Source organism: Girardinichthys multiradiatus, chromosome 11, assembly GCF_021462225.1.
Source record: "Girardinichthys multiradiatus isolate DD_20200921_A chromosome 11, DD_fGirMul_XY1, whole genome shotgun sequence".
Taxonomy (NCBI): domain Eukaryota; kingdom Metazoa; phylum Chordata; class Actinopteri; order Cyprinodontiformes; family Goodeidae; genus Girardinichthys; species Girardinichthys multiradiatus.
This window is the reverse complement of record NC_061804.1, coordinates 36300462-36372550: the sequence shown is the minus strand read 5'-3', so window position 1 is coordinate 36372550 and position 72089 is coordinate 36300462. Positions and strand designations below refer to the sequence as shown.

The 72089-nt window shown below is 39.2% G+C and overlaps 1 protein-coding gene across 2 annotated transcripts; it reads right to left on the bottom strand.

The window, feature by feature from the left end:
* Window positions 1–30966: 30966 nt before the first annotated feature.
* Window positions 30967–71781, bottom strand: LOC124876864 (GDNF family receptor alpha-4-like). Of its 2 annotated transcripts, none has more exons than XM_047379886.1 (8): window positions 71324–71778; window positions 51687–51953; window positions 51498–51590; window positions 51037–51406; window positions 47119–47228; window positions 46576–46710; window positions 39435–39571; window positions 30967–35681 (listed from the first exon to the last, which is right to left on the bottom strand). In XM_047379886.1, exons 1-8 carry the CDS (start codon window positions 71376–71378, stop codon window positions 35478–35480), a joined length of 1371 nt encoding a protein of 456 aa, XP_047235842.1. In that variant the 5' UTR covers window positions 71379–71778; the 3' UTR covers window positions 30967–35477. The 2 variants fall into 2 exon arrangements, with proteins under 2 accessions (XP_047235842.1, XP_047235843.1); XM_047379887.1 differs by lacking the exon at window positions 30967–35681 and adding an exon at window positions 37942–38018 and having other exon boundaries at window positions 71324–71781.
* Between the last annotated feature and the right edge of the window lie 308 nt (window positions 71782–72089).

The window sequence follows — 72089 nt, the reverse complement described above, 5'->3', positions numbered from 1 at the left end:
AGAAAAGTGTTTTTAATACAAAAAACGTCAACCTTCAAATAATCATGTACAGTTATGCACTCAATACTTGGTCAGGAATCCTTTGGCAGAAATGACTGCTTCAATGCGGCGTGGCATGGAGGCAATCAGCCTGTGGCACTGCTGAGGTCTTATGGAGGCCCAGGATGCTTCGATAGCGGCCTTTAGCTCATCCAGAGTGTTGGGTCTTGAGTCTCTCAACGTTCTCTTCACAATATCCCACAGATTCTCTATGGGGTTCAGGTCAGGAGAGTTGGCAGGCCAATTGAGCACAGTGATACCATGGTCAGTAAACCATTTACCAGTGGTTTTGGCACTGTGAGCAGGTGCCAGGTCGTGCTGAAAAATGAAATCTTCATCTCCATAAAGCTTTTCAGCAGATGGAAGCATGAAGTGCTCCAAAATCTCCTGATAGCTAGCTGCATTGACCCTGCCCTTGATAAAACACAGTGGACCAACACCAGCAGCTGACACGGCACCCCAGACCATCACTGACTGTGGGTACTTGACACTGGACTTCTGGCATTTTGGCATTTCCTTCTCCCCAGTCTTCCTCCAGACTCTGGCACCTTGATTTCCGAATGACATGCAGAATTTGCTTTCATCCGAAAAAAGTACTTTGGACCACTGAGCAACAGTCCAGTGCTGCTTCTCTGTAGCCCAGGTCAGGCGCTTCTGCTGCTGTTTCTGGTTCAAAAGTGGCTTGACCTGGGGAATGCGGCACCTGTAGCCCATTTCCTGCACACGCCTGTGCACGGTGGCTCTGGATGTTTCTACTCCAGACTCAGTCCACTGCTTCCGCAGGTCCCCCAAGGTCTGGAATCGGCCCTTCTCCACAATCTTCCTCAGGGTCCGGTCACCTCTTCTCGTTGTGCAGCGTTTTCTGCCACACTTTTTCCTTCCCACAGACTTCCCACTGAGGTGCCTTGATACAGCACTCTGGGAACAGCCTATTCGTTCAGAAATTTCTTTCTGTGTCTTACCCTCTTGCTTGAGGGTGTCAATAGTGGCCTTCTGGACAGCAGTCAGGTCGGCAGTCTTACCCATGATTGGGGTTTTGAGTAATGAACCAGGCTGGGAGTTTTAAAGGCCTCAGGAATCTTTTGCAGGTGTTTAGAGTTAACTCATTGATTCAGATGATTAGGTTCATAGCTCGTTTAGAGACCCTTTTAATGATATGCTAATTTTGTGAGATAGGAATTTTGGGTTTTCATGAGCTGTATGCCAAAATCATCCGTATTAAGACAATAAAAGACCTGAAATATTTCAGTTAGTGTGCAATGAATCTAAAATATATGAATGTTAAATTTTCATCATGACATTAAGGAAAATAATGAACTTTATCACAATATGCTAATATTTTGAGAAGGACCTGTATGGCTGGTAGTTATAGAAACCTCTCAGCAATGATCAAAACAAGGTAATAGAAGCAGCCCAAATTAGCACAAAGTTGAAATAGTTCAAAGGCCATTGAGATTGTTTCAAATTGTTTTTATACAGAAAGGCAATCAGCATGAATCTAATAATCTTTGACTCAGAAAAACAGTCTTTTTAATGTCTGCTTTAATAAATAAACATCTAAATTGACATGAACACTAGAAGACTTCACTCTCTTAACTACAATATTGTATGTTTAATTTTTTTTCAGGATCACAAAGCACATTTGACAGAGCTGGGATTTGTTAAGTCTTGAATGCTCTCAAATAACTATGGAAGGAAAATATTTGAGTCCTCTACACAGTAAAAGAATCATATTATACTTTCTCCTTTTCAGCAAAAAATACAGACAAGTAAATATTTTTAAAAATGAAGAAGAAAAAGACATTTTTATTTTTTCATTGTAGACCTCTAAGTAAGAGCAAACACAATAGCCATTTAGCCAAAATCTCTTTGAAAACTCCACATCCTGGAGTGCAGCTGCAGCAAGCCCACAAAGAAAATGTTTTTCCCAAAAACCGTTCTCCAATCTCCTACACAAGATTCAGAACTTTAAAATAATACGTTGGTCTATTGGAATTTTATCAGATTTCAAGCATGAACATGACTATACTGACTTTATATGACTATATATGTGTAAGTATGTATGTTTATGTGTATATATAAACACAAACTGAGCGGGGTGGTGTATACAGTTCAGTGAGAGAAACAGCCTCTCCACAGAAGAATCACAAGAGAGCCAGTTCCTCAGGACAAGACAGCTCTGCACCTACACATTAAGGTTAATGGTCAGTCTTTTATCCACACAAATGTTCATACCGTATTTTGGACAGAGGACATTTGTGGTTTGCGAGAGGAGTGAAGAAGGCCACTTACGTCAAACTAGAACAGAGAGGAGGAAGCCTCAAATTTTATCTTTTAAAAACACACAGCTCAGCATTAAGCCTCATACCTAATCAGTTTCAAACCAATTTACACCTTCTTACATGTGACGAAAATATCTGAGTGATCCAGGCTAACAGCGGCAGTAATAACGCCCTATTATTAGGGGAGTCAGCATGTGAATTTAGATATGGGAACGGCACATCCCAAGCAGCTTAAAGCTTGGAACTTCTCCCTCACTAGCTTTGAATTGAGAAAGTTTTCCAGATGTCTTCAAAACTTCTTTAACTAAAAGAACTGAAGTCCAGTTATTTTGTTTTTTTAATCTTTTTTGGATGCACCCCACTTATTTTTTTCTTTAAAAAAACATTTTCAACTATTGACATCTAATCTAATCTTTTATTCTCTGGAAAAACAGATGATTTAGTTGCACTTAAAGAGACAAAAACTAACCTTGTGTTGCTCATTTAACAAAATATATTAATTCAAATGTGTTTTCTAGCAGAGAAAAAGGTTAGGACATCCTACTCCCTGGTAGCTGTTACCTTTTAGTTAAAATAACTTCAGTGAGGCACATATTTAGCCATATATCAGCCTCTGAGATCGATCTGGGGAAGGTTTGTTTGTCTCCTCGCTTTCAGCTGTGAGTTGTTGAGAGGTTTCTTGCCTGTACAAACTGTTTCAACTCACCCCACGTCATCTTAATCAGATTGAGATCTGGGCCCAGGACTTTTCATTTTTTAATTCTCAGCCAGTCCTTGGTGGATTTATTGGTTTGCTTTGGTTCATATTCATGTTGCAGCGTCTAGTTGTGCTTCATCTTTATTTTTATTTTATTTTTTTTACAGATTGTTTCACACTTTCTTTAAGCACCCTCTGATGCACATTAGGAGTTCATGGTTGATTCTATGATGGTGAGCTGGTCAGGTACTGTTGCAACAAGCCATTCTTAAACTATGACACTTCCACCTCTATGCTTCACAGTTATCAGGTTATTTTCCTGAAATACTCTATTTGGTCTATGTTGAACATGTCCTTTGTTCTGGTGTCCAAATAATAAATTTTTTACTCACTTGACAATTTTTCAAGAATCCCAGGTCCTTGTCTAAGTTCTGTCTGAAAAACTTTAATTTGACCTTTATATTTGTTCCTTGGGAGCCACAGTTTCCTCTATGCATGCCTTCCATGAAAGTTAAACTCGTGCACTCTTTTTCTGATTGTACAGGCATGCACTTTCATTATCAACAGGAGCCTTCTTTCGGTCTCACTACCATTTTAGGATTTTTGAAGACTCTGTTTAGCCTCCTGCAATCTGCTCTTTGGTGATATTGCTTGGACAGCTTGACCTGGGCATGCTGGCAGTGACTTTGATTGTTCTCCACCTGAGGACTACCTATCATACAGTGGAAAAACCTTTATTAAATTCTGTTGTGTGTTAGTAGGGATGAATGTAGCAGCGTCTTTATTTATTTCTCACCAGAAATAGTCTAGATTTTTTCAGCACTGTTAATATTTATGAAAAATTAAATGTACAACATGAAATCTTAATGTGTCCAACTATGTTAGAAAAACATAGTGTTGGGCTCAGCCATAGATGGAGAACCACATCTAAACTACACAGAGACTGGCAAAACTCTGAATCACAGAATGCACAATGTTAACTTACTTTCAGGACAGCCCCAGGAAGGACGAGTCACAGCTGGAATCCCAATGTAATCTTAGTAGAAAACCCCTATTTGGTCTCTTACCCGCGGTTCTTCCAGAGCAGCACAATGGGGGATGCACATGAACATCTGAATGTCCTCATCTCGCCAGCTGAGTAAAGGGCTACATCCAGATTCCATAGCTGAATACCATCTGATGTTTGTGTATCTGTTGATTGCAAACCAGCCAAAATATGAGCCTGGTTCTGCTGGAGTTTTCTTCCTGTTAAAAAGGAGTGGTTCCTTTCCACTGTCACTACATGCTTGCTCAGGAAAGGGGATTGGTTCAAAGTCTATAACTCTAACTTATGTTTTAATCCATCCATCCATGGACTGTATTTGAGTCAGAATCTGATAATAAGACTGGGTTGTATCTGATAATCAAACAGATGTTGTTTATACAAAACTGAAAATGTTTCTTGACATCATTGAAAGTCCACTCTCATTGTGTATTGCAAAATTACAATTGTAAATTATGTTTGTCAAAGTGGGTTGCATACAACCAATTAGTCGTATGTGCTTCAAATTAAGCTTTTTACATCAGATTTTGCATGTATAATAAGTCTACTACATACACTAAAAGTGTATCATCATTTAATGTTAGCAGGGGTCTGAGGATTTATGTCAGGACAAATCATGGATTCAAGAACTGCACACATTAACCAAAACCAGAGAAAAGACTAAGTGGGGGATCTGATTAGACTGCAGAGTTTGTTGTTGCACAAATTATCATATTAATAAGGAAACCTAATTTTCTTTAGTGCTTTAAGATTCTTGGTTTGAACCCAAGTTCAGATAAATACATTCTGTGCAGTATATAAAGACAAGCTCAGTATGTTGACATAGGATTATGTGAAAATGAGTGCACTGATTTACTTAATTAATGAGCACTAAAGTAACTGCTGATCTTTTACGTATTATGAGCACACTGCTGGGATATTAGGCGGTTCAAGTGTCTCCTGTGGCGGCACAGCAGCTCACTTGTTTTTACTATCACCTCACAGTAAAAATATCTTAAATCTGAACTCAAATAAAGCATGCTCAGTACATTCTGCTGCTCAATCCACTTTCAGCCCCTAAGTAAAAAGAAAATAGATATAGCGCTGATACCTTTAACTGTACATACAAGTAATAACAAAAATAGCCAAAAACAGTCCTTTTTGCTATATTTTCTGATGATTTGAGAAATCCATTTAAATAAATGTTGCACTTTAGCAAGCAGGGATGCAGAGTTTGATATATGAACACCTATACTTCTACATTTTGCCACTGTACATGCATGGACTTTAATGTATTTTATTGCAGTTTTTATGCCACACAAAGTACTGCATAGTTGTGAAGTGGAGAAAAATTCATTAATAGTTATAAGTTTTATTTGCAAATAAAAAAAAAAAAAAATGTGATGTTCCCATGTAGTCAGTCCCCTTTTCTCTAGTACCACTAAATAAGAACATGTGCAACCAGTTACTCTCAGAAATCACCAAGCAAGTATCATAGACATGTATTGATGTTTTTAAGGATAGACAAGAGAGCTCCATTATTATTTTTAGCATTGTCCCAATGCTCCTTGACAGAATCCATATCAGCTAAATTAAATCCAATTGAAACAAATGCACCTGTATTAAGAGAACAGCTAAAATGGTTTGCAGCAACTTCTATATAATTATAGAGGGAAATCAACATTCTCTGAATTGCACTATCCTTATAGACTCCTGGAGACAAGCTGGTCAGGAGTGTGATCGAAGCAGAAAATTTGGAGCGGTTCTGAATTAAAGATTTGGGGTACAACTTCACTAATAATTTAAATCTACCCTTTCAAATACATATGATCAACATTATTCATTAAATCTAACGACTAAGCAAAGCTTCATTATTGCGGTTTATCCCATGAAATATTTAAAACTGTATATTAACTGTTTTGGTCTGAAGTTAAACCACCCTACGGTGTTAATGCATTAGACGATTGAAATGACTGCTGTCTACGACCAGTAAAGGTTTTATTGATCATAAAATTTAGAGCAGCAATTATAATTTTCTGAATTTTGCAACAGAGATGGGTAAAAACATGCAAAACCTCTAGAGATCCCAGTAACTCTGCTCATAAATACAAAGGGTAAAATGGAGTGGATATGTTTTTTCTTTGGGGAATACTAAAGAACAACTTAACTTTGTAGATGGCTGGCTGAGTTTGGACATATAAACAAAGCCCAAGAGCCCTAAAGCTGTACTTTCAGTAATGAAAGAGCATTCTGATGCCAGAATGTATTGCTGCCTTTATTTATTTTTGATTACAAACCATTCCAATGAAAAATGTATCTGGATGTTAAATCCTTAAGACCCTGTAATCAACTCAAGTCAGAAGTGGTAAGTGGACTGAATTTATGCAGCCTTTTTTTAGTCATACTGCCCACTCAAAGCCCTTTTACAGTGGAACCACATTACCCCATTTGTACTCAAAACATGCAGATACTCACACACAGATAGGTTGATCATAGGCAACTTGGGATTAAGTACCGTGCCCAGGGGCATATCGACACATGGCAGGAGGATGCTGGAATCAAACCCACAACTTTTAGATGCAAGGTAAGCACTGTACCCACCGAACCACAACGCCCATATTATTATATAAGAATATAGTGTTCTGGCATGGTATATCAATATGAGTCAGTGTATTGTCACAAGCAAATTTAATGTTAATTTGTTGTGTGGTAGAAAAATTTTATTTTCTAAAGAAAGAGAACAATGATAACCATTCAATCAGCTTTATTAATTTAGCCTTAAGGGAGACAGATCTTTCAGCATCAGATGTATTACTGAGCAGAGCCGAGACCAAATCTGATGGACAAAGGCTGACACTTCCTTATATCAGCTTAGCAACAACCCCATATGGCCTGGCACCCCCTCTAGGAAGAGCAGAGGTGAGAATCAACCTAACTTTCACATAGACATCTCAACAACAAATTGTTTGTTGGACCAGCAGGGGTTGCAGGGAGGAAGAGAAACAAAACACCTTTTGTTCAGGCACATTTCTCTTCAGCTTGTAAATGCTTTGGGAGGGGGGGGAGGGCAGAAAGGAAGGTGAAAGCCATTGTCATTTCAGACTTGGTCATCACCTCAGAAGGACAAAAGCAATTTAAATTTTAATATCACAATTCCACACTTTTTGATCATACATGAAATGTGTTTCATGTGTGATCAACACCAAGTCAGTCAGTCAGTCAGTTTAAAAGCAATTAAGAAACTGAATAATATACCGTATTTTCCGCACTATAAGGCTCACCTTCAATGAATGGCCTATTTTAGAACTTTTTTCATATATAGGGCGCACCGGATTATAAGGCGCATAGAATAGAAGCTACTGCAGTCAAACGTTAGACTGGGGTTGCGTTATGCATCCACTAGATGGAGCTGTGCTAAAGAGAATGTCAACAAAACAGTCAGATAAGTCAGTCAGTCAAACTTTATTAATACACTACAAACCAGCGTTCTGATAACTCCATTCACTCTCATGGTAAGGTCTCCTCTACATAGAATTCTATTGAATAGAGCCAACCGCACATTAGGAATGCATTGGAGTCTATGAAGTTGAAGTTGAAATCAAACGTTAGTTAAAACGTGAAAGGGAACTTTTCCCTGATTCAGTAAACACGTAAAAGAAACAGTTTGATGCACTAAATCAAACGTTAGTACATTCACAATATAGTAGCGTTAACTGTTGAATTCTCTCGCTGCTGCTCTATTCCCATGTTCGACTGCGTAGCTGACAGCATTGAGTTTGAACTCAGCATCGTAAGTGTGTCTCTTGAAAGGTGCAATTTTGGGGTCGTTATACACACACAAGTGGTGTTGGACTAGGAGTAAGCACAGTACAGGTGTTTACCGCTATTACTTCGGCGACGCCCCTGACTACGGTAGCCGTAATGCTGCAAGCGGTGCGGCTTTGTAGTTTACCAGTCGTACTGAAACATTTTGACAGAGCGCCGTGTACAACCAGTATGGATCAACCAATTAACCAATTGATCCATATATAAGGCGCTCCGGATTACAAAGCGCACTGTCATTTTTTGAGAAAATTTATGGTTTTTAAGTGCGCCTTATAGTGCGGAAAATACGGTAATAAAAGGAAGAAATAAAAAGAAAACAGTCATCCTCTGTGTGAGCAAAAAACCTGTCAGACAGAAATTAAAAACACATTTGTGTATCAACAAACAATCAGGCAGGAAAATGCTCACACGACCCCTCCTCCAAGGCGGTCACCGACATAGTAAAGGAATGACCGGAAATAAAAGAAAGAAAAATAAAACAAAAATGCAATAAAAAGAAAATGTGATACTCAAATCATCAACACTCTTTGTCTTCATTATTTTTACAGAAGCATCATTAGAATCAAGAAAAAACAAAAATAATAAATGTAATGTTCGTTAAACAGGAACAAAATCATAGTTTGAATAAATGGAGATTAAACAGTGGTAAAATCAAAATCACCATCATGAGTTATTGAAGCTGAGTCATCAGGGCCATAATGAACCCCCTTCAGAAATATGTTTAGAAACAGGAACTCTAACCTTGTGGGAGTTAGGCTTCCATAGTCCAACTAAACAACGGTGGAAATGAACACATTTCAAATTTGTAATAAAACCATAAAGACAGATATCAAACAATAAACATGAAAGTTAGATAAAAGCATCCGTGATTTCCTCTTCAGAGTCCGTTTTGCTGTCAAAGTGGGAGAAAAGAATTAGGCTGACCCTAGCTGTCCAGGCAAAGGAGCGCCTAGTAGCCACCAAATGTTAAGAAATTAAGGAGAATAAGCATCATGGCGCATGTTTGACAGTCGCTCTGTTGCAGACGTCACCAGTCTATCATCCGGAGAAAGGTTATGTGCAATGTGTAGAGGTCTTCCCTGTATGTTTCCTATGTGTCTCTCACTGTGGTGTGTGTGCATTGAGGCAAATGATTTCTAACTTTCAGGCAATGCGATGGCCTTAAGTAGATTTGGAAATAACGTTGCACTGCCCAAGGAATTATTGTGCCCTTGTAAGAACAGTGTTCTTCAACCACCTTTTCAATCACTCGTCAGTGATCAGCTTACAGTCCTTTGTCTTGTGGTGGTCCGCTGTCCTCACACCTTTCAGGCTGTGGATGATCCAGTTGGAAGATGACTTGTGTCCTGGAAGCCAGATGAAGCTGGAGGAGCTGGAGCTTTCCTGCAGTGTGATGCATGTAACCAGGCAACACGCTCTGCTATCTTGACAGCGGTGTGGGTGACTAGTAGGATCTGATATGGGCCGCTCCAGCGCCTGGACTTCCAGTGTTTTCTCCTAAATTCAGATCTAAGAGTTTATTATTTCTGGCTTGGACAATAGTCAGATTTAAACATTGCAATCACTAGTTCACAGCTCCTATTTTGCCCCACATCATATTTGCTCCTAACCCAGTTCATAAGAAGCTTGACAAACATTATGCTAAAAAGCCAAAAACAAAACAAAAAAACAATAAAAAACACTGTTTTAATATAAAGAAAAAAGCATGCTTAAAGAATTTGGTACTGTTCTGTGCGAAGGCCTTTTCTATGCAGTCTTTTAAGGAACATGAGATTAGTTTAATTTTGTGTAGTACCACTGTCCAATCAGATTCTTTTTCGCACTCTGACACAAAATAACCAACATCTATCCAGTCCTGCAATACAGGTTTTGCCAAAGGGATGTGTGGGACAGAGTCTCCTGTTTTAAAAAACTGCAGCTGGTGTGAGTTCAGACAAACATCGAGCGCAGCTGTATAAGCATTCCAATTCAGCATAGAAATGGTTTGTTTTTCACAAGAAATGTGGAGCCAAGCTTTTCTCATATTCTTTGTCAAGACCCAAAGACACATGAGCAATACAGTTTAAATCAACAGATTGCATAAAATCAGAGGAGGGATTAACAGCTGATCTAACCTCCTCCAGCAACTGCTGTGAAAACTATGAATTTTGAGCTGTCCATACATAAGCATAATGTAATGCTCGCCTCTGGAGTAGAGATTAATGTTATTCCAAGCTTGCACATGATGTTTCTCCCCATCAGATTAATGGGACACAGTTCTGAGAACAGAAAACAATGTTTGAAGGAAAAACCCATCAGGTGTTACGCATGCGATGGGTTTTGTAACATGTTCCTTCGTAGTCTGCCCTGATGCTGACATTGAGAAAACATAGTTTCCACTGAGTTTAGGGGGTGTTAGAAACGCATCCACCTTAACAACAGAGGAAGTTGCTCCTGACTCTACCATAAATGATATTTTCTTCCCTGAGCCCATAAGATCAAACTTTGGTAAAGCTTTAAGCCTCTGAGGTAAACTGAGCATAGGTTGGAGTGTAATTCTCAAACTTCTTTTCCAAAACTGAAATAACATGTTGTAATTCAGTCAAGTCATGATTACTGTTATTGCAAAGCAGATCTTCATTGTGAGAAACAGGAAAAGAAGGAGAGGTAGTTTGGACTTGTGTGTGGGAATGTGTGTGTGTATGCAGGTGGGAAATGGGAGGAGTAGAGAGAGTGTGTGGAGCAGATGTGTGTGTGTCAGAGAGGTGTGGTGCAGTACTGCATTGACGAGACGGCTGTCGCTGTGCTGGCCCAGCTTCCTCTGTCTTGACTAGTCAATCAGCCTTGTAAGGTGGAGCACTGGTTCGATGGGAACTGTCATCTTGCCAATGTCCTGTCTGGCTGCAGTTTTAACAGGCCCAAGGGTCTCTGCCACATCCACCACGTCCTTGTCCTTTCCAGCTTCTTCGTCTTCCTTGGTCTCTCTCTCTTCCACTCTTTGTGACATGCTGGTACATTGTAATTGCAGCAAGATGCAATTCTTTTTCAGATTTGTCCTTTTTAATTTTCTTCTGTTCTTCGGCCATGAGTTGAGCATGTCTGGCATATCTGCGAACATCAGAGAGGCAAGGTTGTTCTGCCCAGCCCACATATGTAGCTTTGAAAGGCTGTGCCACATGTAAAAGCAGTCCTTTTATAACAACATCACAGACCAGAGTCTCCCATACCCCTGATTCTTGGCCCACGTCAGTGGGTTTTTGTACACCACTGTACTTTGTCACAACTTCAGTTACTCTCTCAATGAAAGCATCTGTAGTTTCATCAGCTTTCTGCTTGCAAGTGTAGATGGTAGTCATGTTGATCTGCTTAGGAAATTCTTTCTTTATGGCATCTGTTAGAACAATAACAGCCTTCTTATAAGTGTCATTTGCAATGTTGTCCCAAGCTTCATGTCTCAGACGTACGTTTACATCAGGGAGCTTGTCATGGATCTTGGCAATGTCAGAAGCAGCCATTTTACGTGCCAAGATTCTGCGTATTTCAGCACCAGTGGGATGGTATTCCCAGCAAATAGCTGTGAATTCAGTGGAGAACACTTCACCTGACTGAGCTATGTCAGGGAGAAGTTTGGCAAACTCATCAATGTCCTGGGAAATGCATGATTGGAAAACCAGGTGAGGTCCATCAGGACCCATTACTTCAACCATAGGTGCAGTGATATTGTGTCCATGAGTCTTCTGTCTGGTATGCATAGATGGGGGACTGGAACTCGGTCCTGGCAGTGAAACAGAAGAGCCAGAGGAGCTGTGAAGTTCAGCAGATGTTGCTTCAGAGCTCTCTTCCTTCAGTGAGAGTTGTTGCTGTGGGTCTGCAGGTGTAGCTGATTTTGGAGAGGCTGTTGGTCTAGCAGAGGAGGTGCTGTCAGGGTGCTGTTCTGTTCTTTGTTGATCGGGTGAAGACACCAATCTTTTTGATAAACTCTCTTTTGTCTTTGTAATTTTACCTCTATCTTGTTTATAGCCTCCTCAATTTTTTGTAGAATAGAAAGATTGAACGAACCATCTGCAGGAAAATTACATTTTTAATCCATTCATTAATGCACTCTGTGGCTTTGTGGTCCATATTTTTTTACCATGTAGTCAAACATTTCTCCCTGAGGAGGAGGTGTCTCCTTAGAACTCGTCAGACCCGTTACACACCGGTTAATGGGGGAATATTCCTTAAAACCTGCAGACGTCTCCACAGGAGTTCAAGGCTTTCTTGCACCCTGATAGCCTTCCTTCCAACCAAGTAGTCAGGAGAGCCTTATGCAATCACCTAAGGGCTCCCAATCAATTGGCCAGAAGAGCCTCACTCAACCACATAAAGGGAGGGGACTCTGCCAGCGAGCTACTGATCAGTTCACAGTCATAACCACCAAGGGAGAGGACATGGACCGAACCGTTGCTCAACCGCACACAACTATGTCCTTTAAGCTGTATGTTCTAAGGTGGAACAATCCTATAACACTCACACCCTCGTCCTCAATAGAAAGGTTTTATAAATTTAAGCTTTCAATTTATTTAGTAGGACCTTTTCAATTTGGTAGAAATTTAAAATGTTGAATCTGGATATTTTGTTCTAATTTGTTTTTAGGTTTAAACCCAAACTTGGTAAAACAAATAATTATAGTAATGGGCTATGTGCACGTAGGAACGTGACGTAATTTCCGCTAAAAAATCAGGATGGTTGTTAACATCCGGTAGTCGCTGAAAGCGCCTGCTGTGCTAGCTAGTCACCTCACCGCTCTTGTAAATCTTTTTGTTATTTATATGTGAGTCTCTTCTACTCATCAACTGTCCATTTACATGTCCTAAACAAGACATGCAAACGGGCAAAATTGTCGTTTCAACAACGTACGGACAGCAGGTCCAACCACCACTGCTGTGTGCCATTCTGCACTGCATCAACGAAGACCAATTCTTACCTGAGCTTTCACACCTTTCCAAAGGACTCCGTATAGAAGCAATGGGCTGTTAAGATCAGGAGAGATCATTTTATCGTCACCAATACTTCCCGAGTGTGCTCACAACATTTTGTTACTGCTCATCTGATCGAGCCTACCACTCCTGCTGGACGTCGACGACTGCAACCTGGAGCTGTTCCTGTGCTTTTTCATTGAAATAACTATAATATTACAACACCACGACTTGGATTATGGGAAAGAACAGAGCGTCCACCGAACACCGATCTAACAGTGATGCAGACTGACCCTGATGAACATGACCCCGGGTCCTGTCATGAACATGACTACTGCACCAGTACTGAGCCTGCTGCACTTGATCTCTCCCTCAACGAAAATGAAGAGCTATAGGAGGAGATATCAAAGTTCCGAAAACAGATAGAGGACTTGACCATCAGCAGCAAGTTCTGTTTGGAGAGGTTTTCTGCGTCTGATGAGGACATACGATTCTTTACCAGGTAATTAAAATATCCACAGTGTGTGAGTTAGAACCATAGATCAGCAGAGCTGTTACATTAAGAGCAGTAAAAATAACATTATCTGGGTGGACTATACTGACTAAAGTTCTTAAATGTCCTAGAGTTGGATAATAGAGATGACAATTAAGATCAAATGACTACATATTTACAAATCATTGAGTATTGCTGGGAATTATGTCAAGCTTGTTTTGGTTATCAGAGATGATCTGAGTTATGACTGGTGATTAATGACTGTAATTTCAACCAGGCAAGTTATAAAAATTGGAGGCAGCTCATGTCATCTGTCTGACAGTGCAAGTGGTGTGCAGTACAGCTCAGTGATAGTAATCCAGATGTGCAATACATTAGATGAGAGGCACAGGACAATGTGAGGAGATAGTATATGTATAAGTACTGGATGGGCCTTCTCTGGGGTCTGAAATAAGATGTGAATGAATTAGCCTGATCAATATAACTTATATGTTTCACAGATTAGATTTGCAAGTCATGCCCACCTGATGGGTTTTTGGAAGCAAATATAGCCAGCCACCCTCAACATTATACGGGTTACAAGGGCACAGAGCGTCACAAAGACTGATCAAGTCCTTCACTCTGCCAGTAGGTAAATGTTTTCCTGTTGTCCTTACAAAGCATTGTTTTTTCTCCTTAGTTTATGAATCATTTTATTTTTTGTATCATTTGATCACTTTATTATTCATTTTTTATCAATCATTTTACGACCTTTAATACCTATTGTTTTCTTACTATGCCACTGCATTGCCCGTTTGTTTGTTTTTCTATTATGTTTTGTTCATGTAAAGCACATTGTCTTGTTACTGAAATGTGCTATATAAATAAACTTGCCTTGTCTCACATGAAAAAGATTTTTGATAATCATATATGGGTTGCCAAGTGTAAAATAAATGTCACTAACACATTTGCATTATTTAGCTAACAATGACCTAAATAACAAGAAAATGTTAGTGGAATTTGTTTTACTATGATTTCACACTCAACATGAGCTAAATAATAATTTGTTGGTGAAATTTTTTGAACATTTTATTTTACTGGTCATAATGCATTTCCTGCCAAAGGGTAACATTTGTTTTTTTCCAGGTTCTTCAACCAATTGAGTTCTTCCTGTTCATGAACTACCTGTCATTGGGACTGATGCAAAAGGATTTGGCCCACAGATTTAGAATACATCGGTCAACTGTGAGTCGCATTGTTAACACCTGGGCAAACTTCCTTTATACTGTATTGGGAGCTGTGAATATTTGGCTAGATGAAGACACTGTGAAAGCTCACCTCCCAGAAGTGTTTCAGGACTACGCTGACACTCAAGCCATTTTAGATTGCACAGAACTGCGATGTCAAACCCCAAACTCCCTTCTCCTCCAGAGCGAGGTGTTTTCCACCTATAAATCACACTGCACATTCAAAGGGTTGATTGGGATAGCCCCTCATGGTGCAGTGACCTTTGTGTCTTCTCTTTATCAAGGTGCCACCAGTGATAAAGAGATCTTAAAGCTGTCTGGCATTGTGGTCCTCCTTAAACCATCTATGGCCATCATGGTGGACAAGGGTTTCCTTGTGGAAGACTGTGTACCAGGCAAAGTCCATATACCCACGTTTCTGTCGAAGAGAACTCAACTGTCTAGGTCAGAGATCAGAAAGACACGGTCTATTGCAAGACTGAGAGTCCATGTAGAGCGTGTGATTCGCAGAGTCAAAGAACATAAAATATTCAGCACAGTGATTCCTCTTTCAATCACAGGCAGCATAAATCAACTTTTTGCTGTTGCCTGTCTTTTGGTAAATTACCAAAATGGTCCCTTGGTGAAAGCCTGGGCAACAATTGCTAATCTCAATCCAGGATTAGACAGATTATGAAATAATGTGTATAGTTCTTATCTGTGTAGATACTTGCATCTCTAACATCAAAAAGATCCCTTTGTATTTTTTGCACTTTTACTGAATATGTAAAAATGAAATGAATACAGTAGTAATATTATTGTCAGAATAAAATGAGAAATGTTTTTTAATCGTTCATAAGTTCATATCTTTATTATAATTTTCAATTACTTGGGCATGGAGAGGTATTTTGGCAGGTAAGTGTTAAAGAAAAACATGTCACACCTCTTTTTCAACTCCTCTAATACAGTGTTATCTCTGTATATCCGCTGCACAAAGATGTCATTATGGGCGCAGATAACAAAATCGCACCACTGCATACCAGTGATCAATAACTGGCCCTGGACTTGCCAATAATAACCATGGCTCTCCTTCAATTTGTGTAGCCCTTGTGCCACTTTGAGATATTTGCAGTCTACATAGCTTTGTGCATTTGGGCATTTCATTTCTACGAGCTCAAATGATGGACGCTCAAGTGGGTCATATACAAGCCCATCAGGCGACGCACCCAGCCAAGATGCATCTGGATGGATCACTAGCCCACACTTGGTCAGGTTCAGGTTTTTCAAAACTGCATAGTCCTTTAAGGCCCCCGTTTCCATTTCAAGTCCCCTCTTCATGTGTGCCGTTTGTCGTGTCCCTCGGATTGTCCTTTCTGCCAGGCTTTCTGCAGTTCCTGGACCTCTAACATCGCTCACCTCTCTGAAATGTGAGGCAGTCACTCTTTTTCTCTTAAGTGAATGCCACTCAAGTGTTTCACTTTGGCATCTTGTTGCCTCCTCAATAAGGTGTGACTGTGACAAGGTCACAGAAAGTGAGGTCAGGTGTAGCTGCTCTTGATGTGTTGGCACAAATGAAAATTTGGATGGGTTTAAATGGTAACCTTCTAGTGGCACACTCGGGAATGGGGGTGCATTCTCATGTATGACAACACAATCAGATGGAGGTGGTGGTTGTTGATAGGACAGTACACTACCAGCTTGCACCTTCCCAAAGATGGAGTCCACAAGTGGCTTGTCAGCGGAGATGTTCATAGTGCAGATGAGGGGAAGAGATTCAGATTTCATTCCAGCATAGGCTGTTCCAGGATTGAGGGTGGCCAGGTGTGGGAGCTCACCGCTGTAGGCCTTGTAAAGTGTAGATCTGAAATAACAGAACAGTTGATGATGTTATGGAATTTCCTTATCAAAGTGGGTTGAAGTTGACTCATAACAAGAGAAAATCCGGACTTTGTCTTTATAAGTTTTATTCAAAGGCATTCAGCGTTTGAATGACTCTGTCACCGAGCAAGTCAGTTGAAAATTAAGATAAGAAGCTTGTCTCCAAACTGGACTTTTTCCCACATAGTGTTTCAAAAAAGAACAAACATCATTTTCTTTAATTTGGGCTATTTAAATTTTGAGAGTTGGCGAAAACCTATTACTAGAACCCCTCTTTTACAATCCAAATGCTGATAAATGTTCCAATATTTTATTTCTTAGTAATCTGAAATTACCTTGTGTACTACTCCTATGTATTCTTTTAATCTTTAAACCCTAAGAAATCAAACAAGGAGACTGGAGTTTGAGCCGACCATCCTCTTTTAGTGTTGAGAGCCTTTATTTCTTTTATTTTCCTAAAATGAAGGATTTTACTTGTCTTGATTCCGTTATAAAAATCCTAACCTTGGTTCCAAAACTAAACTCTTCAACCCCAATCTGTGTCCCCAGAGTAGAAATTTTGAGTATTATTGCATTTCAAAGCCACCAAATGACTGGAACTCATCATTGGCTTAGATTTGTTTTAACAGGTAATCGGTCTACCTTTAATTAAATATTATAATTTTATGGACCCAAAATCTATGGCTCACGGGCTTCAGGAGTCCAGGAACCACAAGTTGAGTACTACTGCATTGAACAATGGTGTTAACTTTCTGGAGAGATTGAAGGATTGGCTAAATATATTATTTCAGCTTGGACAATAATCAGATTTAAAATCACTAGTTCACAGCTCCTAATTTACCTCAGATCATATTTGCTCCTATCCCAGTTCATAAGAAGCTTCAGACAAACATTATGCTAAAAAGCCAAAAACAAAAGAAACAAAAACCAGATCTGTTTTAAAATAAAGAAAAAGCATGCTTAAAAAACTTGTTACTGTGGTGGAAAATAACTCCACGGTTCTGAAGGCCTTTTCATGCAGTCTTTTAGGAAACATGAGATTAGTTAAATTTTTGTGTGGTACCACTGTCCAAACAGATTCTTTCTAAATAACCCAATTTTTCATTCTTATTTTAAAGGTTTGTTTTACCAAGGGAAATGTGTTTAACAAAACCAGTTACTCTCAAAAGTTTTAAAAGTTTTAGCTGGTGATATCTCAGAAAACAACAAGTGTTTTAATATTCCTATGCAACACAGAACTGATCAGGTTTCTCTTTCCTTCTCCAAAGGGAGAAAAAAGGAAACTGCAGAACCAAGCTTTTCATAGTTTTTGTCAGGACCTGATTTAAGGTACAGTGTAAATCAACACGCTGCATGAATCAGAAGAGGGAAGAAAAAACGTAATATAACCTCTTCCCAGCAGCTGCTGTGAAAAACAATGAATTTGTACTTTCCATAAGCGTCAGTTAGCACTTGCGGACAAAAACTGCACCAAACTGTAAATACTGTGTCAGAGACTGTATGAAGACCATCTGCAGTAAAACTAAGTCTGTTTTAATGAGGTCTCTACCCATTAGATTTATGGGATACAAAATCTGACAACAGAAAATAATGCCTGAAAGAGAAACCCATCAGGTTTTACGCATGCGCTGGGTTTTAAAAATGCTCCTTCATGAGAGCTGTCCTGAGAATAACATAGAAACACTTGGTTACTGCTGAGTTTTGGAGATGTTGTAACTTCCTCTGCTTTTAATAACTTTTAATAACTATAATAATTGACCCTGAATATTCCACGACGAAAGAGAACTTGTTTCTCTAAAAGAATTAACTGGAAAGTATCAAATGAGCTAAGTTATCACCCTTTTAAAGATACTTTTCTAACCCTAAAATAATATTTTAAACCGCTATATTTGTCAATGTCAAGCAAGCATCACATGAGCAGCGGTTAATAAGCATTCTTCGTTGCAGAAAATAGGAAACGATTTATGTAAATGTGTGTGTGTTTGTACGTTACCCCCATCAGTTTCTAAATCGCTCCAGAGTCAGACTGTCATGGCACACAGTCCTCTATCAGTCCAAAAAACAACCAGGCCCTTCCCAGGTCTGTTGGTGAGACATTCAATCATTCTTTGTCCACTTTAACTTCTCCAGGAGGGAGAAAGAAGAAACTTTGCTCCGGTTTCTCTTCTGCCCGCATAAGATGTGCTTTCAATATAAATCCAGTGTATCACTCTTCTGGCTCTTGCAAACAGCATGGATCGTTGTCCATCTCAGAGGGTCCAGACTTCTTCTGAGTTTCGTTTTTTTTTTTTTTGTAGAAAGTCACACTGCGATTTTCAACATGCAGGAAGGCAGATCTCTCTCTTTCAGGCCGTGCTGGAGAAGCGTCTCTGGCGGAGTAGCCATGGAGAAGGGCAGGTTTCTAAAATGCAGACTCAAAAACGCAGATGTTGAACTCAAATCCCATATATGTGTGTATTTGTGTGTGAGAGAGGCAGAAGAAAAGTTTAGTATAGGTTCAGATTTTGTACAAAGAAATATTATCAGTCAGTCAGTCAGTGTTCCCCCTGCCTGTCACTTCCTTCCACAACATGAACTATAATCCTTTCTAAAACAACTTTCTTTTCGCATCTCTAATGTCCCTTTTCACTTTTACCTTCTTTTCCGACTGATCGCTATATTTAAGACAAACGAAACTTCCTTCAGGAAAGTTTTAACTCTTTAACCCCTTAATCCCCTTAATTGATGCACTCTGTGCTTTTTAATCTTTTTCTTATGTTTTTTTATTTTTCCATCAACTGTTTTACTTGAAACTATTTAAACTATTTAACTTATTTACACTCAAACTTCCACGCTGTAAAAAACCAAACTTATCTTCCAAATTATAGCACATTTAACACAATCATCCCCACTTTTTCCTTTCATTATTTTATAAATCAGAGTCTGGAGAAGGAGACACCCCTGATGCCTCAAGGTTCCGGAACCATTTTTTTTACCCGTTCAGCGGCACGTCTGCCGTCTGGCTTTTCTCCTTTATGAGGTGTAGAAAATTGCTAAAAACCACCCGCAAAACCCTGTGTTCTGCTTTATCCCATTGTTACCAATGAGAACTTCCCTGCCATTCCTTTTGCAGGGTAACTGGGCCCTCAGCTGATGTCCTCCCTCTCGCAACTCTGGAACCTAATTAATTAGTTAGGAGATGATGGTTAATGTGTAATAAAAATAATAATATACATTATATCATACAGAGCAACTTCTCACCCAGATATATTTGAAGACAAATAGTTCGGATCCAATCGGCCAGAAGCCGCAGGCGGGCACCCGGACTCCCCTCCCGTAAAATAGAAGTGGACTGAGAACAACTCTCAGGCTGGCCAGGCGTCCGTGTCCCATCCTGCGGTCTCCTCTGGCACGTTAGATCCTGTTCGTGACGCTAAAATTGTTATGGAATTTCCTTATCAAAGTGGGTAGAAGTTGACTCATAACAAGAGAAAATCGGGACTTTGTCTTTATAAGTTTTATTCAAAGGCATTCAGCGTTTGAATGACTCTGTCACCGAGCAAGTCAGTTGAAACAGAGCCCTGAACGCTATTTACACACAGTATTTATACCAGAACATGACAGTGTTATCTCAACTGCAAAGACTCTGTGTTTTACGACCCTAGACCCTTCTCGGGTTCAAAGGTGACAGGGTTACCTAGGAACAACCATCCACTCTCCCAAAGGCATCACCCTAAAAAATGGCCTTAACCATTAAACGTCTGATAATGACTTTTACAGCTTTCTCCAATAACACATAGGTTCAGGGGAGTGAGATAACCCAAAGGTCATACACTGTGGAATGTTTTTAAAAGAATTTCCATCACAATGACATTTATTTTTACACATTGTAGTCTGTTTACCAGCACAACTGACTGTGAAGCGCAGATCACATGTCATCTGAAGTACTAGGAGGTAAAATGAAAGATTTTGAAGAGAACAGGGCAACAGCAATGATGGAACAACATCAGATGATCAAGAACATTTATTTTTACAAACAAATCTACAAATTTATCTCCAAACTGTAGGCTCCCTATTAAATTTGATATTACATACCTTAGTCCACTGGCTGTAGTAGCCCCTAGTTTAGGCTTTAAGACAACCATGGCATCCACGGGTCCAGGCTTCACCCCCTATTTATTGAAAACATGGTGTTAGTAAAGTGACTGTAAAATGTAATACAAACGTTAGATGATGAAATGAGACAAACCATAGTACGTGGTTTATGCCACTTCTGTTCTGTCTGTGTGCATGAAAGTAGAGGAGGGACAACAGACAGACCACATTGGGAATAATGAGCAGTCTGGAAAAGCAATGCAACTAAGTGGTTGCAGATTCCACAACCAGCCACACAAGAGCAGTTGCTGCTAATCAGCACAACTGGTGTTGAATCACGTAATGTCATCAGAAAAACAGAGACAAAATTTAATATCTTGAAAAGAAGACAGTCTCCAGCAATGGCAATAGGAGCAACATCTGCCCTGTGCTCTTGTTAGTGGTGTATTTCACTTGTCTACTGTCTCATGTAACATTTGTGCTGTTTTGAATCACTTACACACAGACGTGGGACGTGGGAAGTATGAACTAAATATAATTTAAATCTGACTTTCATTTTCACTCCAGATGAGATGTTTACACATAGGAGTGACAGAATTACAGATTTTCATTGTTTCCTGTGCCACCAGCAATGGAACAGTGCAGGTTTTGCTTCTACTGCTTCGGAAAGAGTTACCAGAATATGGTAATTAGTATAAGTGTAGAAGCAATAAGTTAATAAAGAAGTTAAGATGAAAAGAAAGAATACATTTAGAACATGCAGTGAAGTAAGAGCAAGGACAAAAAGGGTACAACTCATATTGAACATGTTCAACAGAACCTCGAACGTAACACTGAACAGAACTTGGAACGTCTCATTTTAACCAGTCCTACTCTCAGCTGGTGTGGCGTATCTGTCTTCCTCATAGATCTGAAGCAGTGAGCCCTCACTGTTATCTCTTTAGCCATATTTTTGCCTGATACTTCCATCAGACATACAAACATGTAAAAAAAAATAGGCATTTCTACTACCGGGATGGTTTGGTTCGTGACAAAAAAAAACAGTCACATCACTAGGCAGCTATCTCAGGCTAGCTAGCTAGCTAGCGACTTACCTTCAAAATTGCTGATTTAGGATGAAACATAGAACTTGAAACCCTTTTCAAGTTTACTCTGTGGCGTTGTACTTGATGCTCTCACAATGCGACGCACATCGTTAACGGTAAACTTCGGTAACTCCAAGAGGCACCTTGTGAACTTCGTAGACTCAACCATAACACCGACACTTCCGCATACCGACCGGAAACATCGTACCATCCTCACGCTAAATGAGGAAGGGATGCATGCACCAAGTGCATTATTAAATTATGCTGATTCAAGATCTCACCGTCTCTGAGAAAAAATATATATAATCCGGTTCCTTTCGGATTCCAGTGCTGAGTCTCCAAGAACCTTGACGCAGAAGTCCTCCTTCCCTGTAACAGTAAATTGGGGTATGAGACGAGGAAAATCTTTCAAGCCCGGCCTAGCCCTTCTCCGTCGATGTCCTCAGAGGAATTCAGTCAAGGAATCCTGCCAGCAACGCCAATTGTTGAAGAAAAAGTTTATTTTCTAAAGAAAGAGAATGATGATAACCATTCAATCAGCTTTATTAATTTAGCCTTAAGGGAGACAGATCTTTCAGCATCAGACGTATTACTGAGCAGAGCCGAGACCAAATCTGATGGACAAAGGTTGACACTTCCTTATATCAGCTTAGCAACAACCGCATGTGGCCTGGCACCCCCTCTAGGAAGAGCAGAGGTGAGAATCAACCTAACTTTCACGCAGACATCTCGACAACAAATTGTTTGTTGGACCAGCAGGGGTTCCAGGGACAGGAAGAGAAACAAAACACCTTTTGTTCAGGCGCATTTCCCTTCAGCTTGTAAATGCCTTGGGATGACCAACCGGGGGTGGGCAGAAAGGAAGGTGAAAACCATTGTCATTTCAGACTTGGTCATCACCTCAGAAGGACAAAAGCAATTTAAATTTTAATATCACAGTTGTTTGTTATAAGTTTATCTTTAAGTCTCAGTAAATAGCGCTGTCACTTTAAGAGACACAAAAATCGGTAACAGGAAGCTGTCATACAGGATGTAGAATGAGGTAATCGGGAAGTGAAATGCACAATACAGAGTGGCGATTCGTATTCAGCTTTATCCAGCAACATATGCAAGCTTCTTATGCCTTCTGGTAGCATCATAGCGTATGTATCGATAGCTTATGATGATATCTACAATTGCAGTTCGTTATTTTAAGTATAACGTCTTTTTGCGGCAATATATTTACTTTCGGAGAAGTGATGTTGTCATTCTATGAAACCAGATTTATTCATGTGTTAAACCACTTAAGTTAAATAAATGACGGGATAAGTACATAATTCATTTGTTTTAAGTATAGGTTATAAACAGAAGTTAAAAATGTGAGTTAATAAGGGCAGCTGGTGTCAGTGTTAAAATGAAGTGATTTATGTTACTTTTAAGGGACATGTTTATTTGTTCTTGTAAGTCAAACGGGTAGACGCAGCTGATTGTATTTTGTATGTTTCAGTTTCACCTTCTTTTCAACGTCATTAAACCTGTGGACAAGGAGTTATCTGTCTCCAGAGTCTTGATGTTAAGGAGGCGTTTAACTTGCCTGTCAAGTCATGTAGGGCACATATGATGAGGACAGTACAGTGAAACTACAGCTCTCAGTCGGGCAGGATAATGCAAGGCAGTGTAAGCTGAAACAAAGGTAAAGTACCCACACACAACCAGAACACATGGCAGAAGAGACATCGTCGTGGAAAACACGTTCACAAGCCTCATGCTCTGCAGTGGAATCTAGCGCCTCATCAGTTGGGTCAGCTGCAGCCAAGGCTAGAGGGAAAGCGGAAGCTGTGAAAGCACGACTGGCCTGTGTTGAAAAGGAGGTTGCCCTGAAACTAGAGCAAGTCAAACAAGAGGCTTCCATAATAAAACTTAGGTATGAGAATGAGACTGCTGCAGCCATTGCTGAGGCAGAAGCCCTTGAAGCTGCTGTTGATTTGGACTGTGGAAAACAGAGCACCAAATTACGCTTGGATCTTACTCCCTTAGACATTCCGGCATGCACAGAGCAATTATGTTCTCAACCAAAATCAGATACAGGAGACTGTTGGACAGTCTTCTGCTGATGGTAATCCAGTGAAAATAGAGCCAAAGCCTGGATGCAATATTTAATCTTTTCAGCTGAAACCGGAGGCTACCCCCTTCCTTCTGAACTACATTCCAACTGCATTCCAGTCTCTGCACATTGCTCTTCAGAACTCCCCATTCTATGGAGGGGAGGTGTCTCAAGATGTTATGATGCAGCATAATAATGGTCCTGACACCCAATATTACAGACTTTCAAATATGACACTGTCTCATCCACAGTTTACATGTACAAACAACAGCAGGTCGAACATGAGTGACTTTGTTCGATACTTAGCTCGTCGTGAGCTCGTGGCTACGGGTTTGTTGCAATTCAATGACAAACCGCAGAACTACAGAGCCTGGAAACGTTCTTTTAAGTCAGCTACACTGGGCTTAGATCTGTCAACAAGTGAAGAGAGGGACCTCCTGCTCAAGTGGCTCAGGAGAGAATCAGCACAGCATGTAGAACAGATTAGAGCCATACATATAAATCGTCCACAAGCAGGGCTGAATATGATATGGGACAGGCTCGATGAAAACTATGGATCAGTAGAAGCAATTGAAGATGCTCTGTTCAAAGGCATAGAAGACTTTCCGAAAGTAACCAACAGAGATCATTCCAAGCTAACAAAGTTAGGTGATCTTCTCATGGAACTCCAGTCAACCAAATCAGAGGGCAATTTACCTGGTCTTTCTTTTCTTGACACAGCCAGAGGCGTCAACCCAATAGTGCAAAAGCTACCATATCGTCTACAGGAGAGATGAGCAACACTTGGTGCAGCCTACAAACAACAAAGAGGTTTTCGGTATCCTCCCTTTTTTGTGGACTTCGTGTGCCAGGAAGCAAGGATTGCCATTGATCCGAGTTTCAACTTCGTTTCTCACACGGACACATATCAGATGAGTAATGTAGCTCCAAGGTTAAACAAGTTAAAAGAAGTATATGTTCACAAAACTGAAATCTCTCCTCAAGGCTGCACAGACACTGACAAAACATTAAAACCTAACGAACGTGACAAATTGTGCCCCATACATAGAAAACCTCACCCTCTACATAAATGTCGTACATTTAAAGAGAAATCAATTGAGGATTGTATGTCACTGCTAGAAGAGAACATTTGTTTTAGGTGCTGTTTGTCATCCACACACATTGCAAGGAACTGCAAGATCAAGCTGCAATGTGCAGAGTGCAGAAGTGAGAAGCATCACACAGCCCTTCGTCCAGAACCCAGAAGTGAGGTCAACCCCCTACTACAGCATAGTGGGGAGGATGACACGCCCACATATTAGCCTCAGGTAACCTCAAGGTGCACAGACGTCTGTGGTGGAAAACCTATAAATAGATCCTGCTCAAAAATATGCCTTGTAAAGGTGTATCCAGCCGGCTACAGAGACAAGGCTGTGAAACTGTATGTAATTCTGGATGAACAAAACAACAGATCGTTAGTAAGGTCCCAAATTTTTGAGGTGTTCAAAGATCAGAGTCCGGCCACCCCCTACACCCTGAGGACGTGCTGGAGTTAAGGAAACAGTGGGAAGGAGAGCTACAGGGTATGAAGTAGAATCTTTAGATGGAAATGTCCGCATCCCACTACCAAGTCTCATAGAATGTAATGACATTCCTGACAATAGGGATGAAATTCCCACCCCAGAGGTAGCCCTTCACCATCCACATTTGAAATCACTGGTCCATCTGATCCCAAACGTAGATCCGCAAGCTCGGATTATGCTCTTGCTTGGTCGAGACCTTATTAGGGTTCATAAGGTGCGCAAGCAGGTAAAAGGTCCACATAACCTACCTTATGCTCAGAAACTTGACCTCGGGTGGGTTATTGTTGGAAATGTTTGTTTAGGCACCCACCATATGCCGCAAACAGTTGATACCCTTTACACCCACACCCTGGAGACAGCAAGTCCCACTCTCTTTGAAACTTGTACCAATGTGTTCTGTGTCAAGGAAAAATACAGCGACATTCACATCCCAACTCATCCCTCGTCTTCGTCTAAGACAGACTCAGAGTGTGATGTTGATCATCTTGGATGTGCTGCGTTTAGACAGACAAAAAAGGACAACCAGTTGGCCCCTTCAATCCAGGATGCTCTTTTTATGAAAATAATGAAGGAGGGTTTACATAAAGATTCCAACAACAGCTGGGTGGCACCATTGCCCATTAGGCATCTATGTCTGAGGCTTCCCAATAACAAACCCCAAGCATTAAAACGCCTCATCGCTCTGAAGCACAGCTTCAAAAGAAAACCTGAAATGAGAGAACACTTCCTCGACTTCATGGAAAAGATGTTCAAGAAAGGCCATGCGGAGTTGGCTCCTCCTGTAACAGAAGATGAAGCACAGTGGTACTTACCCATATTTGGTGTGTATCATCCTAAGAAGCCCAATCAAATTGGGGTTGTATTTGACTCTAGTGCCCAGTATGAAGGTGTTGCACTTAATGATGTGTTGCTGACTGGGCCGGATATCAACAACTCACTTCTGGGTGTACTGCTGTGCTTTCGAAAGAAAGCAGTGGCTCTCACAGTGGATATAGAACAAATGTTCTATTGCTTTTACGTGAGGGAAGAAGACAAGAACTTCTTACGTTTCCTGTGGTTTCAGGACAATGATCCATGTAAGGACATTGTAGACTACTGTATGAACGTCCACGTCTTTGGAAACAGACCCTCACCAGCAGTGGCTATTCGTGGCCTCCATCAGTCTGTTCAAGACCAAGAGCTCCGGGCTGACGCTTATGTCAAGAACTTCGTCACACGTGATTTCTATGTAGATGATGGTCTTAAATCTATGCCCACAGTTGAAGCAGCAGTAAGTTTGCTGAAAAGAACTCAATATATTCTTTCTAAATCAAATCTTAGGTTGCATAAGATAGCCTCAAACAAGAAGGAAGTCATGGAAGCTTTTCCATCCACTGATCATGCAAACAGCCTCAAGGATCTTGACCTTGATGATGATGTACTGCCAGTGCAACGCAGTCTCGGGCTTGACTGGAACCTCCAAAGAGACTTTCACGTTCAGTGTCTCTAAAGATGTTAAACCCTGCACCCGGAGAGGTGTCTTATCCACCGTCAACAGCCTATATGACCCTCTTGGGTTCGTAGCGCCAGTGACTATTCAAGGAAAAGCTATACTGAGATAACTTGTAACTGAAACCGGAGATTGGGACTCACCATTACCCAAATTCATGGAGCAGATCTGGGTGTCATGGAGAGCCTCCTTATCCGAACTGTCTGATTTTTCTGTTCCCAGAGTGTACACAGAAACATCACCTTCAACAGATTCCAGCAGAGAACTGCATGTCTTCTGTGATGCATCAGTAAAGGCTATTGCTGCGGTGGCATATCTGAGAGTCATTGATTCAGTCGGCAACTGCTATGTTGGATTTGTAATGGGCAAAGCCAAGCTCACTCCTCGCCCTGAAATGACTATACCAAGACTAGAGCTTTGTTGTTGCAGTAGAACTAGCAGAGTTAGTCTCAGCAGAAATGGATTTCCAGCTCAATGCTTTGTACTTCTATTCAGACAGCATGGTGGTCTTGGGCTTCATTCACAAGGAAAGTAGACGTTTTTATGTCTTTGTGAACAACCAGGTACTACGCATCCGACAATCACCTCTTCCAAACCAGTGGCACTATGTGCCAACAGACCAATATCCTGCAGATCATGCCACACGTTCTGTTGCTGCAAGCCACCTAAAGAACACGAACTGGTTGAGCGGACCAGAATTTCTATCCAGTCCGCAACCAAGAAGTTGTAAGGACATTTTTGAACTAGTCGATGCAGTTTCAGACCCAGATGTAAGGCTACTAGCGCCCACCTTGTCTATTCGGTTTCTTCTACAACCCTCGGCTCCCAACGCTTTGCCAAGTTCTCTTCATGGAAGTCCCTCACTCGTGCCATGGCTCATCTACTGCACATAGTCCGCATGTTCAACACTGTTCAGAAAGGAAACCAATCTTGCAAAGGCTGGCATTGTTGCAAAGCAGAGGTAACTGTGGGGGAAATTAATAATGTCTCGAACATCATCATACACAGTGCAAGAGGAAACCTATGTAGAAGAGGTTAAGTTCATTCAGAAGAAAGAATGGATTCCTAAAGCCAGTCCTCTCTACAGGCTGGACCCATTTATTGATTAACATGGGCTCTTGAGAGTAGGAGGATGTCTCCATTATTCCAGCTTCACTCAGATTGAGAAGCATCCACTGATCGTCCCTCAACGGCATCGTGTTGCAGCTTTAATAATCAGACATTACCACGAACAAGTCCACCATCAGGGCCGTCATTTTACCAAGGGTGCTATCCACACCTCAGGCTTTTGGATAGTTGGATGCAAAAGAAGGGTGAGCAGTATCATCAACCACTGCATCACTTGTAAAAGGCTCAGAGCACCGCTGGGTGTTCAAAAGATGCTCAATCTTCCAACAGATTGTCTTACTACAGAACCTCCATTTACAAATGTGGGTCTGGATGTATTTGGACCGTGGCACCTCAGTTCCCATCGTGCTAGAGGGGGTTTTTTACACAGTAAACGGTGGGCTGTAATGTTTACATGTATGAGTGTAAGAGCTGTCCACATTGAAGTCATTGAGTCCCTCGACACATCAAGTTTCATCAATGCATTCAGAAGTTTTCTTGCCGTGAGAGGCCCTGTCAAGCATATACGTTCAGACTGTGGCACTAATTTTGTTGGAGCCTGCAAGGAATTAAGGATACCATCCAACATTGATGACTCTGCAATCAAAACCTACCCGTTGAACCAGAGAGTCACTTGGACCTTTAATCCTCTGCATGCTTCCCATCATGGTGGTTCATGGGAGAGAATGATTGGTCTAGCAAGAAGAATTCTCGACTCCATATCCCTTCAGCTGAAAGACAAGCTTACTCATGAGGTGTTGGTTACCTTCATGGCAGAAGTAGCAGCTATCATCAATACTAGGCCACTTGTGCCAGTGACAGAAGATCTTGATGATTTATACATGCTCACACCAGCGACTCTTCTCACTCACAAGGTGAATATTGTTCCAGCTCCTGTGGGTGATTTTGTTGCTTCCGACCTCTATAAGTCTCAGTGGCGAAGGGTGCAACACCTATCCAATACTTTCTGGGACAGATGGAGAAAACAATACCTGCCCACGCTTCAGCCACATCAGAAATGGCAGTTGGTGCAACTGGACATCAAAGAAGGGAGTGTTGTTCTTTTAAAGAGCAACGAAGTGGTGAGAAATGAATGGCCTACTTGGCTCATAACACAGATTTTTCCTGGTAAAGATGGAAAGGTGCGACAGGTCGAAGAGAAGACTGTGGAAAGACTGCACTCTATCGTAGACCTGTTACAGAGATAGTGGTTCTCCTTCCAAGTGAAAATTAGTTAAGTGTTTGTTAGTGACGTGTAACCACGCCAGGTGGGGAGTGTATTGTCACAAGCAAATTTAATGTTAATTTGTTGTTTGTTATAAGTTTATCTTTAAGTCTCAGTAAATAGCGCTGTCACTTTAAGAGACACAAAGATCAGTAACAGGAAGCTGTCATACAGGATGTAGAATGAGGTAATCAGGAAGTGAAATGCACAATACAGAGTGGCGATTCGTATTCAGCTTTATCCAGCAACATCTGCAAGCTTCTTATGCCTTCTGGTAGCATCATAGCGTATGTATCGATAGCTTATGATGATATCTACAATTGCAGTTCATTATTTTAAGAATAACGTCTTTTTGCGGCAATATATTTACTTTCGGAGAAGTGATGTCATTCTATGAAACCAGATTTATTCATGTGTTAAACCACTTAAGTTAAATAAATGACGGGATAAGTACATAATTCATTTGTTTTAAGTATAGGTTATAAACAAAAGTTAAAAATGTAAGTTAATAAGGGCAACTGGTGTCAGTGTTAAAATGAAGTGATTTATGTTACTTTTAAGAGACATGTTTATTTGTTCTTGTAAGTCAAACGGGTATATGCAGCTGATTGTATTTTGTATGTTTCAGTTTCACCTTCCTTTCAATGTCATTAAACCTGTGGACAAGGAGTTATCTGTCTCCAGAGTCTTGATGTTAAGGAGGCGTTTAACTTGCTGTCAAGTCATGTAATTCAATTCAATTCAGTTTTATTTATATAGCGCCAATTCACAACACATGTTGTCTCAAGGCACTTCACAACAGTCAGGTACAGACATTCCAATTAATCCTAACCATTGGCTGTCTACACTCAATGCGCTTCAAACTGTGTCAGGTGACTGATAACTAGTGGGTCTAACTTCATTTGAAGCACAGTGACATTTCATAAAAGGGCGTTGCCGTGGTGGCGCAGCAAAGTTTGACGTCACGCCATGCCCATACGTTTGGCTCTAATTTCCACATAGATCGTCTGATCTACATCAAATTCAATATGATTGATCCTAATTTCTTAAAGTAATGATGGCCACTCGTTTCTCTTTAATTAGCTGCTTTTTTCTTGCCATAATACAAATTCTGACTCTATTCAGTAGGACTATCAGCTGTGTACTGTATCCACCTCCTGCACAACACAACTGATGGTCCCAACCCCATTTATAAGGCTTGAAATCACACTTATTAAACCTGATAGGGCACACCTGTGAAGTGAAAATCATTTCAGGTGACTACCTCTTGAAGCTCATCAACAGAATGCCAAGAGTGTGCGGAGCAGTAATCAAAGCAAAAGGTGGCTACTTTGAAGAACATAGAAAATAAGACATATTTTCAGTTGTTTCACACTTTTTTGTTCAGTATATAATTCCACATGTGTTAATTCATAGTTTTGATGCCCTTAGTGTGAAGCTACAATATTCATAGTCATGAAAATAAAGAAAACTCTTTGAATGAGAAGGTGTGTCCAAACTTTTGGTCTGTACTGTATATATATATTTAACTGTCACAAAATGTGCACTGCACACTCAGGCGTGAGTGGGAGCTGGGGACATCTGTGCAATATGTGCCTAGGCTTCCGCTGACCCTGTTTTCTGACCCAGCACTTCGTGGCAAAGCTACTGTCATTCACAATCGCTTAGCCTTTGGTATTATATCATTAACAATTAAATTTGGAATATTTAATAGCAAGGGTATTTTAAGGTACCACATTGGCATTCACAGAGCCCCCTAGAGCAACACCTAGGTGCAGGCCAAGGTACTGGATTTTTTAAACGTGTGGACATGGAAATAGGGTGAAAATTAGATAAAAACATTTAGCAATTTACTGTATGTCACCAGTGACATTCCCATTTATAAGCCTAACGAAGCAATGCCATGTTTATTCTTAAACAGTGAGTTGTTTCAATCAGAAGCATTGGATCTGTTAGACCAGAAAAACTGTAATGACACTTTAATTCTATAAACAAATTGACACACATTTTCTATGGCACAACGATACAGGAAATACACAGAAACATCTGCTATGTATGATTTGTTTTTACAATAAAGTTAGCGTGATACAGTTCTGTACATTGTCTTATCACTGGTATGATACAAACTACAAACTGTCTAATTTGGGAAGTATTTACATAGTTCTTGAAAGAGATTTTATAAATGTTGAATGAGTTTTTTTTTCTTTGAAACCCCTCAACAAATAGAACCAATGTTTTGACATTAATGTTTACACTGTAATATACATAAAAACTCATGTGGTCTAGTCATCTGTGGGATAATATAAACAAACCTAATATACTGACAGAATTTATGTAAACTCATAATCAGTCATTAAGGCCAAAACATACCAGATACAGTTGTGACAGTCATCTTGGTTAAGTCAAAAGCCGCTGGACTTCTTTTTCTATGCTCCAGTTGCAGATTTCGATAATTTTTAAATGATCACTATTGGAGTTCCTGACCAAACTTAGCTCCTTTCTCTTTTTGGTGGTGTAATGTCTGTTCCTATATTAACTGCCTATTTTCGTGTGCATGGCTTGCGAAACAGTGTAGGTCATACAGATTTTTTCCATAACAAAATCAGTGTTTTTCATGCTTTAAACTGACATTCATAATAAAAGAGACTGTATTTCCAGCTGCACCTTTCTGTTTGTCATGTAACCATGTTTTGTCAATGTGTTTCTCAGCACAAAATGACAACTCCTCAGTTGCAATTTCAAAGGTTATCCAAAAGCAGAAGCTAATAAAATGTACTCTATCTTAAGGGATATCTAATCTCAAATATTAAATGGGGGTCCCGAACCGCATTTTAAAATGATTAGCTCAGCTCTCGATAACGTTTGTTGCAGCACTTTCTGTAATGTTATCTACTACTTGTGTTAGCCAGATTGCAGAGCGCAAACAGGGTTTTTAAGAATGACTGTCTATTTCCATGTGCAAGGCTTGCAAAACTGTATTATAGGCTGTACATTTTATTTGGTTGATGTAAGGAATCTGTGTTTTCCTAAAACATTTCTTTAAAATCTTTTTACCCTTTAACCTAGACTGTTAACCCGTGTTGCAATGCAGGTTGTCTTATTTTGTGAAACATCAAGTCCTATTGCACCTTTGTAGCATGTGTGTTCCTATAAATGTATGTCCCTTTTGCATATTATGTGTGTATTGGGATAAGGGATCTAGTAATCATGTTGTTTATGTGCATCGAGAGGGCACAGCACTTTTGCTATGATGTCACCATCTCATTTTATTTATTTTGTTATTTATTTATTCAAGGATCAACTGACCTCGTAGTTACAGTTCAATGCATTATGATTGCGCTCAAATAATTAATAGCTGACTTAATTTGGAAAATAGGATGAGCTACCCTCGGTTGGAGCTCTTCAAAAGATTCGGCATGCTAGGGTGAGTGGATCTTCATCAGTGCCGATGACGAGTTTGCCGTGAGTAGCATGAGATTAAATCGTGTCATTAATAGACAATTGCTGTACTTAGTGTCATTTATTTCAATAATGTTGCAGTTGCAGTGACATGTGTGTACAGTATATAAGGCATTTTAAAGTTGTGACACTAATGGCAGAGAGATTTACACAATGTCCTGGTTTCCTGTCTGATTGTGCATCCTACAATTTCAGATGCACAGGAAGTGGAGCTGTAAAACATTGAATCACAGTTTTCGTCGCAATATCAGTGAGCGCAATTGGGCTATCTCAAAGGACAGCGGGGATCCAATATTTGGTAGGTTTCAAGTAAAAGGTATTAATTCTCTGCAAATAGAAAATGTACTTGGTTAGTTGGATGGACTGTAACTACTCTTGATGCCCACACCAGATATAATATTTAATGGCTGAAATGCTAAATGCTTGTGGGTTAATCATAATTGATATCATTATTTTCAGCAATTATATCGCAGTTAAGGATTTTCTTGATATTGTCCTCTATGTTAGTGTTATGTCTCTGTCCTTCAATATCCCCAGTGTGGGGTAGAGTGTAGCAGACAAACTAGTCTTTAGATTTTCTGATGTTTAAAGAAACGTTTGTAATGCAGGAGAACATTTCTGTTAGTTTTGTTGAAATATTTTATGTAGAAATTTGGCACCAGCTAAATATTAGCAAGTCCTACCAACACAGACAGTGAACATGCTAACGTTAGCCTAGCAACTGTGCAAACTACACATTAAAGCATCATCGGAAGGAGCAAAACATCTTTATTGAAGAATGTAACTGTATGTCGAGTCATATGTTTATGAACATTTTATAAAGCTATGTGTTTTAGGTGACATAATGTCCGAACATAATAGCTAAACCGAGTTTAATGGTGTTGGAGCTGAAACCTCGGATGGGTCAAAATATCTGTTGTCAAGAAAAACTAATACTAAACAATCCTTACTGCTGAGTGAGTTAAGTGGACTACAATCAAAATACTAAAGTAGTCAATATAATCCAGATTTAATGTATTGTGAAATTTTATAGACTTTTTATACATTGCAATGAGTCAAACTTTCATATAGTATCAGATTAGGACTCGGTAGTGGGAAATTCCTACTTCTAATTTACTTGGATGGGTATCTGGCCCAAAATGTCATGATTAGAACATAGTAGTTGTTCAAGAAAATTATGTCTGAAGTGAGATACTGCCTTAGATGTGAACCGAAATTGATATAAAACATTTTTAAGAATCTTAAAAGAAGTCCAGTTTCCTTTGACTCAGTGTATAGGTTAACCATGCATGGGATTACTGATAAGGGTAGGGAACCCTAACCCTATATAACCTCCTGCCTCTGATATAGGAGCTTTGCAAACTGAAGCGTTCTCCATCCCCTTCTTAGCTTCTCTCAGCAAGGATGTGGTCAAATAACTGCATGATGTCACTTTGCCCTAAAGCAAGTAACAGTCAAGGAATATCTATAAACATGCAAACCCCAATTAAAGTTTAACAGTGAGTTCTAGAAAGTCTGAAGTTAAATAGAGGTTGATTCAGAGGAGCACTGCTTGTAGGCTTCCAGTGCATCTGTCTTCCTCCATTTGCATCCAAAGTTTAGTCTTCATTTTAATAAACTGTCAAGTAAACAAGACCAGACAACGTGGGTTCATTCAGTCTTTTCTTCATTTGTAAGATCTCACAGATGAATTTCAGGTCAGCCATGGCATATAGTGACTTCAAACATAAAAAAACTAAATCTTTATAGAACTTGGTTTGGTTGTTACTTGCAAACCCATCTTGAAATTAGACAAGTTTATCTCTCTGCTGTCCCCACAGCAACATCATTTCACAGGAAAATGAGCCATAAGAGGAAAAAACATTAACATCAGCAAAAGATATTTCAGGTCGAGAGAATGGCTAAATGTGCTGCCCAGTGATGAGAGCAGCCAGAAGGCTTTTCAGCCTCCTGTCTCCATCCCTATCACTTCATTTTGCTTTCAAAACATCTAAAGTACATATTGGGGAAAGAGCACTAAAACCAGATCTCCTAAGGATAAAAAGTGAGAGGCTATGACAGCAGCAAATTGGCTTTTTTCTCCCAAGAGCCTTACTCTAGACCACCCCCGTCCCCCCCCTGCATGCGAGCAATTTGAATTGTGCAGTAATTGCTTATGTTGCTTTTCTACCCACACCGTTTCTGCAATGGAATTTGATCTCATTACTTTTGCCCGCGGTTGAGTTTTGAGCCACACGGTGCATGAGGAGTATTACTAAGCGGTGTGTTAACAAAAAAAAAAAGAGCGAAGTAACTTTTTTTCATGCTTCTCGTGCGTGGAGTGAAAATAAGGGTACAAAATGTGACATCACACTATTTCGAAGCTCATCTTCGTTTTTTGTTTTTTTTAAATGAAGCAATTTTAAAAAGAGATTCTCTTTTTTTTTTACAAAGTGGTTTAAGTGTGGTTTCCTTTTTTATTAGCTTGTTATAAAGTGGATTATCTTTCTTAACCACAGCATGATGAGGAGAGAGAGGAAGAGCCAAAGGGGAAGCAGAGAAATGGATGCAACATGAGTTATGAAATAGAAATAAAAAGCTGTGCTCCAGCCTGGTTGCAGTTGAGTACACTGAGTATGGTTTTCCAGAGAGCGTGCTGTGTATGTAGCCTTGGGTGATATGCTTCTTGGTGAAATAGTGTATATTTGCGTTTTACTTTAAGAGAGAGGCAGGCTCTAGATATATCTTTTGCCCATACAGCACTTCGCAATTCACCCATGCACTCATTTGTCTCATGTTGTTCCCTTCCTTTCAAGAAAGGACACTTAAACAAATACATGGAAAGATGAGTCATATCTTGTTGAATGTTGAAAAGGCTCAAAACTAAAAAAAAAGTTTTACAGTCTTAGAAGGAAAAGAAGACAAACTTTTTTGGAGGCTTTTATATGTCTTTTCCGTAACCGCGTACAGTCAGTGCTGCAATGGATTCGACACTGGTAGCGATTGCAAACTCTAAGCTGAAAGAGAAGTCGAGGCTTCAGTCGTTCCAACATTCCCAGTTCAGGAAGAGAGCTGGCAGCAGCAGTAATGGCAGAGCGAGCTCTGTTTGGCTAGCTTCTCCTCGCTGACTCCCTCTGGCACCTGATTCAGTGTCAGAGTCCTTCTCAGAATACGGTGGGATAACATTGAACTCCTCATTTGCTCTCTCTTCTTGCTCCTCCTCTTGGTCACTGTCCTCCATCTGTGAAGCAGAGAAAGAGTGATTGCTCTAATTAATAAGAGCAACGAAACATGAAGGGAAGGTCAGAAAGAGACGGCCTACACAACAGTTTACTACGCATGCAAATATCAGAAAGCTACTAATAAAGCAACCAAGATGCCAAGATGAGACATTTAAATTGACATAAATGTTTAATTTTATTAAATTAGTCAAGCTATTATGGTAGATTTCACTCAGCCCTTGCTTTTTTTAGTATGCTTAACACTGTGTGTTAAGTATATTAAAATGTTCATAGTAACCACTGAGCTGCCTTTAATATTACAGTGCTTGTTATTTTCATATACAGGATCATTTTATTAAAAAACACATAAATCAGGTATAGAATTATGACAACATGCCTAATAGCATGTTGGTCCACCCTTTTTTCTGCCAAAACAGTCCTGAGCTGTCAAGGCATGGACTTCACTAGACCCCTTAAGGTGTGCTCTTATATCTGGTACCAAGATGTTGGTAGTAGATCTGTGTGGGCTTCCATGGAACAGACTTATATGTCCAGCACATTCCACAGATGACTAGATTGAGACCTTAGAAATTTGGAAGCCAAACTTGTTGTGTTACTATAACCCTTCCTGAATCATTTTTACGTTCAGCATGAGACCACAGCCATTAGAGAATACCGTTTCCAAGAAAGGATTTTCAACAATGCTTGGTCCATTTGAAAGTAACATCTACATTGATGGCACAGCCCAAGGTTTCCTAACAGACTATTCCAACTAAGCATCACACTTCTTTCCCTTCTTCTTGGTGCATCTTGATGCCATCTGTTCCCCACATAAGTGATGCGCATAGACATAAGGCAAATGTCTCCTCGGAGGCGAGCAGACATATCTCTTCAACTTGGATCCAAAAGTGACTACGATCACATCGATCTTATGCAGCATTCATTGATAATAAGGGGTAACTGAGACAAGCTTGATATTCTCTTCTGAGGCATACTTCTGCTTCAGAGAACTCCCCACATCAGCTCTAATTGAAGAGGTTTTCCCCCACGACCCGAAGGAGAGGTATCGGGTACGTAGATTACGAGGACAGTTTCGCTTCTCAAATCGTTGCCCACAGGACAAATTGTCCTCAGCACGGTTCACGTAAGAGGTGGTGTTTGGGTAGAGAAGATTAGATTAGGATGAAATAATGAATGTTTATTTTGTGAAGTTTTGTTTATGTTGAGAAATGTTAGCTAAGTGCTAACACTGGTTCTGTGTTGTGTGTTTAAAGTTAAGACAACTTTTTTTACAGGGTAGTTTTAAACACAGATCGTCTATAATGCGCCGTCAACGCTTATGCATCTTAATCCTTTTATTAATGAGATTAATGTGATAGGTAATTAAGCACCCATTAAGAATAGTTTATCCAGGAAGGTTGTTGGTTTTATTCAAAGTCATATTTCCTCAAATATTATTTTAATATTTCATTAATAACATTTCCTTAATATTATTGTACTAAATAAAAATAGCTAATTAAACACCACTGACAATTCATCATCTAAAAGGTCGGTTTATTCCACAAATCATTCTTTGAAATGTTTTTTTATTAAAATAATGTTTTATCTGATCTTGCATTGTGATTGGTGGTTAGAAGGTATACCAATTATTACCTACATTAGTTCCAAGACTAACTTAACCTCATTTCCAGATTGCTCAAGATAACCTTTGGTTCTCAAACATAAATAACATTCATTGGTAATGTTGCATCATTCTTTTGGTCATGGTTAACCATCTTTGATTTACTTGTTCATATTGTACATAGTTGGTCTTCCTCATTCTTTCATTTTGCTTGGTAGTTTTAGTTGGATTGTTCTAGTATAGTAAAGAGTTTGTTGATTGAAATATGTTTGACCTTGAGTTGGCTTATTTTTGTTAATAATTTCTTGCATTTTAAGACGTGTGAATCTATTCCCTGTGTGCAGAGCTTTGCTGTTCAGTAATGTCAAAGCTTAGCTCCCCCCTTTCATTATTGTCCTAATACCACCGCCTTATTGGGCTGGTCTTCACCAGACAACACTTAAAAGACTGAATTATTATTTAATAAAATATTAAAATTGAATAATATAATCATAATAATGATCACAACAGTAAGTTGGCATTTGCTTCCTAGCTTTCTATGGTTTGAAAAGTAAAGGACTCTAAAGGAAAATAATGAGAGTGATTCAAACAAAAGATTCATACAAAGATTAACTAAAATGATGAAACTGGAGGCAACATGGAAAGGAAACAAAAACTACCTGGGAACAAAATGGTAAGGCACATGGAGATTACAAGTCTAGGAGTAAAGCAGGAGGTCAAGGCTCACACAAGGAATCTGGAAAAAACAGAAGCTAACAAATAACTGAGCTGTTTATATCCTGGGAGGTTGATGACAGAAACAATGGAGCAGGTGAACTGATTAACTGAATGTGAAACAGCTGCTGAGAAGCATGATCCAAACTGAGGGAAGGTAAGAGAGAGAAGGTTAAAAAAGACTGAAAACTAGCAATAAGGTGAAACACTGGGGCAAAAGGAAGCAATAACTAACCAGAGCACGACCAAGAGCGACTAGAATACAAGACCAAAACTGACATATCAACCCAGGAATAGGTGTCAAAAGCCCAGAACCGGAAGTAAAGAGAACACAGCAGGCCAGAGAAAATAGATTCTCAAAATTAAAGTGGAAGTACAATTAAACAAAGGAAAGCACTAAAGAAGCACATAATGTAGACAAAACTACATGGAAGTCCAAAGAATCATGAAGCTGCTACCTACATTCTTCCTTGTTTCCTTGCTTCCTTCTTTGTACCATTTCTTTCTTCCAGTTATACTTACTATTGTCTTTCCTTCCATCTTCTCTCCCTTATGTCATTCCTCTTAGCGTTTTTCAAATTTTCTTTGTGTCTTTTCTTTTCTACTACCCCTCTTAATTGTCCCCTTACTTCTCTCCTCCTTTCTTTTCTTTCTATACTTCTGTATTTCTATCCTTGTACGCCTCTTTCTTTTCTTCCTTGTGTCATTCCTTCTATATATACTTCCATTGCTCCTTCCTTCTAGCCGTCTTTCTTTTTTTTTTTCTTGTGTCCTTCCTTTGATCCATGCAGGTCCCATAATTAAGTCCTGTACTGTAGAAATGCATTGAAAGAATTTATAATAAACATCTGCATTTTATATTTTAAAATAGACATAATGAACTGAAACTTCTGGAAAAGTGGTGAAAATGAGAAAAAAAACTTTAGATAAAAGGGTGTAGAAACTCTGCAGTAGATTACATACATTGTCTGGTAAAAAATGTTAGAGATAAAGGGAACCTTCCCCAGTCAGTGTAATTTTATTTATTTTGCTGAATCCACTCAACATCACCGTAAAGACTTATTTAAAAGGAAGTGTGCATAAGAAATTGAAAAGTAGAACACTTGAATTGTGTGTCAGGGTTCCTCAGAGGCTGCATCACAGAAAGAAGATATTCGCAATATAGGATATAGCAGGATTACATAGTACAGACGAGTGCGCTCGCATGAATATTAACAGCAAAGATTGCAGAAAACACCTACAGCTAATCCTGAACCACACTGAGAGGTGGAGATAGGAGAGGGAGTAAAACAGGAATAATCTGGGATTATGCACCGAGCTGCTGGGCCTTAACTCATTCCTATGGCACACGGTGATACATAAGTGTTAGGATTTGATATAGAGTCAACTGACTGGAACACTAATACATAGTGAGAAAGTAGCAGGAGTAGATACTTACACTGTTGAATTCAGGGAGCGTGTTGACGCTAACATGGACCCTCTCCTGGAAGACGCGAGGGGAGGGCTGAGAAACTGGCACTGGAGTGTGTTCCACTGGAGGAGGCGCCGAGATTCCCATGGAGCTGATAGCATTGCCTAAAAACAAAATCAGCAGGGGACATCTTCATTAGTTTCACATCTTAATTCATCTTTGAATCATCAGTAAAACATTATCAGTGTGTGTTCTCAGCAAAGATGGAACCAAAAAGTCCTAGTTCTTAACTATTAATAATAAAAGTTTGAACATATTAGTTTAAAAATAAGTTTTTGGTTTAAGTCATATTCACAATTGTGATCCATACTGATACACATAGTAAAAATCTGAATTAAATAAAATCTTATAATAAAAAAATTATAATAAAAGCTACACAATATTGCCAAAAGTACTGGGTCACATCACCAAATCAATGAATTCTAGTTTTATAATCACTTTGGCTGCAGGTTGGTAAGGAGAAACTTGACTGACCCGCACAGAGTCCTGACCTCAACCTACTTGAACACCTTTGGGATCATAGAGTGGAGGCTGGAGTCCTGCTTTTCTCATCTAACTATGAACACACTCCTAAACCTTGTGGAGGATGTTTAAAGAATAGTTAAAGTTGCTACTGCTGGCAACTGTGGGTCCATCAACAAATTGGACCTTATATATTAAGAATCGGATGTCATAAAAGTTAATGGACATGTAAAAGTAGACAGACAAATATCTTTGGCAATATAGTGTATTATGGTGGCTACATTTATTGGCACCCCTGGTAAAAATCCTTAAAATATATATTGTTTTGTATTTTAGAAGCATAGTCTGTCAAGGAACAAAACATTCGAAGAACCAAAAAAAATGTTTTCCATGCTTAATTTCAATGTTGATAGGATTTAGGTCTAGGTACAAAGGTGACCATAAACAACGTTGATTTAATTTGTCTAGTGAACCATTTCTGTGTTGATTTGTATCATTTTGGATTTTAAATTGTGGTATGACCTATGTTCAGTTGCCTGAAAGAGGTTACCAGGCTGTGATTTAATATCCCCAGGTATTTTAAAGAGTTCATGGTGCAATCCACACTGACAAGTTTCCAGATACTTTGGACGAGAAACAGGCCCACAGCATCATAGATCCTCCACCATACTTAAGAGTGGGCATGAGGTCCATTACAACAGTGTAAGTACCCACTCCTAAATCAAACCAATCTCAAATGTTTGTTGCTGAATCTGATGAAAGCACTGGGTTCCAGTTAAAGTCCCAGTAGATGTTTATGTTTTTAATGGTTTGACAGAAAAGTCTTTTTTGCAACACTTCCAAAACGTCAGCTGAGCACGAAGAAGACTTGGTGAACCTTTAGTGCTGCTCTTTCCTATCGTTCTCTAACAGTGACCTTTGAAAATTTTTCCATAACCTTTCCTACCATCCTCCTCACTGTTCATGATGGCAAGAATAATATCGGTCCTTGTCCAGCCCTGAGGCCGGTGACTTATAGAAACAGGCCTCTACGTCACGTCATATTTATACCTCCGGAGGCTGGAAGTCATGGATTAATTATTAAAATCCCTAAACACTCTCAGGAACTGTGAAAAGTAATGCATAATTTCAAAATACATACTTCAGTTACATTCAGCTTTAATGGGATTGTTGGAAAAAGCAAAATATGTAATACCAGGAATTTTGTTAAAAATTATTTCTTCATATGAGATATTTTTTTCCCACTGTATAAATGGACTCAAAACAAAGGTAGGATTTTATGACTTTCTAGTTCTGCAACAGAAGATTAATTTATTTGAAAGTTTTTACACATCTTTTTCAATAGATTTGTCTGGCACAGTATAACAGATATCAATTGTATTAAAAATGTACAATAGGAATAAGTAAAAAGAAATATAATTATATAGAAACACAAAAGTGATCCTCTGCTGGCTTGCTCACATGCAGATATTAATTTACTTTGAACTTGTAAAAATAACTAGGGACAGGGCATAGATCCCACAGAGCCTGTGGGCACAGAGGACAAAAGTCATAGTTCTGCTATGCATGAATTCAATCCAATAATATTTCAACCAATAAAAAATAACAGTTATCTAAAGATGAACACAATTTAAAGTAACCAGTGTACTGTGGTGCTATTATCAGGTGCATGTAGTATTCAAATACATTTTTATCTTAAATTATTTAACTTTTAGTTTCCCCGTTTAATTTTTTTTTCTTTTGTAGGACACACCTTATTTTCAGCTGCTTGGCTTCATCTCACAAAGGAACAGGAGGCAAAGAAATATTAAGGTGTTGAAAATGAATGTATAATATGTAGATGGTCACATATGAATAGGCTGTTTAATCACAATCATAATCAGACTTGCCACAGGCCAGTCTGCAGTTCAGACTGCTCTCACACGATCATGCTGCAGTCAAAGACCATTACAAACATAATCTCTTCAAAGTTAACCTTTTTGCAAATGGTTAAAGAAAACAGGTAATTCTTTTCCATTTTTAAACAATGGATTAATTAATTTGACATTTTTCACAAACATGTATTCATATAAGAATGGGAGGAAACGTCTGTTTTCTAGAATAAACCATCAATTACAATCTTCAGGATATAAATTGTAGCCATTTGGCAGGCAAAAACAGGCCTGCCGAGTTCCCATTGTCTTTCACTATCGTCACTTTGCATTGGTGTGCAATCATAACTAATCTCAGCCTCAACATTAATTCTGGAGGACAATGTTACGAACAAAAAGTGAGCGCTGTGCGCTAAATGAAAGTCACATACATCTACTGATTGTTAATGAGGCCCCTCATTGTGAAATCTTATTTCTAATTAAAACCGCCTGTCTGTCTGTCCCTTATTTTTCAGTTTTTTTTAGTATGGCACACACTAAACAATGCATCCTTATATTTTAGCAGGACATACTGTGTTGGAACTCTAGATGCTCATTCTTGTTTGGCAACAACTCAACCACAAGCCACATCCAGTTTATCAGATTTGGAGAAATGATTCATTGACTGCCGAGTTTCGAAATCACATTCACGTTTGGCAGGCAGCCAAACACCAGGGAGAACGTCTCTCGCTGTTCATTTATTTATAAAAAAACATCATGGTTCAGTGACTTGCCCTCTCAATCATCAATTACGGCCCTCCTCATTTGAATTTTGTATTAATGCACATTAGAAAGCGCTCAGTTAGATCATCTCAGCATTAATTTAGATGATACTTACATTTGACAGCTGAAATACAACATTTCCTCTGTTATTACAGTGACAGTGAATGGATTGTTAGCTACATGTTTCTTCTACAAAGCATAAAGATGTAAAGTAAAATGGCAACCTAAGCTGCTCCACTGAATCACAAACATTTAAAAAGAACAAGAATATATTTTAATTGTTACTTATAGTATTCACGTTTTAAAGTAACTTTTGGCTACTACCTTTTTTAAGATTTAAGGCACTAGTGGCCCTGAAGGGGAACGACATGCATCAGAAATCCCAAGGCTGAGAAGCAAACCCCTGGCCAAAGGTTTCCACATACCGGGTGCCTGCTCCACCGCCACACATGCAGCCCCAGCAAATGTTTCTATTTGTCTTAATTCTTACAGTAGAGACCTATTGTCCGAATGATGCACTATACTGCATGGTAGAGGTTCGCAGGGGTTTGGGAAGAAGAACAGCCCCAAATCATTACTGATCCTCCACCATAGTTAACAGTGGGCATGAGTGCTTTTTCCACATGGCCTTTCTTTGTTTCCACCCAGACCCACCTGATAGTTTTTTTCTTACCTTTATTGACACACCTGCTAAAACATTATACATCTGTCTATGCCAATTGTAACTATCTTTCACAAGATTGGAGCTTACAGAAGGGATCTTTGACCAATCACCTTTGTGGAAACTTTCTCCGAGGTGGGTAATACTTTTTCCCAAAGGGCCACATGAGTAATTATGATTGTTGTTGAGAGCCTGATCACTGACTAAACTCAATTCTTCTAATGATATATGTGATCAAGCTGTAAATATTAGTTTTTTATTAGCCGCTGGCAACATCAGTCCCTGCGCCTGAACAGTAAAATATAAGGTGACTAACTAAAACTTAGTAAATAATTATTTTTGAGAAAGGAAATTATCAATAAATATTGAAGTTCTTGTATTTTGTTGTATTTTTACTCAGATAATGTAAATTCAAGCTGTAATCCCTAAGAACACCAACCTGTTCTGAACAATCAGAACCACTTTAACTAATTAAACTTTAGCAAATAAATACTATTAAGCAGTGCTGCATAACTTTAGGAAGTTTGTGTGACCATATTGCCTCTCTGTGACCTTCAGCATTTTTTGGACTCTATGTCAGATTTGCTTACAGTCCATCTTTGCCAGCGACTCCAGTGCCTTGTTGCTGAAAAGCGCTATATAAATAAACTTAACTTGACTTGTTCTTTTGAGGGTTTGATTAAAATGTTAAGCAAAGTGACAGTGTATTTTATTTGGAACAAAATTCATTAAAATAAGGCTTTTATGAACACACTAATAAGAAAAAGCTTACTGACACAACAACTATTCAAAATTGTTAAGGAGGGCTAAAATAGAAGGCTCTGAGTGATATGTAAGGAAGAGCCATTTAGGAGCCATCAGGGAAGCAAGTCAAAAACGTTTGACTTGTTTGGGAGGCCCTGACGTAGCCTCCCAAACAATGAAATGATAGCAGTCACCTTACAAATAAAAGCTACTATACAAAAGCACCATATTTATATCTCTGTGTTGGTTAAACAACAGAATTTACAATGGAGTACTGCAGGTAAGACCGGGACAACTAAAGGATGTGGCCTGGGGGGTAAAGTGCCTAGGTCTAATCTAGATCATCCTGGGTCGCCTTTTATAATCTTTTATTCAGCTCTCCTCACTGGTGTTCTAAAATATTTTGGTATGGGAACAAAGTTATTCATGGAAGAATGTTGATTTTATATTATCATTATCCTGCTGACAGATCAAATAACAATCCAGTTTGAGTTTATGGAAGCAAATCGTTACCATATTTCAAATGAAAAAGCATTTTCAGAAATGCTTTTTCATTTTAAGAATGTGGCTGCATTGTTTGACTTATAAATAAAATTAGTAATCAATAATCCTATTTGCATTTGCATTTTCTTCTTCATGACTGCACATTTTATGCCATAATCAAAAAGAAAACAAAGCAGACATTGCTTTTTCGTTTTCGTGGTCTGCCCGCAAAATACTGCCCAGAACTCGAAAACGAAAAAGCATTCCGAGCTGCGGGCGCAGAAGAGTGACGTCAGCAGCCGCTCTTCCTCAGCTCCCTGATGACCGAGCTACCCATCTTGTTCAGTAGGGGGCGCTGTGCACGTCTGCATTGCATTACATTGCAAACGTGCCGAGAAATTGATTGAATTGCAGCAGGGCCGAGCTCAATTTGTGGCAGTGGCAAGCAGAACTGGCAGTTCCGCCACAGCCTGCCACCGAAGCTGCCACCGGAACTGCCACAGCTTGCCGCACCGTGGCACGGGATTCCGCGAGGATGCCAGAAGGTGGCAGACCGGCCGTAAAAGCTTGCCAATGCGGTTGCCGCTGTTTTTGTGGAAGCTGATGCTGATTATCGGCAAATGGGATGTCATTATTGTTATAGCCTGTTACCTTTAAATAATGATTTCATTATTGATTATTATTTAATAAACAGCTTTAGACCCATAACATAAGGTGATTGTATTTACTTGACATGGAAAATAAATAGCACTATGTGTTTGTGTGACGTGTTGAAAGGATGACGATTTATTGCACAAACAGCCGGTTTATTATAGAGCATGAGCGGCTATTCTGAATCGTCACTCACAGCAAAATATAAATAAATGCTTAAAAACACGCTGGATGTCCCAGGCCATAAGTCTGCCACAAGGATGCCACAGCCTGCCACCGGAACTACCAGTTCTGCTTGCCACTGCCACAAATTGAGCTCGGCCCTGCTGCAATTCAACCAATTTCTCGGCACGTTTGCAATGTAATGCAATGCAGACGTGCACAGCGCCCCCTACTGAACAAGATGGGTAGCTCGGTCAGCAGGGAGCTGAGGAAGAGCGGCTGCTGACGTCACTCTTCTGCGCCCGCAGCTCGGAATGCTTTTCCGTTTTCGAGTTCTGGGCAGTACTTTGCGGGCAGACCACGAAAACGAAAAAGCAATGTCTGCTTTGTTTTCTTTTTGATTATGGCATAAAATGTGCAGTCATGAAGAAGAAAATGCAAATGCAAATAGGATGATTGATTACTGATTTTATTTATGGGTCAAACAATGCAGCCATATTCTTAAAATGAAAAAGCATTTCTGGAAATGCTTTTTCATTTTCAAATTTTACATTTCAAATTGAATTCTGGTATCTATTTGCTGGGGCATATTTAAAAAAAAAAAAAAAAAAAAAAAAAAAAAAAAAAAAAAAAAGGGCTGCACAGTGGCGCAGTTGGTAGCACTGTTGCCTCACAGCAAGAAGGTTCCCGGTTCGATTCCCGACCAGGGGTCTTTCTGTGTGGAGTCAGCATGTTCTCCCCGTGTCTGCGTGGGTTCTCTCCGGGTACTCCGGCTTCCTCCCACAGTCCAAAGACATGCAGGCAGGTTAATTGGTCACTCTAAATTGCCCTTAGGTGTATGAATCAGTGTGTGCATGGTTGTGTGTCTCTGTGTGGCCCTGCGATGGACTGGCGACCTGTCCGGGGTGTACCCTGCCTCTTGCCCATAGACTGCTGGAGATAGGCACCAGCTCCCCTGCGACCCACTATGGAATAAGCGGTAGAAAATGACTGACTGACTATTATAAAAAATAAATCTCAAATGTCTTTTTCATTTTAATTTAGTGAAGGAATGAGCAGTCTTGAAGAAGAAAATGCAAATGCAAATAGGATGATTGATTACTAATTTCATTTATGAGTCAAACAATGCAGCCACATTCTTAAAATGAAAAAGCATTTCTGAAATGCTTTTTCATTTGAAATATGGTAACGATTTGCTTCCATATGAGTTTTCCTCCAGATTTGAATTTAGAATATCCTGGTATTTCAGTGTCCATCCTGTTCTCACTGGATTTGTGGGCTTTCCGCCCTAAAGATTAACTGTTTCACTTACGGAGACATATGTTGTTGCTGAACAAGTGTTGGATGCGTTGACAGCCCTGCAGTTCATTCCCACTGCCTTCACATGTGCACCACTGGGACACCTCCGTGCTGCTGTTGCTCACATAGTTTGGAGTCATGATGGTTCCTGAAAAACAAAAGTTTTACAGTTTTTAAACATTTTCCCACAACAATAGTGAAGTTTTTGCACCATGAGCCATGTAAAAAAGATAGGTCTCAGAATAAAAATAATACTAGATTGATTGTAGATGCAGGGTTAGCAGTCTTCTGGTTTCCAATATTTATGATCGTGGTCGCACTAAATTAGTTTTTGTGTATTTTAAAACTGAAGGAGATAAAACTTTTTTTATGCTTTTGCCAAATCGAGGGATTTTAATGGATCCGATTTTTTGTTATTTTGTTCATTAAAATAAAAAATATATGAACCAAATGTGAAAGTTAGAAAAACTACTTCTGTTAGTTAGCCATTTTTTTCTCTCTGAACTCTCTCTATTTCTCCTTGTAGTAGGCTTTGATTTGTTTTTCACCATCTCACCTATGAGTCCAGTATAAGCCTTGAGGCACATGGCTCTGCTCTCTCGCATACAGCCAGAGGCAGAAAGAGAGGAGGGCAGACAGTTGTGCTGAAAATCTGCAAACCGGGATCTGAAATATACACACACACAGAAATGCAACAAAGACTTAGTGGAGAAAATGGGTTTTCAAAGCGTCAGCACATAAAAACTATATGCATTTTAAAGTGTTTTGAAAATTTCATTTTGGCACCCAAGGCTGTCATAAATAGAAACAATGAAAGAAACAGAAGGAATAGAACAAAACTGTAAAGTACCTACATTAGAGATAGAAGTTGGGAAACTTGGTTTTCCTAGTTGGTTTTAATTTTGAATGTATAATGTAGTTTCTTTATTATTACACAAAAATCGTGTCATGGGGAAAACCGCAACAGCTACTCAAAGACATTCACAAACATTTAATTTTCTTCAGGTAAGTGTTAATTGAGATTGCTTATAAACCATTTCCATCTTTGAGTTTAAAAAGGCATATATCATCATTAAAGTCAGAAAACCTGAGAATGATGAGAAAATCCTCAATCTACCTAATTCACACTTTGAGAATCAAAATGAAACTTAACCTTAACCCTCCCTCTCTATCTAAAACAGATTTTGCCCCAGTATTCTGGGAGCCACCCAGGAGCTGAGGGTTGAGGACACAACCAACAGATCAAGCAGCCAGACCACCTAGAAGCTGGCAGTTGTTGCTATCTTTTTCTTTGTGTCTGAGCTAAATGAAGGAGAAAAGGTTCCCTCCACCACGTGTTCTATCAGGATAAAGCAGCTTTTTAGGGGCAAACATGTTCTCCAGTTTGAGTGATATGATGGACCTTTTGACAGGTACGTTACTCTAGTGCCAGTAAACCCTAACGAGTAAAATAGAGATTAGATGTTTTACTCGTTAGTGTTTACTGGCACTAACGAGTAAAACACTGATTAGGTGAAGAAAAATGAGACTTGCTCCACCACTAGATAGCTCTCTAATATAAAATATTCTTGTGACAGTTTTTGGGAACAAAAGGGCCTCAGAGTGTCAATGCTGGTTAGAAACTTACCTCTAACCAGAACACTGGTGCAATTTCTGTGTTTGCAGTTACAGGTTTTGTGACAAGTGGTAAAAGGTGATTTACAGACAAAAAACAAGAGATATCTTTTAAATCAATACAGAAGGTGCCGGTTTGTTAGTTCTCCAAGCCACCGCTCTCAGTCAAAATTTTTGTTATGTTCCTGCTCCATACTGGACAGAACTTAAATCTTCACTTTATGAACTCAAATTCAAGCTTGAGACTTTGCTATTACTACCTTTGTCTTGGGTGGCCATTATGTCATGAATAATGCCCAGGTCTAGTGTTCCAAACATAACGTCATCACTCTTTTACAACATCTGGTTGTGTGTAGGTCTACTCCACATGAGGAAAACATGAGATATCCAATAATGTTGGTGAATGTCACAATGATTTGCAAGACATTAACAAATACTTAATAGTGTAAATGTCTTTCTGCATTGGGTTCATTGCAAATATACATAACAACTAGTTTCCCTAATGACTTTTTGGCGTTACCACAACTCTACCCTCTAAAGGATTTTCATGCTGCATTAAGCAAGAGTGGGTATGCATATGAATGCATAGTATGAATACCTAATACTTAAATAATTAGCTAACATTTATTGCAATCTTAGCAGTTAATTGTTATATTGATTACTGTGTACAGTCACATTGTGATAACAACAAATTTACAACATATTGTAGTGCCCTCTTTGTGCACACATTTTTTTCTTTCAGGCATTTTAACATATTTGTCAGACATTAAAATGAATGCAACTATCTTTAGCTGAAAGCATTATACCAGATGAAAATAAAAAGGTGTAAAAATTTTAAAAAAAGATTTTTTTTAAATCACAAAATTGAAATGTTTTATTGGGATTGTATGATCACCAGAAAGAAGTACATAAAAAACGTACATGGTTTACTGGATTTTCTTACGGTGTATCAAAATAAAAGAGGCTAAATATCTAAATATTTTTAAAATAAGAGCTTAAACATGCTCAAACATATTTTATTCTCTTTACTGAAGTACCGTCTCAGAGCCTTTCCCAATGATTGATTGAAACTCTTGGCTGCCTCGTAAAACAAATTAATCTTATGTATTTTTTTTATTTTGAATTTGGCAAACTCTACACTTTATTTCTCTTTTTATAAATTACCAAACAATAACCAAATGCAATATTTTTGGTTCCTGGAAAGACTGTAGGGTGTACACCTCTGCTTTGTTCTTTATGTGTTTATAAGGAAAGTTATTGCCACAGATGAATCAGTAGAAAGTTATAAGTTTAAGTAATTTTCTTTATTGGAAAAGACACCATGCTGCTTCAGGGTGATGGCCGAGTTTCTCTCAGGTGGAGTAGATCAGTTGTCTCCCAGCAGTATTCACGACAGACGGGAAAAGAGCCCATGAAATTGACCATGGGCTGGGTGCTGCTTCTGCTGTGGTGTGGTTGCTGTACCATGCCTAAGTGGTGAGGAGAGAGCTAAAGCAGAAAGAAAAGCTTTTTATGGACAGTCCTTGTGACCTAGAGAGTGTGACTATTAACCAAGTTCTGTATTCTCAAAGAAAAGGCAAGAAGTTCTGCAAGCGCAGAAGAAATTCTTCATTTAGGGGCTTGGGATTCACAGCTGGGATGATGCCATGAGGCTGACCTGGCAAGTGGAGATCTCTAAGGAGGAGCTGGAATAAGATGTCAGACGTAGGACAGAATAAATCTTTCCAAGACCACTGTTCCCAGTAAACTCTATGCAAATGCATTTTCGAGTCATTATTGAATGGATGAACTACTGTAATTAAATGTGAAAATGAAACTCGTGTGGGTAGGGTACCAAAACTCTCTAGCCCAGTGTCTCACATTTTCCTGGCAAACAATTATGTTTACAAGTTACCTAATATTCAATATGCTGGTAATTTAATCTCAAAACTCATTCAGCTGTGCTGTGAAGGCCTCAGAGAATTATTATAGATTATTAGTGAATAAACATTGCACTGTTTAATCAATCATCCAGTTAAGAGATAGATAGAATGATGGACTGGTTATGGAAGATCACTCTGAACACACCATGCCCACCTTGAAGCATGGTGGTGGCAGCATCATGCTGTGGGGATTCCTTTTTTCAGAGAAGCTGCACAGTATTGATGAGAGGATGGAGAAAGCAAAACATAGAGCAATCCTGGAAGAAAACCTGTTTTGGGCTGTAAATGATTTGAGGCTAGGACCATATTCTAGCACAACAATTACCCTAAACACACAACCAGACCTACAAAAGAATGGTTTAGATTAAAGTACCTTCAGGTATTTGAATTGCCAAGTCAAAGTACAGACCTAAATCCAAATGGGAATTTGTGAAAATTGATATTCACAGACTTTCTCCATTCACTTTGACTGAGCTTGAGCTGTTTTGCAAAGAATAAAACTAATTTCAGTCTATAGATGTGCAAAGCTGGCAGTGACTTACCACCAGAGACTTGCAGCTACAAATCCAGCAAACTGTGCTTCTAAACGTATTCTCTCCAAGGAGATAAATTTAAATAAAGTTCTCAGGTACAATGTAATTCGTACAATATTTTGAAAAAAATGCATTTAACTTTTACTTAAACTTAATAATTATGAGCTACTGTGCATTGGTCTATCACATTTAATTGCAATAAAACATTTTAAGTATATTTTAAGTTTGTGGCTGTAGTTTGAGACAATTTTAAAGATTTAGGGATCATGAATACTTTAGCAAAGCAGTGAAACTAATTTGGAGAGTGGATGAATAGATTGTTGCTCTATGTTTTACAGACTTTATGGCTTATGTTCAGGTACACCTTCAAACGCCCTTTCACACATTTTCTTAACATAGTCTTACCTACACAGCTCATCTCTAGAGCAGTAGCTCTGGAGGCTGAGGCAGTTGGGTTTGCCGACTCTTTCCTCCCCTCTTGCATTCTCCTCAAAGGAGCATGATGGCACAATGGTTTTCCTCCGGCGCTCCCCACACAGAGTGTCGGAGCAGGGACAGAAGAGCAGAGCAAAGCTGTACTCCTCTGGAACACGCTCCAAGAAGCGCCGTAGGGCTTTGTGGCATTTCTGGCGGTTACAGCTGTTGTCAGTGGCTGTTGCTCGCTTGGTGCAAGCTACCACATACTCTGACCGCAACGAGCCACATTTCTCATACAGGCCACAGTCCTGAGCAGCCTTCAGACACTGGTTCTGGCCGTCCACAACAACAGAAGAAGCTTGAGGGCACAGAGTATGTGCTCATTAGCATCAAATGAAAATAATTATAATTTCTTCTTTTCCTTTCTAAACCAACAGGACATACTTTACCTGCCATAATAGAGGCCATGCGTGAGACCTCTATGTTTCTCACCAGATTTAGCTTCAGCTCTTCATATGGGGACACTTCATACTCATCATATGCTGAAACAAATGGCACAACAGTATGGGACCTCATGTTTAAAATAATTAAATTCAAAGAGCACCCACATACCATACAAGTTTGTGTTTTCCACCCACCTGCAAATCTCACAGTCCAGTAAACCTTCAGGCAGTGGTCCTCTCTGCGAGAGCCCCGCTGACACTTGCAGACTTGAAGGGGGCGGTAATGTTGCAGAGAGTTCTGGGCCTCCAGGCACTCCAGACGGGCATCTGAGCTGAGGGGCGACACGGCTTCCTCCGCTGCACAGTATTCCAGCAGTCGATAAATGCCTTTGCAGGATGGCTCACGGATGCAGCCCTGTTCCGCCACCATACAGTCTAAGGACGCAGATACTGTAACACTACCTGCACAAGCAGAAGGTTGCCATTATCAACTGCAAAAGCTGCAAACAAGTTCATTATCTTAGCAATGCCTAGGCCTTTTTATTAAAAAATTAAAAAATTATTAAACGTATTACTAAGGCAAAAGAGCAAGATAAGTGCAGTACTGGTTACTACACAAAAAACGTTTACTCTAGTGTTGTTTCACAAGAGCGCAGGTTGTATAGCATGCGACCCACATACAGAGGCCTTAGTCTTTGATGCAGGCTGTCGCGGGTTCGGGTCCTGGCCCGTTAACGTTTATTGCATGTCCTCCCCTCTCTCTCCTCCCTATGTCCTGTCAACTCACTTTCAAAAAAACATTTGAAAAATAAAGGCCACTAGTGCCTAAGAAAATTAAAGGGGTATTTCAGGATTTTTAAAGTGAGGATTTGCTCTGTATATGCAACTTATTCTTAAAATTACTCGTGCTCAATGGAATTAAGGGAATGAGTAATGTGGCATTGAGTAATGATCTATCCATCTTTATAGCAATTCTCAAGCATAAATAATTTGCATTCATGACTGGTGGTTATGTCAACACCTTTTACTTTGAGGAACACTTCCATTCATACTGTAATAAAGATAGAAACCTCAAAACAATGAAGGGACTTTCATATGTTTCATGCTATTTGATAAGCAGAGATGGTTATAAGTCAGTCAGTCATTTTCTACCACTTATTCCATAGTGGGTCATGGGGAAGCTGGTGCCTATCTCCAGCTGTCTATGGGCGAGACGCCAGGTACACCCTGGACAGGTCACCAGTTCATCGCAGGGCAACACACAAACAACTATGCACACACTCATACACCTAGGGGCAATTTAGAGTGACCAATTAACCTAACAGGCATGTCTTTGGACAGTGGGAGGAAGCTGGAGTACCCAGAGTACAAGCAAGCATGGGGAGAACATGCAAACTCCATGCAGAAAGACCCCCAGATGGGAATTGAACCCAGGACCTTCTCACTGCAAGGCAACAGTGCTACCAACTGCGCCACCATGCACAGTTGTGGCACCGTGACACTATATCGCTGTAGGTGAGGAATTTAAATCTTGCACTTTTTGTCCTTGGGCCTAATTTCACTTACATAGACATTTAAAAATTACACTTAATTCAACACACAAACTTTGCAATGAGCTGCTTTAAATTATGTGGAAAATTGATATAGCATAATATTTACCCCTTCAGAAATATAAATAAACATAATTTCAAAATAATGGAAAAAGATTCATGACCGTTAATGTAGAATTTCTGAATGAATCAAACAGAATGCACTTTATTTTGTCTGTTAACAATCCAGTTAAAATTTGTTAATCCCTTTGTTTATATTGTCCACTCCTTCACTGTATACTGCTCTCTTTATGGCTTAAAATATTTGTTTTCCTCACTTTAAGTAACAGGTAAGTGACTCCTCTAAATCTATATTAAATATTTTGTTGTCAACTCTAAATAAACATATTCATATGTACACTACAAATTACAAAAAAAGTTAGGTACAGCGTTGTATGTAAATGAGAATGTTGAATTTCTAAACAATCTAAACATTGTGGTCAATATTATAAGGCTACGACTAACGTTATGAGTTATTAATAGCCCATGATACGTGAAGGCCATTGGCTAATAAATCAAGTGCATCCTTTCACAGTGCAGCTGTGCCTCGCCTGTCAGTGTTGTGGTCAGTAGTTCATGTAGTGGTTTACGTTCACTCCTGATCACATGAGATAAAGATTTTTTAGTAAGACTCAAATCGTGAGTCTAAGTCAAGTCTGAAGTGTTTGTTTTGCAATTTAGGTGCAACTTGAGTCAAAGTCTGAAATTCAAGTCTATCAGTTGAGAAGAACACGTGTGATGATAGGGTGGAGACAGTGTCCTATAATTTTACATATACTAAAAAAATGCTTTTTAGATGGTATGTAGTGCACACAATGGTACAGGATAGGGAAATTATTAACCATTGCATTTAAACTCAAACAGGCTGTTCATCGACTGACCCCGAGTTTAAGGCAATAACTTTAAAAAGTCATGTAATTCTCTGTCAGGGATTTTGTCTCTTATGACCCCACTGATGGCAACAGGAAAAACACCTTTTATCTTTCAATGTAGCAGGATTGTTGAGCTACACAAGTAAGGCCTCTCACAACACAACTTTGCTCCCTTATTTGGATGGAGTAAGACTATCACGACCAGAGACAGAGAACCCAAATTCAGCCAAACACAAAGTGATAAGTCAAAAGGTTTATTCAGAAACTTCGGATCAGAGAGCAGGAGAGCAGCAGTCAGCTTCCAGGAACCACTTCTCAGTCTGGGGATGAGGCACAGAATCCAGTGGAGGAAGTGATCAAGACAGTTAATGAGGAAGCGTCCAACAGACTGAAGTCGGATTGCCGACTGATCCAAATCCTCCGAGGAATCAGCTGAAGGAACACATAGAGCTGTGATTGACCTCTTGACAATAATTCCAGGCGGACTAGGGAACCAGGCAGGCTCAGGCTGAATAAACCAGTGGTTAGGGTCGAATTCCAGGGCTAGAAGCGTCAGACAAGAGGCAGGCAGAGGCAGAAAACCAGAGGCAGAAAACAGTCGAAATCCAGAAAGCCAATCCGTCAGACAAGGTGCAGGCAGGAAGGCAAAATCCATGAGGCAAGGCAAGGTCAGAGAACAAGATCAGTCAGGAAGGAACGCTGGATAACTACTCACAAATGTTTTCGAAAATCTGGAACCGTCTGCTTGTCAGATGGCTGTATATAACTGCAGCTCCACAGGTGTGTGGCATGACGGTGATTGCGCAGCAGCAGACATGTGAAGCAGATGAGTTGATTGCATGAGTGAGGGCAGAGCAGGCAGACGGGCCAGAATCATAACAAAGACAGCAATTTTACATTTCCTAAAGCTTCCTGAGGTGGATTACAAAGTCAAGTAGCAGACCCTCCCTCCCCAAAATAAATTTTACCTGAGAAGAGCCAGACGATCCAATGAGCTGTTCAAGAAGACAAAGGCTGATTCTTGACCCCGAACTTTACTGATGCTGATTGCAGCTCAAATGTGGCACAAACAACGCTTTCAAAAGTCATGTCTCCTCCCAGAGCACAAACCTGCCTGAGACGCTGAAAGACTGAAGAAAGTTTTATGCATTGACAAGAAAAATTTTTTATGAGATTATCTTGGTGTTTTCCAACATAACTGGCATAGCAAGGAGATCCCACTGGAGACCATTTCTATGTGATACAGTGAAGGAGGTTCCATCATGATCTGGGAGCGTTTTCCTTTAATGTAACAACAGAGTTTCAGGTTGTGCAGGGAGTAAAACTGCTGCTTGGCTGTGTGGAGATGTGGCCTCCTTTTTGACTGAGGGTCTTCAGCTGTGTGCTAGATCACAGGGTCTTTTAACTGGTGCAGTTCATGTGACCTGTCTGACAGAGACCCTCTTGGAGGAGAATAACATCCTTCATTTAGACCATCCTGCTTGTTCCCTTTATCAAAATCTTGTTGAAAACATTCAGCAATGGATGCCAAGGCAGGTATACTGGAACAATTGTAATCTGAAGACTGAAGATGGCCTTTGTGAAGCCACGTGAAGAAACGGTAACAACAAGCCAACTGGAATCAATTGCATTAAGCATGTCTTAACAAATTTTTGAGGAGATCAACACTTACTACTGAGTCATTTATTTATACCATTAGTTCTGTTTTGTGTGTTTTTTGGCTAATGGTCATAATGGAGGTAATGATAATTATAAATTATTTGATCAGCTAATGAACTGCCTGTTTTAGTTTTAATGTTGTTTTCAATACACTGTCAACTATATATTTTGTTTATATTTTATGGACCAAAGGTAGATTGTGTGCAATATACACTAATAACACATTCTTTAAAATAGATTTTGTAATATGTAAAACCTTAACCCCATTTATCAATTTTCTATACCCTTCTGTACAGGTTCATGGGGGAGCTGGTGCATATCTCCAGTGGTCTACGGGTGAGAGGCGGGGTACACCCTGGACAGGTCGTCAGTCCATTGCATGGCAACACAGAGACACACAGGACAAACAAACATGCACACACCCAATCACTCACTGAGAAATTGAGAGAGACCAATCAACCCCCTTAAAATGTCTCCTTGGAGAAGGGCTCCACCAGTCAGAAGTGAAAAAAAGGAGTGTCGAAAAGCTGAACGCAGGTGTCAAAAGACTGGACTCCAAGTTCACTATATTATCTATAAAGAGAGACTATACAGATATAACCTACAACTGAAAAATGCAAGGGAATCTTTCTTTCCTGAGATCATCATCAAAAACATTAACAATGCTCGTGCATTATTTGCCACAGTCGACAGGCAAACAAACCCTCCTGTAACTGTAGCATCTGAACTCCACTCTACCAGGACCTGCAATGAATTTGCTAACTTCTTCACTGAAAAAACCCAAAAGATCAGAGGGGCAGTCAGCACATCCACATCAACTCCAGTACCAAAGTTGTCTCCAACTAGAACTGATTTTGACAAAATGTCCCAATTTCACCAAATAAACTACAAAAACTTAGAAGAAATCGTACAGCAACTAAGTTCTTCTTCCTGCGGTCTCGATCTTTTACCCACAGCTTTCCTTAAGAAAACTTTGCCCGTACAAACATCTGATTTAACACAAATAAAGATGTCCCTTTTGTCAGGTGTTTTCCCCCAGGCCCTGAAAAAAGCAATTATCAAACCTCTATTGAAAAAGAACAACTTGGACAAGCTGCTACTACAGAACTACAGGCCTATATCAAACCTCCCCTTCATCAGTAAGATTATTGAAAAAGCTGTGTTTCAACAGTTAAACAACTTCCTAACAACAACCAACCTCTTCGATGTCTTCCAGTCAGGCTTCCGTGCTCACCACAGTACAGAGACTGCTCTTGTCAAGGTGTTCAATGACATCCGTATAAATGCAAATGTCAGGATGTGAGATTTTGGACTTTTTTTGTGGTTTGGTGTTTTGTTTTACTAGATGCTCTTGTTTGAAGTTTTGTATTCTTGTTCATCACTTTGTGTTCTGACAATTCTGGTTTCTTTTTGCCTCCCTGTCTGTTCTCCTCTCATCATTAGTTTTCCTCTTTTAGTTGTTAATTACTCAGTTTCTGTTCCCTTTACATTCATTGTCCCTCTTAGCTCTGTTTCTTCTGTTTATCTTTATTCTCCAATTCCTCCTTTAACAGGTTAGCTTTAGTTACTGTTTACTTTTATTCTAGTCATCTTTTCTCCTGCTTCATTCCCAGTTTGTTCTTTCAGTGTTTGCTTTTGTAGTCAGGGTTTTCTTTACGGTCCCCTTTTTCTTAGGCCTTAGCTTTCTGTTTTTTTTTTTTCCTGTTCCTTCCAGATTTCTCTGTTTTCCTCTATCTTCTGGTTATTCTAGATTTCTTATGTTTTGGTTATTTTATCGTAGTCTCCTGTTCTGCTTGGGTCTGTGTTTCTCCTTATTGTTTAATCTGTTTCACCTGCTCCCTCTGCCTCCCAGCCTCCTTGTGTCACCTGTTCCCTGTTCCTCTGATTACCTGCCCTATTGTTTCTTGTCCACCTTTGTCTGTATTTAAGTTTGCCTTCGTCCTTTGTTCCACACGGTGTCGTTATGTCTCTTTGGATTTTGTTCTTGCTGCGGATCCTGTTAAGTTCTAGTTTGAAGATGCCTTGTAATCAGGATTATCCTGTCATCCAGTACCTCGCCTGCATGTAAGTGGACTCACTTTAAATTAAAGGAGTTTTCAACCACCTCTCTGCTTTTCTCCGTGCTTGTCTGCCTTTTGGTCTACCACTAAATAGAATTATGACAGCAAACTGTGGAAGAACCACAGTGCTGGTATTATTGGGCCTTAGTGCAGCATTTGACAGTGTTGATCACTCCATTTTATTAGAGCGCCTGGAAAACTGGGTCGGCCTTTCTGGTACAGCTCTCAATTGGTTTAAATCCTACTTGAAGGACAGGAGCTTTTTTGTGTCAGCAGGTATCTTTACATCAGAGAACACAAAAATCACATGTGGTGTTCCCCAAGGGTCCATCTTAGGCCCCCTTCTATTCAATATCTACATGCTCCCCCTAACTCAGATTTTAATAAACAACGTAAGTTATCAAAACTATGCAGACAACACACAGCTATACGTTACGATGTCGTTACTATGAACCCATTCAAGCGCTGGGTAAATGCTTAGAAGAAATCAATGCATGGATGGGCCAAAATTTTCTTCAGCTGAATCAAAACAAATCTGAAGTAATAATCTTTGGACCAAAGGAAGAGCGTTTAAAAGTTAGCACACAGCTTCAGTTAATACAGCTAGAAACCACCAATCAGGCTCGAAACCTGGGTGTAGTGATGGACTCAGACCTGAACCTTCAGAGGTACATAAAGGTAGTAACAAGGTCGGCCTTCTATCACCTAAAGAACATCTCCAGGATTAAAGGACTAATGTCTCAGCAGGACCTTGAAAAACTAATTCATGCGTTCATCTTTAGTAGAATTGATTACTGCAACGGTGTCTTCACAGGTCTGCCTAAAAAGTCGATCAGATAGCTGCAGTTGATCCAGAACGCTGCTGCCCGCGTCCTCACTAGAACTAAGAAAGTGGAGCACATCACCCCGGTTCTAAAGTCCCTACACTGGCTCCCTGTATCTCAGAGAATAGATTTTAAAATACTTCTGTTAGTCTATAAATCACTGAATGGCTTAGCACCAAAATACATTACAGACTTGTTGTCAGTGTATCAACCACCCAGACCTCTCAGGTCTTCTGGCTCAAATCTACTCTGCATACCTAAAACCAGAACCAAACATGGAGAAGCAGGTTTTAGTTCTTCTTTAGTTCTCTGCTCCACTAATCTGGAATAAACTCCCAGAAAACTGTAAAAGCACCGAAATCCTAAGTTGCTTTAAATCAACATTAAAAACTTATTTGTTCAGAGTGGCCTTTGAATGTGTTATCTAAACATTATTAGTTGAGTTTTCAGTTCAATTTTCCTTTCATTTTCTTATCCATCATTCTATTGTCTATATTTTATTTATTTTTTTATTTTTTTAAATTACCTCTGTTGTTTGATTTTCTGTATCATTGTAATGTTTTTCCTTATGTACAGCGCCTTGAGTGCCTTGTTGCTGAAAAGCGCTATATAAATAAACTTGACTTGACTTGAACCTAACAGTCATGTTTTTGGACTGTTATTTTGGTCAAATATGATGCAAAAATCTAGGTTTTGCTGCTTGAAGGCAATTTTCTTTTTTGCAGCCATTTGCTTAGCTGTTGTTTATTTTGTGGAATCAATTGACCAATGCCTTAATAATAATTAGGCAGTTATTTCAGCAAATTTGACCTATATTTCATCAGCTAGTACAAGCACATTGAGAATAAAGATTTCACACTGTAAAGTCACAATACAGTAATGTCTGATTCCTGGCAGTCCCCAGTGTTGGACCATATTGCTGTCTTTTATGATTCATACAAGTAATGAAGTCTATTTTATAGGCGATGATTTATCCGCATTTCCCCATGAGTGCTGCAATTCAGTTGCTGACATTTTTCCAAAGAACATTTTCAAGATTGATTTCCCTTCTTTCTGATTTCACAGATGTTCACTTCACCGCAGCAACATTTCCAAGCCTTTATTATTTTGACAAACCCTATTTTCATCATCGTTCCGTTGGAGAGCTTCTTGGAGTTAGCTGCCCAGCAGCATTGCATTCATAAGCTTGGCATAAGTTCTCGCAAACAGACAACCAGACAAAAAAAATAGAAGAAACATGAACGTGATAATTTTCTGCCTCAAAAGCGATACTGTTCAGCTGCCAACTCTCAAATATTAGATGCTTTTAGATGCAGAAACCATCACAGAGAGAATTTTCCTAAAATACCTTCTTTGTTTTGGGGAACAATATTATTCTGTCTTGAAAAGGAGCAGAACGTTACTGAAGCATTCCATGCATCATCAGAATAAAAACTTGCATTGTAATAAGTCATTAGACTCTAACGGATAAAATTTGTTGTGCTTTCCATACTTTTTATATTGTAGAGCTATACATGTGGTCATTTATTGGAAGAAAAACATTGTTAGACACATTAAAAGTAAGAGTGAAACCCGTTTTCAACAGTTACATTTATTTTGAACAATCTATTTACCAATGTCAGACACCACCTGCAGATGCAACACCTCTGTGAAGATAAAAACTGTTTACTTAACCATTTTGCCAAACAAGCCAACAGTTATTTTAGGCTGCTAAATTTATTCAAAAAGTAAAGCTATGTAGCACATTGAGATGATAATACAATTTAAAAGGCAGGCGAGGGGCAGCTTGATTCGGAAAAATAATTATTATCACAATTATTTTGGTCAACATAGAAATCACAATTTTTAAATATGCTATTTTCATTGAGTTTAGGAACTAAAGAGTATTTGGTGCACTTTAAGAACATCCATCCATCCATTTTCTATACCCGCTCCCTTCTGTACTGGGTCACATGGGGTGCTGGTGCCTATCTCCAGTGGTCTACGGGCGAGAGGTGGGGTGCCAGTCCATCACAGGGCAGAAACAAACACACAGGACAAACACACTCATTCACGCCTAAGGGCAATTTAGAGAGACCAATTAACGTAACAGTCATGTTTTTGGACTGTGGGAGGAAGCCGAGTACCTGGAGAGAACACACGCATGCACGGGGAGAACATGCAAACTCCATGCAGGAAGACCCCAGATTGTAAGTCGAACCCAGAACCTTCTTGCTGCAAGGCAACAGTGCTACCAGCTGTATCACCGTACAGGCCACTTTAAGAACAAAGTAGGCATTTTCTTGCAAAATAGAAATTGGCTGAATAACTTAATAATAATAGTTATTTGTCAGTTATCTTAATCTCAGCCGGTTGAGGAACATGGCCGCTGCAAAGTAATTGACTCTACACAATAAGCTGAGCTTCCTTAGACAGATAATACCATATTTTTATTAGAATTGAACTGGACTGTAAGTAATTGGATGTGAGTCTGACTATATAAACAGATTGCATTGGAATTAATTAAATCGATCTGAAATGTGTTAGGACTAACTGGTCCAACTTGATTTGAACTGAATTTAACGTACTTGGATTCTCTTATACCATTTAGTCTTGAAATGTGCCTTGCAATGACATTTCTTGTGGACTGGTGCTTTATAAATAAACAGAGCTGAAATAAACTGAACTGAATTCTGTGACTGCTTGCAGCCAAATTTAAAATTAAACTACACATTTTAATTTCTGATCATCCTAAATCTCTGTTGCTCCAAAACTAGATCAGTGCATCGGTGAAAAAGTGCCAAAATTAAGCCACTGCTTAAAAGTCAGCTTTTGGTGGGTTCTTGTCATAGTACAGAGACAGCATTGGTGCAAGTCACAAATGACCTCCTGATGGCAGCAGGTAAGATTCTCCCTGTCCTCATCCAACTGGATTTACATGAAGCATTCGACACAGACAATTCTGGCATACTCTTCAACTGATTTCACCACATCATTGGTCTTACAGATACTGCCTTGCAGCTGGCTCCAGTCCTATCTCACAGATCTTATAGAGCATCTCTCTTGGACACTGAAAATCCAAACCACACATTGTCACCTGTGGGGTATCCCAGGGTTTAGTCCTTGTCCATGTCCCTTTCTCCTGATCATCTATCTTCTCCCCCTTGGTCAAGTCATCATTTGTATAGATTTCACTGCTATGCTGATGCAACACAACTATAAGTCAAAACCAAAGTTCCATGACACGATGACAACTTCGTCCAACTCAATAGCTCTAAAACTGGAGCCATTATAGTGGGAACTCCCCACCAGAATAAGTGAGCGTTCACAGCCACCATCATTATGTTTTCTGGATACAATAACCCCCCAACACGTCCTAAACCTAGGGGCTAGATTTCTGATGAGAGAAAAAAAACACATGAACGTATCAAACCAATTCTTCACTCCTTTGACTGCAGCTTAGAACTATGGAAAGTAGGGCCTTTAACTCTGCTCCCCCCATAATGTAATACACTCTGTCTGACACACTTAGGACTTAAGAAACCAAAGACAGCAATAAAAAAATACTTCAAATATTTTATAAGCAGAACTTTTTTTATTTATTATTATTTCTAATTTCATGTTTATCTATGAATCCCTTCTCCCAATAATTCTATGCTTTTCATCTTATTGTATTTTTAAACTTCAATTTCACAAAATGTTTGAAGTTGAACCAGGGGACCTTTTTGCTGCAAGACAACCATGTTACCAACTGCGCTACCATGCAGACCTATCATTATTTATTAAATGGGTTAAAACTGAGAACATTCTTTGGTCTGTAAATTCTTCAACTTTGCTGTGCTTTTTGGTGTTTTATTTAAATGAGTTAAGGGTTAGGATCATAGGCTTTGATGCATAAATGAGTACAATCTTGCAATTGGTTTTAAAAGCTTAACCTCTACCTAGGTAGCATTATTTCTGTTTTATGCATTGGCCTTAGAAAAGAAAAGGGAAATAGGTCAAAATCAGAAATCTGCAGGTCAGACCTCAAAACAAACCACAAATCAGCATAGGCCTGGAAATGCCAGATTGGTGCATCTCTAGTCAGTTTAGACTAGACATATATTTGTTTTAGATGTGGTACCTTGAGAAAACTTAAGCATGCACAACAAGGAAATGCAAACTCCTTAAAGATAGGTGTACACAGTAACGATTCAAACCTGGTTACAGATGCTATAAGGTGAGAAACCAAGCAGCTATGCATCCTTACTTAAAAATATATATTAAATATTTATTAAATCTGTATGTCCTCAATACGGCTGAAACACATAATCAGATTAATTGTGATTAATCGATTATTGAAATAATCGTCAACTAATTTAGTAATCAAATAAACGTTAACTAGAGTACATGCCATTTGCTGAAAGAATAACCCACTCAGAGCAGTGATTAAACCACAACTGTACAAAAAATACATTTATTTTACATTTAAGAGGGAAAACCTTTGTCTGTAAATATGCTCAGTCCAGAACTCATGAGGTGGCATAGTTTTAGCTTCATCTGGCTCAAATTCTGTAAAAAATCTTTTATAAAGCACCTTTTGCAATCCGATTATTAAACAGTTAATCGAAAAAAGTCAATATATTAGTCTATTAGAAAATAAATTGTTAGCTGCAGCTCTAGCTCTCAATATTACTTTTCTTTTCAGAACCAGAACAGTCCAGCTGTCTATAGCGAAGAATAAAGATTGTTTTGATTGAGAATGTTTTAACCAGAAAGTCTGTTAGTGAAAAACCACAAATCATTTCATAATGATTGTTGCTCCATTAGAGGCATGAAGCATAAAAGACAGAAACTGCCTGGAGGAAACAATAGGAAAAAAGCTCTCTTTCAATAAAAAAATGTCTTTTAATAAAGCATTTCAGGAAATTAGTTCCTTTTTTAATGTGACACATAATTACCCTTACAAATGTATACACATATGATCCCAGTCTAGTGAAGTATATATCTGATGTAGGGAAAAACACACTTCAGCTGTGTTCCTCTTGATCTTATTAAGTTGTTGTACCCTTTTACCAGTAAAACACACAAAGAGACAAGCAGACACATAAAATGTGCTATGTAGTTAGAAATAAAACCATGGATGCTGGTTAACCGATCTGTACCTGTCTTATCATCACATGTACTTACTTGCTCAGGTCATAAACATCAACATATAATCCATCACATCAGTTCAAGCACAAACACACAGCCTTTGTGTAAGACTGGTTACACACTTCGATTAAGCTCATGCTGACACACTGTACAACTCGACTCTCTAATTCAATTCTGCTGCTGCATGTTTTGTAATCTCAGGCACCGCATGAGGTCTATGTCTCACTTTGGTAAAAGACATATCATAAACAGAAGCTGTGCTTTATCCCCGCAGCAGCAAAACTTCCAAACCTGCCACACAGAATTCATAGGAGGAGGTGGGGGAAAAAAATTGTATCACACAGGGAAGTGAGTCATAGTCACAGTCACAGCTCCCCAAGAAGTGTAATGGAGATCATTACCTGTCTATCTGCAAGTCTGCCTGTGTATTATGCATTGCTAATTGTACTAAGGTGTCAAATCCCACTGTGTTGAGCTGCAGTTTAAAGAAGCTTATTGTGATCTTCTGCATGCAGAAGATTGCAAGAAAAATATTTTCTTTTTTTTTACCACTGTTTCAAAGAAATAGTCACCAGTCTAAATTGCTGGGAACATTTCATTGTCTGTACACATTCACCCAGATAAAAGCAAGATAATAAAAATACATATAGAGCATAGCAAGTATTAGCATTTTGTCAGGTTACAACAAGCTAAACTACTTTGTTGCATGTAACTGGGATTCAATGTGATATACCATATCTGTAGTCCATAATTGTGTAGAGGAAGGAACATGATGAATGGTTTTCAACATTTTTACCAGCTTTGCAGAAGTAGACACTAAATTGCTGCTGACTCATCTTTGCAAAACAACTGAAGCTCATTCAGACTGGATGGAGACCATGTTTGATTTCAATTAGTCCATTTTTTTTTTTCAATTTGACTATGGTATGGACTTTGACAAGGCCATTCTAACACTCAAGTATGCCCTAATCTAAATCATTCCATTGTAACTCTGGCTATATTTTTAAGGTTGTTGTCTTACTAGAAGGTGAGCCTAAGCCTCAATTTCAAGTCTTTTATAGCCTCTAATAGCTTTTCTTTTAGGAATGCCCTTTATTTAGCACCCCGACTAGCATCCCCATATCATGATGCTCCCACCACCCAGTTTAAGTATGAGAATTTGGTAGTATTTTTGCACCATCTACCTTTGTTGCATGTGATCAAAAAAGGAAGATGTAGGTAGGTCTTACAGAATAGGTGTATTTTATACTGAGGTTAAATTCCACACAGGGGACCCCTATTTACTAATTAGGTGACTTCTGAAGGCATTTGAGTGCAGTTGTTTTATTAAGAGGAATCAAAGTCAAGGCGACTGAAGAAATTGCACGTCACACTTTTAAACTTTTTATTTGTCAAGATATCGAAAAGCTATCATTTTCGTTCAGCTTCACAATTACGCATTGCTTGTGTTAGTCTGTCACATACAATCCAAATATAATATATTTAAGTTTATAGTTGTAACATAAAAAAGTGTGAAAACGTTTTAAAGGGCACAGTGTCAAGGCACTGTAATAATGCAAAACAAAGATAACAAAAATGCTTAGTTGAGGAACATTAGTCTGAGAAAAGATGGAGGCTGTTTTTTTTTATGATATGAAAGAAGAGAGAACTGAAAGAGAGATGAATTACATTTATATGTAAGCTGTAATGCACCCTATTGATTTCTCACTGGAGTGATTAATAGAATTGTGAGGCAAAGCTGATGAAGTTTAACCACGTGATTATTTCACTGCTCAACACTCAGTTCCCACTCTGACAGCGAGCGACAGTTTGGCAAATTCCTTTCCCGTCTCTTCAAACATGGTAGGTTAGGTTGAAAAGAATCCAGATTGTTGGGCAGTAATGTGATTAGGAAAGGGAGACCGCCAAGTGGAAAAGTGTGAGTCTGATGTGAAATTTGGTCGGGGACTGTGACAGAAGGGACTTGTCGACAGGAAGTCACACACGATAGGAGCAAATGGCAGCAAGGCAACTTGATAAACTAAATGCAGAAACATACCAATAATTGACTACTCAAATGAAACTAAGCTGTTTATTCCCAGACTGGCTGTAGATTTCTTTGATTGATACAGATTTCAAATGAACTTTTTATATCTAAACCTATAACCAATATTTATTCCACCACTAAACCAAACTTTCAATCTGCTTTTTCTGAATTTAAAACATCTTGCTCCAAGCTTCACCATGCTTCAGCTTCTTCTTATTGAAATCATGCTGCTGAGCTATTTAAGGCCAGCTAATGGTTCCCAAGTTCCTGGGTGTTATCAGAAATTAGCTCAAAAAACTGTACCTATGTTCTTTGTTGTTGTGTTAACATTTACTATTGATCCATTATCTATACCCGTTTAGTCCAAAAATATGACTGTTAGATTAACTGGTCTCTCTAAATTGACTTTAGGTATGAGCCTGTGCAACATGGTTGTTTGTCCTGTGTGTTTCTGTGTTGCCCTGTTATGAACAGACAACCTGCCCACAAGGACCCCGCCTCACGTCCAATGACTGCTGGAAATAGGCACCAGCCCACCCATGACCCTGCAGGGATAAGGAATTATAGACACAACCGCTTATTCATTAGAATAAATATTATTCCAATTTATTCCTCAGTTCCTTCATAATCCCTGCTGAATTGAACTGAGCTCTTCACACTCCATGGTCACGGGAGACCGCAATGATAGCAGCAAGAACATTTTGCAAATATTTATAATCTCCAAGCCTAAAACTGACTAAATTTGCCTTGCTGGCATTTTACACATTGAAATGCTAACAAGACCTGGATTCTGTGGGGAAGATTAGTTCAGGAATGTGGTCCAGTTGAGCATGCTTTTCTCGGTTTTTTGTGCAAACAAAAGAAAGAAGATTGCAATGGTTTGTGTATAGCTACTATGCATCTCTAACAAGATGAAGGACAGGACTAAGCCCAGTCAGACTGTGATGGATGGTAAAAGGCTGCCTAAAAAAAAGTTGTAACACATATGGGAGCCAGAGGTGCTCTTGAGTACACACTCTGATTTTATGTTCTGTAACAGTGCATCTTCTACATGGATAATGTCACATCTAATGAGGCGTGACGGTTGGATTGTGCATCATGTATGCATCAGCTCCCCCCCCTCCAGGTGCCTCATCAGTATGTCGGGGTGGTCGGAGGTGTTTAGAATGTTCCTAAATTTGAATGTGCCAAAGAATTTCTTGCCTACATGCTCATACTCGTACGCTCCATTAGTCTGAGTGTTTTTATCAGTGCAGTTGAGTCTCTGTGAGTGACAGTTAAGATGCAGATTAACACAAACAAACTGAGTAACTGGCAATGAGAGATAAGAAAATAACAATCAAATTAACACATTTTCTAAGTGGCTGATGGTGAGAAATCACATTTATAAAAATTTTTATTTGGGTGACGGAGATATCCTTGAGGACTTTAATTACATTAAAGTCCAATATGTGAAATAACTGCATATTCAAAAAGTTACCTTTATGTTAGATTTTTATTTACGCAATGTTCAATAGTCCGGTTGCCAGTTTGATTTTTTAAAAGCTGCTGTTGTGAACTAAACTGAAATATGAAAATGCCATGTACGTTTTTCACTTTACATAAACTAAAGGTGAACTGTAATGAACCTATGACAACCGTTATTAAGGGTAAATTTAACCCATTAGGCGAGGTTTCAAAAATAGCTACTCTCAGTCAACAGCTGCAGCCTGCACTTGGATTTTCAGGTTAAATGTCATTCAACAATAGTTTTCTGATATATGGCAAAAAATACGGTCAGGCCTTTTTATGCCTTATGATTTATTTCTAAGATTTCTTTCTGCTGCAGGACAAATTTAGGCAAATGTATGAATGAATTAGGCTTGTCAAAGTACACAATATTTCAGTATAACCGATACTAGAAAAATTAATTATTTAAAGATAATCATCTGCGTCAAAATCGATATGAACTGACCCATTCTCTGTTGTCCTAATTTTTCTTCCAGCAGCAGCGCCGCAACAACAAAGACACTCAGCCTCTAAGCCTACCTACAGCCTCACCTGATCAAAAGAATGAGCAGCTGCTGTTTTAAACTCTAACATGGTGAATACAGCGACAAAAAAACATATGCGACAGTCTTTAACAGAAAAGGCTAACACAAAAGCATTGTTTGGATGTATTTTATCTATGAGGCAGACTGGCAGGGAAAAAAAGGATGCGACATGCTAGGTGCGCTAATGCTACAGGCTAACACTGCGACACTGATGTTTGAGTCCAACTTAAGAAGGTCAGTAAAGGTCCTGTATCTCCAGCAGTGAAGTGGTAACCCTTCCACATGACATAAGCTAACGCTATCTGTATAAATATTAGCTTCAATGACACAGACAGCCCAATGCTGGTGTTGTCAGTCTGCGCTTGAGAGTCAGTTCCTAGATATAGAGCTCTGCACCACACAACACTCCGTTTTACTGCAGTACAAATTAAGCAAGGAAAATGTTGATCAGCTGGCGGCTTAGTACTCAGTAGTACTGAATAGTGAAGCAACTAAACAAATCGAAGACCCCCCATCCATTACTCTTGCTTCGTTTAGTTGTAATAGCAACTAAACAATAAACTTCAATGAGTTTTTTTGGGATTTTATGTGAGAGACCAAAACAAGACGTTAGCCCATAACTATGAAGTGTACGAAAATGGAAGAATGGTTTTAAAAACTCAGCAGGTCAGGGATAAAGCCGTGGAGACGTTTAAAGCAGGGTTATGTTATAAAACAATACCCCAAGCTCATGAAGCTCAATCCATCATTTGAAAATGAAAATCTATCAAAAATATGGCCAGCCTATGATATTAATCAGAGAAGCACCAAAAAGACCCAAGATAACTCAAGAGGAGCAGCAGAAATCCACAGGTGTACAAATTATGTGCCAATCAGTTGACAGAAGAGCAATTAGACATTAATGGAAGACTGGCAAGACGAAGGCGATTGTTGAAAGAAGGCCATGAGCCCCATGCAGTTTGACAAAAGAGAAACACACCAAACATGGAAGAAGGTGAACTTGTCAAATGAGACCAAATTATTTGACCTTCATGCAAAATGCTATTTGTGGCAGCATCACGCTCTTTAGCATGAAGAAGGTAGCTGATCAATAAATAAGAAATACAACGTTAGAAAAAAACCTGTAAGAGGCTACTAAAAACCTAAGACAGGGACAGAGGTTTCCCTTCCATCAGAACAATAGCATCTAAACATACAGATTGAGCTCCCATTTAATGGTTTAGATAATAGTCAATCAAAACTCAGACCTAAATCTACTTGAGAATCTGTGCTAAGGCTTGAAAATTGATTTTCACAGATGCCCTCCATCAAATCTGACTAGGAATGAGCAAATTTATTGGTGGAGGCAAACCACAAAAGACTTCCAGCTGTAACTGCAGCAAAAGGTGATTGACGTCTGAAAAGAAATGCGTGCCACACATTTTTCAGATTTTATATTTCTAAATCATTTGAAGAAGATGCTTTCCATCAATACTTTGTATGGGCCTATCACATAAAATCCCAATTAATTAGACGGCAGTTTGTGATTATAAAGTGGCAAAACATTAAAAGGTTTAAGGGACATGAATACTTTTACAACACACTGTATGAAAATATGTTTTTTATGAAAAACATACTAAAGCAGATGTTAGGGTTTGTTTAGGACAGAGACAATCCACAGATAAAAGCTGCCCTTTCATGTTGTACATTTTGGTGTTGGAGACAGACAAGCTGGGGAGGCTGCAGTCTTACTTTGAAGTTCCTGCCAGTATTGTTGAGGTAGCAGAGATGGATGTATACACTACCGGTCAAAAGTTTTAGACACACTTTCTCATTTAATGGTTTTCTTTATGTTTATGACTATGTAGATTCTCACTGAAAGCATCAAAACTGTAAATGGACACATATGGAATTATGTAGCAAACAACAAATGGCAAAAGAACTTTAAACATGTTTTATATTTTAGATTCCTTAAAGTAGTCGCCCTTTGCTCTGATGACTGAAATATTGACCTTTGGCCGTCTTTCAATGCACCTCTGGGAAGTTCTTTCTTTGGAAAAGTGTTTCAGATGACCACCTCATGAAGCTCGTGGAGAGAATGACAAGAGACCAAAACAGTCATCAAAGCAAAGGGTGGCTATGTGTGTTCATTCACAGTTTTGATGCCTTTGGTGAAAATCTACAATGTAAATAGTCATGAAAATAATGAGACCCATCAAGTGAAAAAGTGTAACTCAAACTTTTGACTGGTAATGTTAATATAAACAAAGTTTGATTTAAGCCCTAATTCTGAACAGTCCACACTTTTTTGTTACATTAATGAACAAAATTAAAGTCAAATGATTGTTGATTTTCAATTAGGTATAATAGGAAAAATTGACATCATGACAGAGTATCTCATTTGCATGTGTAATGAGTCAGATCTCAATTAATTGGCACTTGAAAATAAATGCTTTTGCTTGGTGTGATTCCACCTAAGTGCTCTGTGTGAAACACAGGACGCATGAGAGGCTTGACGTTCACAAGAAAAGCGTTTCTCACTTTTAGTGATCCTAATTTCTAATGGGCACCCTCTGTGGACATGTGGAAGTCCCTATCTCCTCTTATATTGTCATTATCCAAACAATTACTATGTTTGCATGTATTAATGTTTCTGCAGGGTTGAACCCACTGGGATAGGTGTTCTGTATGAAAATCGTTCCATATGCTGTATGCAAACAGCAGGAAACATAAAATTCAAACACAAGCGGTGACAATATAGATATATCTTGGTATAAATAACCAAAGGCCGATGAGCGTTTATTTTTTCCTCCAGCCAGTCTCGCTGTATTGTCTTCAATTGTAGCAACTTATTTAGAGGAGACTGAATGTGAGTATGAAAAAGGAATTCAAATCCTTGAAGTATGAGATATTCTGGACAGCTAAAACAAAGCGATGGCCTGAACCCTCAGTGCTCATCTAAAGATTTAAATTATTTCTTAATTTCCATTTTTTATTTGAGCTCAGATTTAAACAAGGACACAGTTTAATGTTTAAAATTTCATGTGTGATATTTGCAGCAGCCCAGGACAGTCCAGTCAATATGTGGAAGAGCCTTTGTTTGGAACAGGTCCAAGGCAGAGATAACAGACCTAAAGCCATGATGTCATCCAAATGGAAAACACTTCTCCTGCTTTAGGATCTAATAAGCCTCTTTGATTTTACATCTCAGTAGTTTACCTCTAACCTAGAGTGGATTATTTTTGTTGCATTTGGATTTGTGGTTCTGTTGGTTTGAAAAACATCCCTCTCCCTATCTGATGTAGTCTCTTTCCTACTTTCCCTTTTATTCTTTCATGTGTGTTCACAGCAAAAATATTCATACCCCAAACATTTTTATACATTTATATGATTCTAAAAAGGTTTTTGTTTGTCTTTGTTTTAACCACAAACAAGGCATTTTATTTAAATTTTATGTGACAAACAAATAAAGTAATAATTGGTTGCCATGGATTTTGTTTAGGCTTATCAGAGTATAGGGGGCTGAATATAAATCATGTGCATGAAAATGCAACACGATATTTCCTAAAGGAGTGAGTGCTCACAGTGCTGGACGAATTCTTTTAAACGATCCTGGATACAGGAGAGTAACATTAAACTAATGGGCTCATGCAGTTTAATTAGAAATGTGCTCCTTACCCTGAGAGAAGACATTGAGCAAAAGTCCAATGATCATCATCCTGTCCGGTGACATTAGGGGATATAGTTGCGGAATGGGGAAACGGGTACCCGGCTCACTGCAGCTCAGTGGCCCGTCTCCTGCTTCATCCAGTCCCCTTCTGTCCTCTTGCTCCTGCTGCTGCGTCCGCTCGGACTGAAGCGGATCGGACGGACTGCTGCTCAAAGTTGACAAAACTGAAAAGACTTGATTCAAGCTATCGCGATTTTTGGCGCTCCCCTCATTTATTTATATTTATATTGAGAAAGGTATATATTCAGTAGATTTCCTATGCATTGCGTGAAAAATAGGAAAGATTCTCTGCAGGTTAAAGGCTCCCAAACGTGTTGCGTTTGCACTTCTGTGTGCTCAGCTCGACAGTTGCCCACACCAGGACGCTGACATTGTGGCGAAGCACTAACGTGATTGGCCAATGAATATACCAATGGGGACGATAAAATGTTCCCCGTCGGAGAACAGCTGGGTATTTGCAGCCAAGTTGTAACTTGATGGAAAGCAGGTGTACCAATATGCATTAAATGGGGGAGAAATTTATGTAACCTATGAGCTACAAGTTTGAAAGTATCAGCACAATTTTCACACCACAAAATACTTTCTTCGACTTTTCTTTTGAGCTATGTTATAATGTTGTTGTTTTTACCTGAAAATATGCAAATAACCAAATACAAGAGCCCATGGTTATTCTGCTTTTATTAAGACGCTTATTTTAACCAGAGCCGATCTAAT

Excerpts from the sequence above, each read along its gene's own strand:
- LOC124876864 (XM_047379886.1), bottom strand. The coding sequence starts at position 71,378 with ATGTCACCGGACAGGATGATGATCATTGGACTTTTGCTCAATGTCTTC. Across the intron at positions 51,954-71,323 it reads GCTCAATGTCTTCTCTCAGG|GTAGTGTTACAGTATCTGCG; the intron begins GTAAGGAGCACA and ends CTGCTTGTGCAG. Across the intron at positions 47,229-51,036 it reads TCTAGAGATGAGCTGTGTAG|ATCCCGGTTTGCAGATTTTC; the intron begins GTAAGACTATGT and ends TGTATATTTCAG.